General features: G+C 40.2%; 1 pseudogene; it reads left to right on the top strand.

Annotated features, from left to right (window-relative positions):
- The first annotated feature begins 23239 nt into the window (after window positions 1-23239).
- LOC124975656 (etoposide-induced protein 2.4 homolog) lies at window positions 23240-46240 on the top strand (annotated as a pseudogene).
- Window positions 46241-72089: the final 25849 nt, after the last annotated feature.

Raw genomic sequence — 72089 nt, 5'->3', positions numbered from 1 at the left:
TAGAAGCTATTTCGAAAATCTATACTCCAACAAAACAGAAAACCTTGAAGACATCAACAAATTTCTAGAGACATATGAACTACCTAAACTGAACTGAATATACCAATTTCAAGCAATGAAATAGAAGAGGTCATCAAAAGCCTACCAACAAAGAAAAGTCCAGGACCAGATGGGTTCTCAGCCGAGTTCTACAAAACCTTTAAAGAAGAGCTCATTCCAATACTCCTCAAACTATTCCATGAAATAGAAGAGGAGGGAACCCTACCAAACTCGTTCTATGAAGCCAATATCACCCTGATACCTAAACCAGACAGAGACACATCAAGGAAAGAAAATTTCAGACCAATATCCTTAATGAACATCGATGCAAAAATTCTCAACAAAATTTTAGCAAATCGCACACAAATATATATTAAAAAGATAGTGCACCACGATCAAGTGGGTTTTATCCCAGGGATGCAAGGTTGGTTCAACATTCGGAAATCAATAAATGTCATTCACCATATCAACAGACTTAAAGTTAAGAATCACATGATTATTTCAATAGATGCAGAAAAAGCATTTGATAAAATACAGCATCCCTTCATGCTCAAAACACTAGAAAAAATTGGGGTAATGGGAACATTCCTAAACATTATAAAGGCCATCTACGCTAAGCCAATGGCTAATATCATTCTAAATGGTGAAAAACTGAAAGCGTTCCCCCTAAAAACTGGAACAAGGCAGGGATGCCCTCTTTCACCGCTTCTATTCAACATCGTCCTTGAGACTCTAGCCAGAGCAATCAGACAAACCAAAGAAATTAAAGGGATACGAATAGGAAAAGAAGAACTCAAACTATCCCTGTTCGCTGATGACATGATTATATATTTAGAGGAACCTAGAAATTCCACCAGAAAACTTTTAGAACTCATAAGTGAATTCAGTAAAGTAGCAGGTTACAAGATCAATGCTCATAAATCCAATGCATTTTTATACATAAGTGATGAATCTTCAGAAAGAGAAATTAGGAAAACTACCCCATTCACAATAGCATCGAAAAAAATAAAATACTTGGGAATCAATCTCACAAAAGAGGTGAAAGACCTCTACAATGAGAACTACAGAACACTAAAGAAATTCAAGAAAACCTTAGAAGATGGAAAGATCTCCCATGTTCCTGGATAGGCAGAATTAATATCGTCAAAATGGCTATACTACCTAAAGTGCTATACAGATTCAATGCAATTCCAATTAAAATCCCAATGATGTACCTTGCAGAAATAGAGCAAGCAATTATGAAATTCATCTGGAAGAATAAAACACCTAGAATAGCTAAAGCAATCCTCAGTAGCAAGAGCGAAGCAGGGGGTATTGCAATACCAGATCTTCAACTCTACTACAAAGCAATAGTAACAAAAACGGCATGGTATTGGTACCAAAATAGACAGGTAGATCAATGGTACAGAATAGAGGACATGGACACAAACCCAAATAAATACAATTTTCTCATACTAGACAAAGGTTCCAACAATATGCAATGGAGAAAAGATAGCCTCTTCAACAAATGGTGCTGGGAAAACTGGAAAACTATATGCAATAGAATGAAATTAAACCCCTATCTCTCACCCTACACAAAACTCAACTCAAAATGGATCAAGGACCTCAGAATCAGACCAGAGACCCTGCATCTTATAGAAGAAAAAGTAGGTCCAAATCTTCAACTTGTTGGCTCAGGATCAGATTTCCTTAACAGGACTCCCATAGCACAAGAAATAAAAGCAAGAATCAACAACTGGGATAGATTCAAACTTAAAAGCTTTCTCTCAGCAAAGGAAACTATCAGAAATGTGAAGAGAGAGCCTACAGAGTGGGAGAATATCTTTGCCAACCATACCTCAGATAGAGCGCTAATTTCCAGAATCTATAAAGAACTCAAAAAACTCTACACCAAGAATACAAATAATCCAATCAACAAATGGGCTAAGGAAATGAACAGACACTTCACAGAAGAAGATGTACAAGTAATCAACAGATATATGAAAAAAATGTTCAACATCCCTAGTAATAAGGGAAATGCAAATCAAAACTACCCTAAGATTTCATCTCACCCCAATTAGAATGGCGATTATCAAGAATACAAGCAACAATAGGTGTTGGCGAGGATGTGGTGAAAAAGGAACACTCATACATTGCTGGTGGGGTTGCAAATTAGTGCAGCCACTCTGGAAAGCAGTGTGGAGATTCCTCAGAAAGCTTGGAATGGAAACACCATTTGACCCAGCTATCCCACTCATTGGCCTATACCCAAAGGACTTAAAATCAGCATACTACAGAGATACAGCCACATCAATGTTCATTGCTGCTCAATTCACCATAGCCAGATTGTGGAACCAACCTAGATGCCCTTCAGTTGATGAATGGATAAAGAAACTGTGGCATATTTATACAATGGAATATTACTCCGCAATGAAGAATGATAAAATTATGGCATTTGTAGGCAAATGGTCGAAATTGGAGAATATCATGCTAAGTGAGATAAGCCAATCTCAAAAAACTAAAGGACGAATGATCTCGCTGATAAGCGGATGAGGACATATAATGGGGGGTGGGACGGGCTAGCATTAGGTTTAGGGTTAGGTTTAGAGTTAGGCTAAGGAGAGCAGTAAGAATGAAGGAAAGAAGGACTGTGTAGAGGGAAAAGAGGGGTGGGAGGGGTGGGAGGGGTGGGAGGGGTGGGGGGAGGGGAAAAATATAATAAACATCATTACCCTATGTAAACGTAAAAAAAAAAAAAAAAAAAGAAACAAAGTCAGAAATTTTAAAATATGCAAACCAACTGTGTTGAAACCAGAACAAGAATCCAGATCTCCAGTGTTCTGCTTTAAGACATTTCTCCCACCTGGCTATGTTGCCTTTTACAAAACCATCAGATTACTATCTTGAGGGGTGTCTAAACTACAGCTGTTATAAAAAAAAAAGAAATATTAGAGAAACCCCTTTATAATGCTGGGAAGAGGAGCTAGCCAGGGATGGATTTTTCTACCCAACAGACTAATGTTTTATCTTAATTTTATCCTGCTGAATATTGCTTCAAAAAGGAACATTTGCTGTAAAATGAATATATATATATATATATATATATATATATATATATATATATATATATTTCAAGATTATAAGAAAAAGTATTATGGGGTCTTTCTGGCACTTATGAAAATTGCATTTTATTGATTTGGTGATATATAAGTAATTCTCTAGCTTTTAAAAAAGTGTACTTATTGTGATTTTACTCATTCTACATATTCAATTCTTTTTTTAAAAAAAATGATGATTCTGGCCTTCAAGACTCCTGATCCAACAGTGACCAGCCCTCAGGACCCTGTTCCAAATAGAAGAAAAAGTATACCTAAATCTCCATTATGTTGGCCTAGGACCAGACTTCCTACAAGACTCCCAGAGAGCAAGAAATAAAATCAAGAATCAATAAATAGGATGGATTCAAACTATAAAGCTCTTCCTCAGCAAAAATAAGGATGTGAAAAGAGACCCTATGGAATGGGAGAAAATCTTTTCCACAGGCACTTCAGATAGAGGGCTAATATCCAAAATTTATGAAGAACTTAAAAATTTTTACAAGAAAAACACAAAGAACTCAATCAATAATTGGGCTAAGGAACTTCACACTTCACAGAAGAATATAAACAGGTGATTAACAAATATATGAAAAAAGTGGTCATCATCTCTAGTAATTAGAGAAATGCAAAGATTTTATCTTACTCCAATTAAAATGGCTATTGTAAGGAACACAAGCAGTATGTGTTGGTGTGGATGTGGGGAAAAAGGCACACTCATACATTGCTGGTGGAGTTGCAAATTGGTGCATTTGCTCTGGAAAGCAGTATGAAGATTCCTCAGAGAATTTGGAATGGACCCACTTTTTGACCCAGCTATCCCACTCCTCAGTATATGTCCCAAAGACTTAAGATCAGCATACTAAAGTGGCATAGCCAGAGCAATGTTTACAGCTCCTCTATTCACAATAGCTAGATTGTGGAAACCACATAGATGCCATTCAGTAGATTAATGTGAAAACAAACTGTAGTATATACAGTGGAATATTACTTAGTTTAAAGGGAGAATAAAATAGCATTTGCAGTTAAAAGGATGGAATTGGAGAATATTATGCTAAGTAAAATAAACCAATCCCCCCCAAGAAAGGGTGAATATTTTCTCTGAAAATGGGACAGTAGTGGGTGGGGGAAAGAGAGATAACTGAGACAGACATCATTACCCTGTGTACATATATGATTCCATGAATGGTGTTAATCTACATTGTGTACTATCATAGAAATGAAAAGTTGTGCCCCACTTGTTTACAATGAAAAAAAATGCAGTCTGTAAAAATGAAAATTAAAACAAAAAAGTGAACATTCTAAACTTGTACATTTACCTTTAAAAATTCTGGGCCTTATGCCAGGCAGAGTGGTGCCTGCCTATAACCCCAGAGACTTGAAGGACTGAGACTGGAGGACAGCAAGTTCAAGACCAGCCTCAGCAACTAAATGAGTTCCTATAAAACCAACTTATATACTACCTCAAAATTATAATAAAAGGGGCTGGAGATGTAGCTCAGTGGTTGATTACCTATCACTTCCATTCTCAGTATCAAAAATTATGAGGAATATATTCTATAAGGCCAAGAGGTAGAGGACTGTTACTCCAGGAGCACTGATGCATTTTTCTTTTAAAAATGAGCTGTGGTTTTCTCCTACTTTCCAGAATAAGAAGTTGAGCATAATAAACATAAGTAGGGAGAATAGGGTTTGCAAACAAATGATAATGTGGAATTAGAATGATCACTAAACTCACTATTTTTCCATGTGTTACAATGTAGAGCCTAGGTATTCCTGTTGTAGTCCATGAACCATCCAATTGGAAGAACTGAATGCACATTCTCAGGCTTGATCTTGACCTACTGAGTCCAGTCTGTACTTTAACAAGATATCCAAGTAATTCCTATGTAAGTTAAAATTTGACAGCCACTAAATAATCCCTTCACAAGCATGGTAAACATCACTCTCCTCTGTCCTTTCTTCCTCTCTGTCTTAATTCCTCTTATGGCTCATGAGATAAAAAGAAAGTTTTTCTAAATAATAGATTTATACATTTATTTTTAAGAAAAAAACTGCAGCTCTCTAAAACATTAATAGAGTCACCTATTTGTAAATTGATACATTCTGTCCATCATTACAGATGTGGAACACCTATAAAATCTTAAATTGTTCAACAAACATACCACTTGTGTTAACTTTGAGAGAATATGTGATTAGTATGTTCACAGATTTGAATACTTAGGACTTAATGGACTAAAAATTAAAATCATCTTTATGAAAGACAAGGGAAATATTAATATTTATATAACTAGCTTTCCATCAATTATAAAAAAAGATTAATGACTTCTATAGAAGTAAGCAAAGAAGATGAACAGGCAACTCTCAAAAAATAAAAGGATAAATGTTTGAAAAAGGGACAAAGAAATTGAGCCCTTCAAAAATGAAAATGAAAGTCATAATGGACTTCCTTCACGGTATCACTGAATAGGATCCAAGAAGTTCACCCAGAAGGGAAATGACAATCCCAACTTGACCCTGGCAGGTTCTTGACTTACACAATAGAAAGGAATTTCAGGGTATATCAGAAGGTGCACAAATATTTATTTAGAAATAAAAGGAGATTATATAGAAAAGTAAATAAGAGCCAAATATACACTCCAGGGGAGAAGGGGTGCAGGTACTTGAGACTGAGACTCATTTTAGAGGTAATTGGCTCATCTTTTTAAAAGAAATTTTGTAGATAGTGAACATGAGAAGTGGCAAGGGGTGGTAGGGAAAGGGGATATCTATCTGTTGAACTTAACACTTAATCATGGACCATGGGATCCGTTACAGTTCCCTGCTCCTCTCAGGGCCTCTATGTTGATGTCATCCAATCAACACATAATGTGTAGAAAATACTGATGAGTCTCTAATGATATTTTCCCCTTCACTTTATTTAGTCTAAAGGAAACATGAAAACTAGCAATATATATGAACATGAATTTGATTCACATTACTTTAAGATTCAAGTTCTTTTAAACAATTTATTTCTGGAGGAGAATATCTTGGGGAGTAAACATGAGGGTTCTCATACCAGCTTCTCAGATTTAAATTTGCTGTTTCTTTGTTGGTTTCCTTTCTACCTATCCTTGTTTAATCTGCCTCTATCTCATGGGGCATGGAATCATGTTTTCCTGTTCTTATAAAAGTTCAAATGTGAATATATATTTTATAGTAAACTAGTAAAGTGTTTTTTAAAAAAGCAGGTGGTGATGAATCTAATGTCACTTGTTACCTAACTCACTAAGAAATGTCCCTAATGGATTCTCAGTAGGTTCTCTGAGAAAAATAATACCCAATATCTTTAGAAGGCAAGTTAAAACATGAATGTGTCCACAAGGGGATATTGTGCATCTTTCATGTGCAAACAAAAGCTCGCATTCCCCATCCTGGGATGGGGGGTGTTACTTACACCTGGACCTGTGAGCCTCTCCTGATGAGAACTCTCCCCTCTGGATGCATCCCTGCCAATATCTAATTCCAACCTTACCATCAGCACAACCCCAAACTGGTAAACAGAAACTGTAGGAGTATTGCCAGCAGGCTATGGTTTAGTTGATCCTCCAGGTGATTCCATAGCAACTCAAGTTTGATCACCAATGGTGGAAAGAGCTTTCATTCTAAATTGTCAGGAAGTGTTTATCAGACACTTTTTTCCAGCCCTGGTACCAGGCAAGAGAGAAACAAATACAGTAATTATATCACAAGCAATAATACTTCCTGGACATATGAGGATAAAACTTCAGCCTTGAGGAACTAGAAAAAATGTTCCAAGAAAGTAATGTCTAAAGTGAGACATAGAATAAATAAGAGGGCATCAATAGCCAGGACAAAGGGTGTTTCTGGTGAAGGGAATGCCACATGCAAAGCAAAGTTTGAATTTTACATAAAAAACAGAGTACCATGAAGGCTTTTAAACAGGGGATTACCCCATACAAAATATCTTTAGAAGTGTATCCAGACAATGCACTGAGTTGTGGCTAGGCGTGAGTGGAAACCAGAAGAGGTACTAGAAGATGATTGCTGCAGTTAAATTAAGAAATTAGAGTGGCAGTTTGGATAGCAGAGAAGCAGCACCTGAAGGAGCTGCTTAGGAGATAGGACATGCATGATTTGGATCTGCAATGTTTTGCAAAACCTCCCAAAGTTCCCTGGTACAACAATGTTCAGAAGGAGGCTTTTCAGGAAGTGGTTGGATTATGAGGGCTGTAATCTCACCAATGGAAATATTCATTGATAGATCCATAGCAGAATAAAATTTTGGGAGAACTGGCAACTGTAAGATATGGGGCCAGAAGGCAGTAGGCCTTGGAAGTCTGTCCTTGAGGAATGTAGCTTTAACCTAACTCCCCTGCCCATATCTATCTCTCCCCTCCCTCTTGCCTTCCTTTCAAGAATGAAGTGAACAGACTTGGATCACTATATACTCCCCACCATGATGTTCTGTCTCTTAGAAGCCAAGAGAAATGGGGCCAAATAATAAACCACATTAAATCTTCCCTCTTTTTAGTTGATACTTCAGGTAATTTGCCAGAGTAATGGATATCTGGCTAATATAGGACCCATAACTAGGAAAGGACATTGTCGAGGGTACCCTGCTTTCCAGCTTAGAAGAAGGCATTTCATTTCTGTACATAAAGGTCACAGGTGGAGAGAATAAAATAAAAGGATGGTGTGCAGAAGACCCTACTTCAATTTTGAATCTATTAAACTTTATGTGTCTGTTGGACATCCACACACATAAGGGATCATTAAACATGTGGATGCTGAATAAAGAGCAGAAAAAGGCAAAGAAGGAACTTCAAGCTGTCTTCAACAGCAAAATGCCAAATAGTTAAGGACTGAAAACATGACCTCTATATTTCATGATGAAGTTGTCCTCACAGACTTTAGGAGAGAAGTTTTCGTGGGAGTATGAGCCAGCCCCTGAATGATAGAGGAACAAGGGTGTGGTAGAGGTGTCAGAGATGGCTTTGGAAAGAGGCAACTTGCTATGGTGAGGCAGAAGATGACAAGAAGCATACAGGATGAGGGAAGTCTGTATCCTAAAGAAAGGTGCACCCAGAAGGAGTGGTTCATGCTGAATTATTTCACTAAATTTTGAGGTTTTTGAAATCCAACCAGGCTTTTGCATCTATCAATAATTCACAGGAATGGAGGGCAGGAATGGAGGAAGGAAGGACTGTATAGATGGAGGAGAAGGGTGGGAGGGGAGGGGGGAAGGGAAAAATGACAGAATGAATAAAAAAAATAATTCACTCCTTCATATTGCTGAAGACTAACCTACCATATAAACATACCATGACTTCTTACTCAATCTCCAATTAATAGATATTTGTATTATTTTGAGTGTTTGACTGCTGTGCACATTTACACTTTTGTCAAGTATTTTCTCTTTTGGTATATTTTAAATTATTTTTCCATGCTCTAAATCTAGGAGTAAAACTGCTTTTTCAAAGAGCCAGTTAATATTTTTTCATATCATGAATTAAACTTAGTGGTGCTTAACCAATGAACCAAATCCCCATCTCCTTATTTTTTATTTTAAAAAAGGATTTTACTAAATTGCTCAGGGCCTTGCTAAGTTGCTGAGGCTGACTTTGGATTTTGGATTCTGACTCTGCCTCCAACCAGTTAATTTTTATAAGAAAGTTAATAATAGTTTTTTTATCTATGTTGTTGCAAATTCTTTTTAATGGACAAATACTATTCCATGTGTACATATACAATGTTTTCTTTATCCATTCATCAAAATTTTAAGCTTTAAAAAATTAGTGGGATGTTTTGCACACCTTTAACCCTAGTGGCTTAGGTGACTTAGGCAGGAGGATCACAAGTTCAAAACAAGACTCAACAATTTAGCAAGGCCCTAAGCAACTCAGCAAGAACCTGCTTCAAAATAAAATATAAAACAAGATCTGGGGATGTGTCTTAGTGTTTAATCATCCCTGGGTTCATTTCTTGGTTCAAAAAAATAATTTGTGATGAATTTAATAAATTTATGTATAGAAAATTACAAGGAGAAGGTAAATATGAAATGTATTATACATTTTAACTCTATACACATGAAAAATAAAAAAAAATTGATATAATAAATATACACAAGAGAGTTGCATAAGGTCATTAATTTTCTAAAATATTTCAAATTATTATGCATTCTTTCCTTGGTTTATTTCTTCTCAGAAATCATAAATAGGAACTCAAAATCATTATAAAAAACAAATAAATAGCTTTCCTCTCTAGCAAGACTAAGCCTCTTCTGTTACGGCATTTACAATTAAGTTGGGGTTTCAGTGGGCAACAGTAGATGGATACACATGGAAAAGTTAGTTATTAATCCTCTTTGAAATATTTTTCCTACTGAGGAAATAAGACTTAATAGAATTAGCCAAGCTAATTGTTAGAAGGGAGTAAGTAGGTTGCTCTCAACTTAGGTATGTAGTTGTTTTTATTATTATTATTATTATTATTACTACTATTATTACAGCTACTCTGTAGGAAATGCTGTATGTGATCTCAAAACTCAGTATTGTAAAACATGATTACAAATAAATAAATCTTTCAAATATAATTCCTTCTGAAGCCAAGAAAGTATATAAAACATCATCCTTAGGAATGATAGATGTAATGGACTGGAAAGTTATTTTGTAAAAAACATAAAAATATCATTTACATTCTTGGCTAAACATATTATATTGTTCTTTATCTAATTAGCCTGGCCCAGCTATTTCCCACATTCACTAATAGCAATATATGGTTGCAAGGCAGATTTTTGCTCTAAATTTTACTTTTTCATGTTATCTTCAAATCCCCTATAAGAAACACTCACAACATAGTCATACTTCTTACTTGTAAAATTTACTGTTTTCAGAGACTATGTCAATTACTGTTAACAAACACTGTGTTTATATACCAAACAGAAACAGCTAGCCCTTGATTCCCAGAAAATCACCCTTATTGGGTAAATTTCTGTTTATAGACACTGTGCAGAATGTTAGTATGTACAAGACTAATAAGAGTGAAACTTTAATAACCTTCTGAAGTATGGATCAAGAGCTCTTTGATTAATTTTTTTTTTTTTTTTTTTTTTTTGCGGTGCTGGGGATTGAACCCAGGGCCTTGTGCTTGCGAGGCAGGCACTCTACCAACTGAGCTATATCCCCAGCCCTGATTAATTTTTTTAACTGGAGTAAAATGAGAAAAGTAACCAGTTTGCATAGATAACTGATGTAAAATTGATCAAAATTGATCCTCAAGATCTACACCTAAATAAAGTCTACTGAAAGACCTTTCCTTGGATATTTAAATATGATGTGTTCTTTGTTGTACACTAAAAAGGAAAAGGAATGGTGTTATGATTTTGCCACAAATATTTGGCAAACTTGGAGTCTTTTTTCAAATTTTTTAAATTCATTAACTTAAAACCCATTCGAAATATTTTCATTATATTTTACAGTTCACTAAAAAGATACAATGATTTTACAGTTTTGCACTCTTCAATGTAGCTGAATTTTTTGAAGTATGATACATTTGACCCATTCATACATGTTTGTGCTTTTTTTTACCCAATGGTTATTTGAATCTTGTGCATTTGCACATGTCCTCATCATTTTTATTCTCACTTTTTCTTTCTTTTTTCCTTCTTTTTTGATTAAGATTTAAATGGCTGTCAAGTGATTCAGTGCAAAAATTAGCTCATACTTTTACTTTATGTCACAAATGATCATTTTATAACTCAATTATACCTTAGTTCTTTGCTTGTAACTGTGTAGACTAATCAACTACTTTATTATATGCAGATATTCTCATTAATTTCTCCAATAAGAGATTTTAGTTGATAATTTAGAATAATTATTGTCTTGCATTAAACAAATATTTTCCAATATAATTTTCCTGTGCTTGTTTTCTCACTGCCTTCTTAGAAATCAATCCATCTCTCCACCACCAAAAAAAATAAGCAAATGAAATGAATACAGTTTGAATTTTTTCATATGTTTTGAATTAATCTTATGTAACTCAGTAATTGAGCAATTCAAGCATGTAATAGGAATATTACATTTTTGTCTAGCTCGTCAACATACAGTTTCTGGTTTTCTATCCAAAAATTAATTTTAAGACATCTCTGATGGTGTTTTGATGCTATTTTTAGAATTTTATATTAGAATGTGTTCACATGAATTGAGTATATTTCAATAGTGATACATGCATGATTTTTACATATTATTCTCTGGCACATTGCCAAACATTGCAATGATTTAACAATCATTATCTTGTAGATTTAGTACCTTGCAAATAAAATAGATTTCTTCAGAAAAGTAACCTATGTATAGGCATTCTTTAATTTCCAGTCAGGGCCTTTTCTACTGCATTTTCCGTGTTGGATTCAGTTGACACTTATTATCCACATCATATGGTAGTTGGTGCTCTTTTGATGCAGTTCTATGCTCTCATAATTGTCTGGTTACATTTCTGGATGGCATAGAATGCAAATGCTATGCACATGTACTTCAGAAAAAACATAGAACAGCAATTTGCTGCTGTGATTAAACCAGGGAATAGGTACAAAAAAAAAAAAACTATTCTAGTTTCTGTACCAGTGTCAACTGATGGATAATGTTCAGCAGATGGCACCAGAGACACTGCAGGAGAGAATAGTTCTACTTCTGTCTAGGGCACTGCTTGCAGGTGTCTCCAGCACCAGGCTCCTGCTCTGCACCACAACCCACAGCTTCCTATGCATCCTCCCTCCTGAGCCTATAAGTCTATAGAACACAGGTCCTGCTGAAATACCTTCTATAAACATGTGCCCCTGGTACTAGAGAAGGTGACATTCTAGCAAATTCCATCAACATGCTTTCTCTGCTGTCCAGTAGTCATAGATAAGCCCTCTCTGATGAGACATGCATCTCAAATCTTGTGTGGGCTGTTTGCTTTGTTACTCAATCACAGCTTTACAAGCACAGGGTACAATGGCATCAATTACTATTATTTTTTACAGCTTTCTTTACTTCATACTAGGAAAGAGCCTGTGATAGTAATTCTTTTCATTAAACATTCTCTGTTCTCATTACTGTGTGATTTTCCTTTCCTCACTGGACCCAGATTAGCAGAATCCTGAACACCACCAGACAGACAGTGGTTGGCAATAAAATGATCTGAAAATACAATATGATCCTTGCTAAGTCAAAGCATCCGTGCTCCCCTGAATTTGACTTTAACTGCTACATTACACAAATACTCCCTTCCTTTTAGAGAGAAAAGTGGAGTTTATCTTCATTTCTTGGAAAAATTTTAAACAGTTATCAACAGGTATCCTCTGTTAAAAAATCATCTATTCTGATCTCAAAGAAGTCACATGCCAACAGTGACTAACACTACTGAGGGCAACAGTTAACAAAACTGCCATGCTTATGTTCTTGATCTGGAAATTTACCCCACAGTCAAAGTTTTAGAAAGGAGGATGCTTCAAGGATTTCAATTACTACAGGTAACTTGAATAGTTTGTTAACTAAAGCCCATGATCTTTCTGGTACCCCTGTTTCTCTCCTATAGACCTCTACAATTGTTAACACACATAGAAAAGGATAAAAAAAAGTATGAAAAAATGTATTAAACTTAATCAAATAGGCAAGATAGGCAGGCTAAATACAGAAATCCATAAAGGCAGGGAAATTCCTAAAAAAAATTTAAGGGTTAAAATTAGTTTTATTTATTTATTTATTTATTTTCTTGTCAGTAACATTTCAAGTTGAAGAGAATAAAGCAATTAAAAAGAATTCTGAGGGAATAAAGTAATCCCAGAATTGTAGGAGCACAGGATGAAAATCAAATATATAAGCAGGCATTAAGGGATTTTTTAAATTTGTTATATCACCTATTCAGCAGAAAAAAACGGTTTTGGAATAAAGTAAAAGTAAATGACACTAAATAAACCACATGCTCTTGTTACTGTGATACAATATAACACAATGAACACCATGGAACAGTGGTAACTGCCAGAAAGACAGCCTGTATCATTCAAGAGAATGTGCTTTATTTTGGTGTTGAGCAGGAAGATAATGCTGTAGAGGAAAAAAAGTGCTTTTAAAAGCACAGTTTTAATAATGTCTGCTGCCCAATGACATTCTCATCATTTCTCACACCTAAGCCTAGAATGAAAATGCATTTTTATGTTCTTTGAATGAACTCAGATACAGTTCTACTGAGAAAAATGAATACACACAACTTCTTCAAGTACTAGACTCTTTCTTGACCAAACTGGAAAGAAATTGTTAAGAACCCCAGTTTTGGTTTGCCAAAGAGCTATTTACATGATGATAATTTTGTCCTTTCCTCCCTCAAATACTACCTCTGAGATTTAAAGGCAGGTGTGTGTATCTATGTATGTATCTTCTGCTTTACTGGTTGAAACATTATCATTTTAGCACAAATTTCCTGGTGTGTTCAGTGAAGTTTTATTAAGTTTCTAAATTAACTTCATAGGGAAGCAGTTCCCCAGCTGAAGCGAGCAGCACCGCAGCGCTTCTTTGTCTTGAAGGGCAGCTAGACTTCTCTGAGTTGCCAATCAGAGGACGACGAGACGTACGGGATTGAGGACACGATCACACGGAGATGGCAAACCAACGAATGGTTTATTTTATGATGCTCTCACACACAGGGGGGCACGCCAGCCAGCTTAATGACCTGACCGTGACCGTGCGCAGACGGTCGCGGAGCAGGTATAGCCCCAAGCAGGGTTACAATCCAGGGTTTTTATATGTTTCACACAGGGCATATCTTATCTACCACACACAGCTTAGTACTTTATCTAGTCTCACAGCTTAGGGTTACCTAATTTGCATAATTAGTATCAGTGCACTCCTCCTGGCCTGAGCTCAGAGAGCTCTTGTTTTACATTCACAAAGCACTCCTCCTGGCCTGAGCTCAGAGAGCTCTTGTTTTACATTTATAAAGCTCTGTTTTACATTTATAAAGCTGTGTTTTACATTTATAAATCTTTGCTCCATTCAGTCCGTCCCCTGGAGCGGGGGCGACCCCCAAGGAGGGGCGTCGCCGCTCCACACAAATGTACCAGGTCTCCAACATAACAATATTTGGTAAGAAGATGGAGGAGGTTTTCATGGCCTGGCAGGTTAAGTACATAGGAGGGGAGTGTTTTATTGCAAAATTTATAGAGGAAAACCTGGTGGTTATCGGGGAGAACAGAAGGAGGAAGGCGATTAAGATCAAAAACAGAGCCGTCGATGGCGATGAGTTTGGGGCTTGAAGACCGGGGGAGGCCCACCACATAGCGCCAGAAGAGGTATTCCATGAGTGTGTCCCGAGGAATAGACGAAGGTACGTAGATAGTACTAAAGAAGAGAGAAAGAGAGAGAGTTAAATGGAGGAATAGGGTCCGTGCGGGAGGATAGAAGAGGAGGTGAAGTATAATGTAAGTAGATATACTTAGTAAGCCTAATAAGATAGGGTCGCATGATGGCTTTAAGAGCCAAGAAAGAAAGGGGGTGTATAACAGACTTATTTCTGAAAGATAAAAGAGAAAGAAAGAAATTCATAGTATGAGGCTGAAAAGAATGTTCCAAGGCCAAGAACCAGTCACATGCTTTTATACTAGGGGCATCAGGATTATTCAAAGAAGCAAATAGAAGACCTAAAAGGGCTTGGTTATGGTAAGGGAACTTAATATAATAACAATCAGCAAGCAAAAGGGAAGGTGGATGTTTATGAAACCAAAGATGGTTGAGAATCATATATGGAGAAGGAAGGGGCGAGAAAACAAAAGGGTTATGAGGTTGTTGGCAAACATAAGAGCAAAGGTTGCATGGTAACAATGTTGGAGTTAAGCTTTTAACAATATGTGATAACATATCAAAGGAGTAGGTGGTATAAGTTTTCAGAGCTGCAAGTTTGAAAAAGTCATATACATGGAATTGGATGCATAGTGGACAGGAAGCATGATGGATGCGTTCCAGTTCAAATATGCGTGCTCTTTCCAGGCGTCTGATACGTCTATGGCGGTTGTGGCATCTCCGGCGGTAGGTAATGCCGGGGGTTGTACAGTTCGGCCTTGCGAAGTTCATCATACTTCGAAGAAGTGGTGTTATTGCAGATGCAAAGCAAAATTTTAATGATGAAGAAAGCACCTAAAAGGAAACAAACAACAGTAAATGATTCTTTGAGCCAATGGAATGGGTTCCATCTGGTAATGCAGGCGAAGTCAGCAGCTATCAGTCTGCGGAAGAAACCAATAAAGGAACAGTCAGTGGTACTGGAAGAAAAGATGTGCGTTGGGATAAGATAAGAGTTATCCACGAGGGCTTTAACTTCGTTCAAAGAATAATCCAGGTGACGGAGATCCTTAGCAATAGAGTCATTGAATGCTTTGTATACTTTCTCATTTTGTTCATATACTCTGTTCAAAGCAGAGATGGAAGACTGAAGTTTCTGCATCAAATCTTGTTGATAAGCCGGTGTCCTGAAGAAAATTCCAAGTCCAAAGGTGTGGTTGGAGATGATGGAAACATGAGTGGTTGTAGCTTTGTTAAGGTCATTATGAAGCACACGGATGACGTTGGAAGATAGGTGGCAACCAGGATCCAGGTAGACTGTATCATTATAGGTAACATTCTGCCATCGGGTGATAGAGTAATTGGAGTGATGACAGGTAAGAATCCTGTAATTTCCCAAATCAGCAATGGATGAAGCAGGAAGATGTACTACAACGTCCGTAGTAGGAGGTTTATCAGAAATAACCTGAAAGGTCAAAGCCGTTTGTTTTCCAAGGTGCCAAACGGAGGAAGAAGGAATAAACCAAGAATGTTTGTCAAGTTGAGCCCAATACATGTCTTCCAAAGGGAGAACCCATGAGTCATGAATTCTCCGAGGTGTAGGTTTAGTTTTGTAAGCCACAATAGCAGTAGAAGTAGAGATTTCCCAAAGATGTAAAGAGCAATGTCCAGAGTCGCAGTGGCTTTCTTTGGTAGGGTCCAGTATGGTTATCATTGATGCGGTTTCTTGTCCAATTCCCGTGATGAAGAGTGTGCGTAGATCAGTAAAAGATGCCTGAAGCAATGCTTCCACGTGATGGCATTCTTGTTGTTGTTGGAGGTGAGTTATAGCAGCTTGCATCATGTTAGTAGTAGTAGTATAAGATTGTTGGAGGGAACGGAGTTCAGAATGTAAGACATGTTGTTCAGCCTGGAGTTTCTGTAGCAAGACGCTCATAGTATGCATATTTCTGGAAATTCCATGTATGATTCTTGTGTGTTGATTGGTGAGCGCTCTAACGGAGTTGATTTCAGCTCTAAGTTCTTCAGTCATAGCTGCAGCAATTAAAGCTCCAATAGCGGCGCCAGCCAAGAAGGCGCCGACAGCAGCCGCCTGTAGAGGGCGTCTGAGGTTCATACCACCATTAGGGCTATAATATAAGTCAGGAAGAATGGTAGCCACAGAGGTTTTACAAGGTTCCATATTAGACGCGAATTCATGAAGGTCTAGGATTAGGTGTATGGGAGTGATAGAGGGTTGGACAAGCAAGCGAGTAGGAGCATACAGAAGAGGTAAGTACATAGGAGCAGTATGGGTAACGGGTAGGTCATGTGGTGGAAACAAAACAGATCTGGGGAAATGGGCTGTAATCCATGAGTGGGTCTCATTAAAACCACCCCGATGAATAAGACAAGGTTCAAAATCGGTAGTTCTATAACACATCTTATGATCCATCTTAACTTCATAAATCTCAGAAAATCTGTAATTATCAACCAAGTCTGTTTTGTTCTTAAGGATAGAATGGGAGACCATATCATACATATACCATTTGTTATTTTGCCCTGGGGCTACCATGTAAAAATAGTAAGGTAAATAGCCAATTTTGCGTGGTGAGGGCCATTTAGAAAAGTCCATACCAGCATGGAGCCACCAATTAATGGATCTATTGTCAGCTGCGGCGATATGGTACCGGGGAATAGAGTGAGAAATGGATAGGTTAGAACAACCATAAGGGGTACTGTGATAAGGTGTAAGAGGAAAAGGACGTTGGTCCAGATGGAGAGTTACTTCCTGGATACAAGGGTATTTGTAATTTAAAATGGTAACGGTAGGTTTCAATTGTCGCAGGGTGGAACGTTCTGGGTAGTAAGTGGAATTAACAACAGAGGCATTAAAAACATCCATGGGTACATCATAGAAAGAATGGTTATACATAATAGATCGCTGGGTCACATAGAGAAGCTTGGTAGCAAGGGGACACCAATGACATCGCTTGAGGCCTGATTGAGGAATGTACGGTAAACCCAGGGTATCATTGTGCACATTGATAGGTAAAGGGGGCATGCAAGGAATGTCCATATAATGTACCATAGAAGCAAGTGAGGGGTCAGAAATATTAATAATAGGGAAGAATTCAGGAAAGAATCTGGTAGTAGAGGAAGTGCCGGTAGCACCACGAAGGGAAGGGCGCATATAAGAATCTGGTCTATAAAGGGAAATATTAAAAGAGCGCGGCGAAGGTTTTGAAGAAACATTAAGAGGCAGAAAGAAAACAGGGGATTTGGTGGCATAATAGGGGAGTAGGTTCATTGTAGAACTATTAAAAGTACTGGAGTTAAAGAGGTAAATATGAGAAAGGTTCCATATAGGAATGCTGTTATGTAACTCCTGGGAATCATTCCTCCATACCCAACGTAGACGCCTCATAGAGGAGGCGTTATTGTTATGGGAGTTGCTATAAGAGTAATAATCTGGTTCAGTATGGAGTGACTTATTGTAGAATGTAATATCAGAATATTCTGAGTAAAGGACAACACCATCAGTGGAGTTGCCAGCATAAACAAAGCCTGTGACGTTGAGGTATTTAAGCAAGAATGAATTGGCAGGAGTCACATATGATTTGGGCATAGTGATAGGTTTATGAGAATTCTGAAGAAAGATAGAGATAGATAGTTCCTGGTAAGGGGGAATGGGGAAACAGAACCAGCCTAGTTCAGCTGATCCATTGTGAAGCGGTACCATGGTAGCAAAAACAGCACGGATACAGAACGTTTTGTAAGGGGAAAAGTGGTTTTGGAAAGATGTAGGAGGGAGAGTACTGGGTGCCAAAAGGTTAGCAAAAGGTTGAGGGACAGGGTCAGTAATGACCACTGGGTATCTCCAGGTTTGAGTACCTAAAGCCATAATTTCCCACCATTGATCAACCGGCGGGAAGGAAATATTGGAGACAATGTAACGACTATGAGCATTGAGGAGTTCAAAGCGGCCAAAGATAGGTAGATTGGGAAAATCTGCTACACAAGTAACTTTTGCTTTCAACGATCCATCCTTAAGTTCATTAACATCATTAGAGGCATTAAAGGGTAAGTTCAATCGTTTAAAAAGAAGGGAAATATTAACAGGGCACAGGTTTCCAAAAGGTTCTGGAAGAAAGGGAGGCCATCTAAAAGAAGGAGTGCAATATTGTATAGAGGTGCCTGTATTACATAAATTATAAGGTTTCCTGGTGGTGGTAGAAGGGGGTGCGGTAGTTGTGAGAGTTGTTGATGTTGTAGAATTTGTGGAAACCTCATCCTTAGAGTCATCCTCTTCCTCATCCTCATAATTATAATCCCCGTATTCCTCATAATACTCATCATACCAAGGGTTACCTTTAGGGCCCTCATTTTCCCATAAGGCTAACATGCGGGCGAAGAGAGATAATTTCGCCGCCGCATAGCAGGTGAAGGGGGGATCTGTATCTAAAGCATAGGTGATAGTAATATTGTGGTTTTCAAACTTAACAGCTATAGGAAAATGTTGCAGGCCAAGCTGTTGAAAATGATAAATATAATGAGGTGAATGAGCCCAGACAGTTTTAACCAATTCCATATGATGGCAACGTAAAGGGTTAGATTCCAAAATATTAGAATCATCCCAAGCGGATTGAACATCCGTAGAATGCCAAACAGGGCTAAAAAGGCCTGTAATGTTGGCTTTATGATATTCTTCACAAGGAAGAACAGAATCGTGAGAAAAGTGTTGAAGCCTATGGGTGCAAAAGGCATATTTAGTCCAAAACAATTGCTGGGCAGCAGTGTAATTATTAAGAAAAGGCTGGGAGAGCCAAAAGTGAGGAACTATGGAATCATTTTTATGTAGGGAAATGTATCCTTTGACAAAGGATCGAAATGATGCTGCATGGGCTTGGGTCCAGGTTGACAGATTAACTGAATACCATGGAGTAGTAGGAACAGTGCTGACAGGAGAAGTGTCAGTCCCAATAGTAGCTCCATTTGAGCTACTGAGGGAGCCAACAAATAGTAACGTTAAGGACAACACAAACCCAATACCGGAAGTGGTGGGAGGAGTTAGTATCATTGCAAGGGGGGCGATGTTCGGTGGTACAGATAGTGAAATGGGTGACAAGGACCGTAATAAGGTAAAGCAGGCAAAGAGTAAGAGTAGCAGAAATAATTCTAGTGGGGTGCATGATCCTAACTATCCTACAATAGTAGGGTGCGAGGGGCCATAACGTAAAAAGGGGGTACAACGATCCAGAACAGGGAGGCGAAGAGGAGAAGAATGCAAAGAAATGTATACATACAAATTATAAAGGAGTGATGTCCTTAGCTTTCACGAGGGAAAGTTCTCCCTTAGAGCTGGAAGTCCAATAAGTATTGCCAGGTCCAAAAGCAACAATGTCCTTTTCTTGCAAGGAAGAGTCTTTGCGGTGTTTATGAAGAACCTTAGAAGACGTCAGAGGCGGTGAGGAAGGTTCAGAAGGGTAAGAAGAAAGGTGTTTGGGGAAGGCTTCGTCCAAAGGAGAATCTCGATGGAAACGAGGACGAGAATTCAGTTCAAAAAGAGCGATCTGGAGAGCACGGGTGAAAGGTAAGTCCTTGAGGGCAGAAAGGCGCTGTTTCAGTAGTCCATTAAAGCGTTCGACGTGACCAGCAGCCGTGGGGTTATAAGCAAGGTGGAAGTTCCAAGCGATGTCCAAGTTACTGGCTAGTTTCTGCACAAGAGTTCCAGTAAAATGTGTGCCTTGATCAGATTCAATCAAAATGGGAGGTCCAAAATGAGAGATCCAATCCCAAAGTGCAAAGATGGTGGCAGCCTGATTAGGTTTGGCAGAGTCATGAGCCGAAGCAAGTCCTGTAGATACATCCAGAATAACGCAAACAAAACGTTTATTTGAAAGAGGACCAATAAAATCAATTTGTAAGGTGTGATTAAAGGATTGGGGTGATGCAGTAGAAGCAGGGGGGTTACGACGAAAACGGGTGAGGGATTGAGGGCAGTGTTGGCAATGTCTGACAGCTAGTTTACATTGATGCCAAGTAACGCCCAAATTTCGGTGTGAACACCACTGATAAAGCCCATGAGTACCAATATGTCCCAGAGCGATATGTAACTTAGTAATCTCGGAGACATGAATAGGCAATTCAGTGGGAGGAGGAGAGACTTTCCAGTCAGGTTTTCTGGTTAATTTTAATTTAGTGTCTCCAATTTGTTCTGAGGACCAAGGTGCTTTGTTAACCAATTTCCAGTCAGGTTTTCTGGTTAATTTTAATTTAGTGTCTCCAATTTGTTCTGAGGACCAAGGCGCTTTGTTAGCCAATTTAAGAGTATAAGATTTAGCGATTTTATCAACAATGTCGTTATTTTTGGAGTGGGCGTCAGTGCGTCCAGTATGTGCATCAACATGAGTAATTAGAATGGTAATGTTGGAAGAAGCAAGTTCTTTCCAACAGTCACGACCCCACACTGGCTTGCCATTTATAGTAAAATCAGTCAAGAGCCACTTAGAGGACCATATGGCTATACCATTGCAAACTGACCATGAATCAGAAAATATGTGAATTACCTTGTGACCTTCATTCACAGAATGTCTGACAGCCAAAAGAACTGCTATTAATTCAGCAATTTGAGCTGATTTATCCGTCCCCTGGTCTTCCAGGACACAACCATCCGATGGTCTGAAAGCAGCTGCTTTCCAATGAACTATAGAGTTAAGTACTGAAGCTGAGCCATCAGTGTACCATACATTGGTGGTGGAGGGGGTACTAGGGCCCCAATGACCAATAGGTTTTAACACGCGTTCGGGGGGAATGTTGGGGGGTTCTACAAGAGGAGCAGCCGCTATCAGTTCGGAAAGTTTGCCTGGGGAGGAGGAGGATTTAAATTGGCCTTGAGAGATCAAATTTTGGAGGAACCATTTCCAAGTAAGGACCTTAGGTTCCATAGGGAGTCCTTTGAGGGACTCATCAGGCATTTTAATCCAATCCAGTAGGGCAACTGGGGTCCTAATCAGGAATTCACGTCTGTGAAGGTCAAAAGTAAAATGTTGTAGTGCGGTCATAAGTGTCCACACATACTTTTCAAATAAAGAATATTTATTAGAAGAATAGGGGAAACGTTTGCAATAGAAGCCTACAGGTCTTGAAGTGCCTTCAGACTTAGCAAAAATGCCCCAGGTTCCATAACCATTTAAAAAGAAAAGGTCAATAACAAGAACATCTCCAGGTTGAGGGATGAAGAGTTTAGAGTATAATTGAATATACTCTTTAGCTTGGGAAAAAGCAGTTACTTGGGGAATATCCCACAAGAAATCAGAAGCTTTTCGGGTAACTTTATATATAGGTGCCAGAAGAAGTTGCAAGAAAGGAATGTGATTTCTCCAATAACCAAACATGCCAATAAGATGTTGCGCTTCTGTTTTGGATTTAGGAGGGGGTAAGTTAAGTAACTTATCCAAGACTGGCGAGGGCACAGTAGGGCCTTCGGTGGACCAAAGTACACCTAAGAACTTCACTTGGGTGGCTGGTCCGTGAACTTTATCTGGGTTCACAGACCATCCTGCATTCTGTAATGCCGAGATAACAATGTCTTTGGCCTGAGCTGCTGACTGCTCTGAATGAGCACAAAGCAAAAGGTCATCCACATAGGAGAAAAGTTTGATGTCTGGATGAAGGGATGACCAAGGTAAACAAGTTTGGAGGGCATTATGAGCAATGATGGGACTATTTTTGTAGCCCTGAGGTAGCCTAGTAAAACGATACTGTTGGGCATTCCATGTGAACGTGGTAATATCCCGGGATTCTTCCGCCAATGGAATGGCGAAGAACATGTCAGAGAGGTCAATAGTAACGAAAAATGTTGGGACATATTCCCTGATGGAATTAAAAATAGATTCAACATCGGGTAACTGACCAGGCATGGCAGGGGAAAGTTTATTAATTTGCCGATAGTCAACAGTGAATCTCCAAGAACCATTAGGTTTCCTTACAGGCCAGATGGGGCTGTTATAGTTAAAAGAGGTAGTGCGCTCAATAATCCCTTTATCCAACAAAGTATTAAGTGTGTTGGTAATTTCTTCATGTCCACCCTTTAGAGGGTATTGGGGTGTAAAAGAGGGTGGTATGGATGGTAAAGTAATGGGGTTAATAGCCACTGCTGGCATTATAGTGGAAGAAAAGCACTTGAGTTTTTTTAGGGGTAAATAGTCCCCAAAAAATAGAGGTAGGGTGTCCATACCTAAAATGTTAGCAGGAGCAGCGAATGTAAGTGCTTCACACTGAATTTGGATATCATAGCAATAAAGATTAACAAAAACCACATTCGCATGGATGGGATTACCAGAGATCCCTTGAATCAAGATTTGTGATGTGGGTTTGGCAGCTGGGATCAATGAATGATCAATAATGGTTACTTGGCTGCCTGTATCAATTAAAAAGGAGGCACTAAAAGTGGTGCCATTACAATCACCGGTCACAAAAATGTGAGGTCTGTTATCTAGTTCTAGGATCGATAATTTACTTGTGTGGAACGAGAAGGTTGTAATCTGTTTTGTAAGTTCCACCGCTGATTGTTTATCCTGTAATTGCTTCTGGGTTGGGGGTGTGATGTTCTTACGATTGGAGGTAAGTTGGGACGAGGTGGGCTTTGAATTTGGCCCCTGAAACGGCCTGAAACGAGCTTGGGGTGCCAGGTTTGGCCAGAACGCTGGACCCCTAGTCCGTTTTTTGCTCTACGGATCTCAGAAAAAGGTTGCTGGGTTGTGGGTGTTCTATATCTATTTTGCAGAAAGTTTCCCTGCCGCCCTGAGGTTCTATTAGGTTGAATACGGCGGAATGGATTCCAACGGGTTGATCGGGCCCGTGACTCCACTCGAGCAAGGGGGCGGGGGAGTCTCTGAGAGACCTGGAACGTTAGCTTCGGTTTCTGTTGCAATTCCCTGCAATCCTTTAGGAATTGATATACATCTGAGAGTGAGTTATAGGTGGACATGGCCGTTTGTAGAGAAAACTGCAAAGTGGAAGGGGCTCCTCTAAGAATTAGCCTTTTAAGGGTTTTATTTAAGGGATGGCGGAGAGGATGGTCTGCGTGATCATCATAAATACATAGTAATGTGCCTATTTTCTTAACCATTTTTAGACCTTCCTCTGGTGTTTGCCATCTCACCTTATCCTGAAACTGCTCTAAATCTATAATAGGGAAGGCATGCCTCCATGCCATGCACATCCACGTCCATAATGAAAAGGTGCCTATTACACTTTCCTGTACTACTTGTAAGGCATCATGCAAATTAGGATTTTCTGGTGTTAAAGCCAATTGACCTAATTCCTCATTATTCAAACGGAGGGATCGTGCTCCTCCTTGATATAAGTGAACCATATAATCTGCGTCGGACATATTTCCTTGCCTATAATCTATCCTTGCCTGAGCTAATTCTTGTCTGTTCAATTCTCTAGTTTCTACTACTTCTGACTTATCATTCCATCCTCTGGCTGGTGTGTTAGTCTTAGTTACGCTCACTGGGTCTGCAAATTTTGATAACTGGTTAACTATAGCGGGGGATCTGGCGTTTTGTATTGCTTCTTTTACTAGGCATTTGCCTCTCATTCTGTCTTGATGGATGTCATCTATTACTTTCATTAATATCCCTGGGATTTCCTTTTTGTCGGCTCGAGCCAAGATAGGCTCGACGTTCTCCGGATTGCTCAACGGGATTTGAACGTCTGTGCCTTTCTTATACTTAACAAACTTCTCTTGAACTATGCGTTCGCTATTTCTCCAAGGTGATTGGGGTTTGAGACCTGCAGGATCCTCCTTAATTTTTAATCTCTTAAACGCTGAAATAAGATTTGCCATGGCCATATTCATTTACTACTTAGTGGAGTAGCCTTATTAATTTTGCCAAGGTGCGCACCTTAAGAATTCTAATTCTCCACTGAAGGATTGAGTCGTTCTGGGTACCCTTGTACAAACTGTCTAGCTCGAAGCAATATTTACTTATAAGCCAGTCCCTTATCATATTATGATATTAATGCTATAATTACTGTAATTATTATCTGAGTTGACTTGTTTGAGGCTAGAGGTAAATGAATTGGAGCAGAATTTACTGTGCACTTGGCGGTTAGGGTCGTGTGTCTCCCCTCATCCGCTACCTTTGCCAGACTCCCCTTGACGTCCGCTACCGTGTGAAGCGCGGGTGTCACGCCCCCATGCCGGTCTTAAACCAGACGTATCCGGTCGTGCCTTTCGGAGTTTCAGTCAAGGTTCGCTGACCAATGCTGGTCTTAAACCAGGTTTCCCCGGTCGTGCCTTTTGGAGTTTCAGTCAAGGTTCGCTGACCAATGCCGGTCTTAAACCAGGTTTCCCCGGTCGTGCCTTTTGGAGTTTCAGAGGTATTAGAGACTGACCTCAGTTCGCCAAGTGCCTCAGTTTAAATATTTAAATAAACATATATCTTAATATGGGTGTAAATCAACTCAAGATAATAAATATAACTATATATGTATTATTATATTTATATATATATGCTGACTGGCCTGTGGGAGATATATTCTGTTAAGGCTAAGGGATTTTCTTACCAATCCACGGACCCGCGATGTTCGTTCAGGGATCCTGCCGACTACGCCAGCTGAAGCGAGCAGCACCGCAGCGCTTCTTTGTCTTGAAGGGCAGCTAGACTTCTCTGAGTTGCCAATCAGAGGACGACGAGACGTACGGGATTGAGGACACGATCACACGGAGATGGCAAACCAACGAATGGTTTATTTTATGATGCTCTCACACACAGGGGGGCACGCCAGCCAGCTTAATGACCTGACCGTGACCGTGCGCAGACGGTCGCGGAGCAGGTATAGCCCCAAGCAGGGTTACAATCCAGGGTTTTTATATGTTTCACACAGGGCATATCTTATCTACCACACACAGCTTAGTACTTTATCTAGTCTTACAGCTTAGGGTTACCTAATTTGCATAATTAGTATCAGTGCACTCCTCCTGGCCTGAGCTTAGAGAGCTCTTGTTTTACATTTATAAAGCACTCCTCCTGGCCTGAGCTCAGAGAGCTCTTGTTTTACATTTATAAAGCTCTGTTTTACATTTATAAAGCTGTGTTTTACATTTATAAATCTTTGCTCCATTCACCACCATTGCTTCAAATTGGATATCTGGTGCTGGGCTTGGTGGTATATGTCTGTTATCCCAGCAACTGAGGCTACAGCAGGAGGATCACATATTTAAGGCCAGTCTGGGCAATGTGATACCTCCGTTTAATGGTGACAAGTTCTGCTCCTTCTAATGTTGAAGATTGAACACTAGAGAAGCACGCCAAGGCAAGCATATTAAGCAGGTTTTATTTAAAGTTAATAATACAGAATTCTCCAGGCAGGAAGAAGGGGGCCATGGCTGATGTTCTAAAGTCCCCAGAAGTGAGGGCGCCCTACATCTTTTATAGGTTAAAGTCTCTTTTGTTCTCCACTTCTCTCCCCCCTTATCTCTCCTTCCTGCCTATGTGACTAGGCCTGGTTTTGCATAAAGTGAGAAGTCATGGGCAGGGGTAAGGCAGAGGTGATTCAGACAGGGAAGGGCCCAGGGGGCATTAATTAACATCTTTCTGCCTGTAGTCTCTGACAAGGGTAGGTAAATTTGGTTATCAATGGGCTCTGCAGATCCTTGATATTCCATCCTCCCAGAACAGTCTTCAACTTCCAGAGGCAGATGGCTTTTATGGCCTCCATTTCCTCAATTTGACCCGATCCCGTATTTCTTTTCTTTTTTTTTTTTTTTTTCACACCACCAGCTAATTTACTCAGTAGCAACATTGCTTCCCTGAAAGCTAAGGAAGAATCTGATGTACAGGGATGCACCATTGTTTGGGGCATAAATATTTACTATCATTATGTCTTCCTGATTTATGGTTCCCTTAAGCAGTATGAAATGTCCTTCTGTATCTCTTCCGACTACTTTGACTTGAAGTCCACTTTATCTGATATAAGGATGGAAACCCCTGCTTTTTTACTGAGTCAATGTGCATGGTAGGTTTTTTCCCATCCTTTCACCTTTAGTCTGTGGTTGTCTTTTTCTGATATGAGTCTCTTGCAGGCAACATATTGTTGGGTCTTTCTTTTTAATCCATTCTACCAGTCTATGTCTTTTGATTGATGAGTTTAGCCATTAACGTTAACGTTCAGGGTTATTAGTGAGATATGATTTGTATTCCCAGTCATTTGGCTTATTTTTCATTTTTAATTTGGCTTGGTTTATCCTTTGAGTAGTTTTTCTCTAAGGCAGTTCCACCCTTTGCTGACCTACATTGTTGTTTTTCATTTCCTCCTCATGGACTATTTTGTTGAGAACATTCTGTAGTGCAGGCTTTCTATTTGTAAATTCTTTTAACTTTTGTTTATCATGGAAGGATTTTATTTCATCTTCAAATCTGAAGGTTATTTTTGCTGAGTATAGGATTCTTGGTTGGCAACCATGTTCTTTCAGAGCTTGAAATATGTTGGTCCAGGCCCTTTTAGCTTTGATAGTCTGGGTTGAGAAGTCGACTGCTATCCTTATTGGTCTCCCCCTATATGTAATCTGATGCTTTTCTCTTGCAGCCTTCAAAATCCTATCTTTATTTTGAATGTTAGGCATTTTCATTATAATGTGCCTTGATGTGGATCTGTTGTGATTTTGTGCATTTGGTGTTCTGCAAGCCTCTGTATTTAATTTTCCATTTCATTCTTCAGGTTTGGGAAATTTTCTGATTTATTTCATTGAATAGGTTGTTCATTCCTTTGGTTTGTATCTCTGTGCCTTCCTCAATCCCAACAATTCTTAAATTTGTTCTTTTCATGATGTCCCACAGTTCTTGGAGATTCTGTTCATGATTTCTTACCATCTTCTCTGTTTGGGCCACTTTATTTTCAAGATTAAATATTTTGTCTTCATTGTCCTCCAAGTGGTCTAGTCTTTATGTGATGCTTTCCATTGAGTTTTTTATTTGGTTTATTGTTTCCTTCAATTCAAGGATTTCCAATTTTTTTTTTTGAGAATCGCTCTCTGTTGAAATGATCTTTTGTTTCCTGAAGTTGCTCTTTCAACTGCTTATTGGCATTATCATTCACTGCCTGTATTTGCTCTCTTATTTCATCCTTTGCTTCACAAATCATCTTAATCATGTATAATCTGAAGTCCTTTTCTGACATTTCTTCAAACATACTGTCATTGGATTCTATTAATATAGAATCTAGATTTGTTTGGATCATTTTCTTCCTTTGCTTTTTCATGTTGTTCATGTATCTTCCGCTCTAGCAGTGCAGATCTGGGGTATTGCAGATTTCCCCCTATAGGCTTATAGTGGCGCTATAGGTTTCCAAAACACTTTCTTTAAGAGGAGATCAATATTAGCAGTGCCCAATTCAGATAGTATGCAATCCTAGACCAAATAGCCCCTATGGGGACAATAACCAAATTGTCATAGTAAACAGAATGAGTTCAAATATTATCTTCAGTAAAACAAACAGGTATGCAATAAGGCCTGCAGTTTCTAATGGAGGACAAAGAGGATGCAGAGGGATGTAGAATGTGACTGTTAATGGGATAAGAAAAGAATATACAGAAGTTCTAGAAAATAGAAAGGGTGAGAATGTAATCAAAAGAAATTGGATATTAGCATGCAAAAAATGGAGAAAGAGATTGTGAGGGAACAGGTAAACAAAAGGAAAAGAGAGCAAGAAAAGTAAAGAAATAAAAACTTAAATTTTTTAAAAAGGAGAAAAAAGAAAATCTACAGTATAACAGTCATACAGTAATGAAACCTCCCAGTGTTCAGTAGCCTGATGCATGAGAGGTACCTGACAATGAGTTTCAAGCTTCCAGCAGGCGTCTCAGGATGGGTTTTGCCCCACCTAAAGATCGGAGCTACGGCTTCCAGGATTATCCAAGATGGTTGCTCTGGCTTTGAAATGTGTTGGTAAATGGGGAGCTGCAGCTCAGGGTGTGGACGTGGTGAGCTGGAGGTCCTGGAGGAAGGATGCGGTTGGTCAGGCAGAAATCCTGGAGGTCGGGTGTGTTTGGTGTGGTTGTGGGGTCCTGGAGGCTGGCTGCAATCAGTCAGTCTGGGGTCCCGGTGATAGGGCGCAGTCAGTTGGTCTGGGGGTCCTGGTGGCAGGGAGCAGTCAGTCCATGTAAGGGCCCCAGAGGCAGGGAGTGATTGGTCGGGCTGAGGTATTCTGGAGACGGGGCTCAGTCAGTACGGCCAGGGGTCCTACAGGGCCTGGCTATTTTCTCAAAATGGCGGCAGCCACGTGTAATCAAACCTGCAGGTACTGTAACAGTGAACTTCCAGGCAACAGCAGGCATCTGGTGCTCCACTGGTGGTCAGTGATCAGTTTGCTGACTGTTGTCGGACGATCGGGTGGTGAACCTCATGCGTTGGGTGATGGATAGGTTTAAGGCAGGCGATGGACAGGCGAGAGGCAGGCAAATGGCAGATTATAGATGCCTGACAGTGAGCAATCTACACTCAAAAAAGGCGTTGATATGCTGGCAGACTGCAGGTGATCACAGCAGACAAATGGGGTAAACACAAGGGGATCAATAAGCAGCAAAAACTGCCTCACTGAGAAACAGATATCCTCTGCTTGAAACCGGAGTTATGGAGGGACAAGGAATGCAGCCTCCCTCTAGTCTGCCATTTTGGATCTCCCCAATCCCCTATTTCTACACTAACTACCTGTCCTTAATTCTGGCTTCAAATGGAGCCAGACCCTTTCTCAAAAAAAAAAAAAAAAAAAAAAAAAAAAAGATACCTGGGGATGTAGTTCGGTGGTACAATCCCACTGGGTTCAATTCCCTAATATCAAAACACAAACAAATTTAGTATATCTGAAACCAAAACACTCAACATAGCCTCCCTCAACTTTCAAACCACCTTTTGTTACTTTCACTGGGCTTTGTGAAAATTCCTTTCTGTCACTATCCTTAACATTTTTTCCTAGATTACTGTAATGAACATCAAGATGATCCTACTTCTCACACATTAATAGGATACTGGATACCTAAACAACCAAATGGTCTCTACATCCTTACCAGTGCTCCTTTTTTTGCTGACTTAACAAATTGATTACTGGCTTAAAAGCACAGTACATTATCTTACAGCTATGGAGGTCAGATATCTGACGCAGGTCTCAATGTGTTGCTAAAAGTAAGGATGTCACAGCAGGACGCTTCCTTTCTGGAGGCTCCAAGGAAGACTGTTCCCTTGAACTGCAATGTCTGATACTGCTTCCTCTGGCTCACAGTATTCCTCCAACTCCAACAACAGAAAGGTAGAAATGGGTGCTTCTCATTCTGCTCTCTCTCTGGTTCTGTCAACTTTGCTTCCACTTCCACTTTTAAGAACCTGTGTGAGGATACACTGTACTCATCAGCATAATCCATAATACTCTTCCTACCTTACAGTAAGTTGGTTAGCAACCATACTTCATCTGCATCCTTAATTTATCTTTGCCAAAAGATTACACATTCACTTTTGGGGATTAGGACATGGACCTATTGGGGGAAGGAAGGTGCAGACTACCCAAACTGTATTTGTCCTCTACTCTTGAGTGGAACACTGCTCTGCAGGGGGAAACAAACACAATTCATCTTAAATAAGTACACTAACTGACAAAATTTATTCCTATGTCTCCCATTTCTCATTTAGGATACAGGTGAAGAATTGAAGATTCTGCAAGCATGGGTAGTGATAAATATACTTTTATTATTGCTTAATGAAACCTGGAATTCATTTTTGCTTATACATAATGCATGGTCATACTCTTAAAATGGACTAAAGTCCTCTAACTGAAATAACAAGTACACCAGAGATAAACTGTACAAAAACATGAAAGCCCCGACTCTCCATTTTACTTAAGCACCAACTTGAAGCACAACAAACCATCACCTTTTGGTTTGATAATTGTGAAGCCAGGCAAACATACTGTTCCCATTTAAAAAACTCTGCATTTCTGATATCTTAGACCACTGTGAGAAATTGTGCCTAAACATAAACTTCAAGCTTGAAACTGCTTAGGGCTCATTCTAATTGCTGAACTTACTTTTTGGATAGTGAAAACATACCAAAAGGGTTTATTTAGTGTGTTTACCAAAATTTAGTACTGCATGAGTAACGATCCTGTACAAGACAGTTGTCCACATATTTTCTTAGCTGTATGCAGTCACTAGGATATATGTAGCAGATTCAAAATTCTGAAAATGTTAATGTATTGAGATTTCAATTTGCCTTAACAAGAAATAACTTTTTTAAAATAAGAAATCTCCCTGGAGGTAAATGCTTTTTTTGTATCACTTAAAATAAATGAGAAGATAGACTAGACCAAACACACACACACACACACACACACACACACACACACACACACACATGCACAAAATATTTAGGAGCAGGACTTGATTTTAATAATGTTCCCTATTAACAGAAGGCAAATAAGGATTAGAAAACAAGCAGACACTGACCTTTAAAAACTGTAAAATAACAATGAGAAAAAGCCCCCAAATCAAACATGTTTACTGAGTTCTGAATTCATAACATTTACCACACCACTGACCAAAAACCTTTCTATTGACTTACCTTAATTCTATGAATTAAATTAAAAAATAAACATATTCAAAATTAGTATTTTTACAATCAAGTACGATTAAGAGTAAAAGGACAGATGGGCATGGTGGTGCATGCCTGTATTCCCAGTGGCTCTGGAGGCTGACGCAGGAGGATTATAGTTCAAAGGTACCCTCAGCAAAAGCGAGGTGTTAGTAAGCAACTCAGTGATATCCTGCCTTTAAAAAAGTACAAAATAGGGCTGGGGATATGGCTCAGTAGTTAATTGCCCCTGAGATCTATCCCCAGCATTTTTATTTATCAAATAAAAAAAAGTGAAAGGAATGAATGGACAGGTAACTGGTGATCAAATAACAAAGATTAAAACCAATTGATTGGGCTGGGGAGTTGGCTCAGTTGGTAGAGTGCTTCCCTTGTAAGCACAAGGCCCTGGGTTCAATCCCCAGCACTGCAAAAACAAAACAAAACAAAAAATAACTAATCAGAGTCTTTCTATAGTACATTGGTCCTAATTCAAACACTTCTTGGTGGCTCAAAGTTACTATGAAGAACCGTAGAAATGATGGTATGTCAGGAACACCCCATGGGCTGGGGCTGAGTGGTAGAGTGGTAGGGGCTGGTGTGAGTGGCACCATGGGTTCAATCCCCAGCACCACCAAAAAAGAAAAGAACACCTCAGAGTTCATAGACACAGTATTAATACTACAACATTTCAAAATTCAAACTTTAGTCATTTCTCATTTCTTCTTTGTGTGGTCAGATGATTCAAATCTCCTACTTTATTTTATCTATACTGTATGAAACCTTATCTGGATCAGCCTGTTCTGGACTATGGAACAACTATTTTCCTTGCTATTTGAGGTTCATCATCTTATTTTTTAATTCCTTCCACTCACTGTTTACAATGCTGATAAAAGAGGAATGGCTGGTCTACACTGACCTCTGCTTAAATACATATGGCTGCTGTGTGAGGTCCCTCAGTTTCTGCTGCCAAGTAAGTGATCTCATAATCTCTGAAAGAACAGCACACAAAATGGAATTGCCTTTATTACTGATTATTAAAGCAACTATAAAAAAGTCTATAAAGCTTTGGGATGTTTCCAGTACATTAATGCATTTAAATCTTCAAAAAATTTAATGTACACAGTATTATTTTCAATGGTGGAAATTTACAAAAAAAGGTATTACATTAACGTGCTCAAACCTTTATAGCTACAAGGAACCAAAACAAGTTGAGGTCTAGGTGTATCTCACACCAAACTCTATGTCCTTAAGCACTGTAGATCACTGAGTACAATATAAACTATTTTACAGAAAACACAACAGATTCATAAAAATGCAGTCATTTTTTGTCTGAGATCATGTATCCCATCATGTATAAAATGAGAATAATACTTACCTGCCTCTTTAAAAACAAAAAATGTTGTAACACCAAAGATATAAGGGTCTAAACATACTGCCTGGAAAATCCAGGAAGCATCACTGTTGTGGTTTAGATATTAATTGTTCCCCCTAAAAGCTCATGTATGAATCATGCAAGGAAGGTTAGGGGTAAAATGACTGGGTTATGAGAACCTTAACTTGATCAGTGTGTCAATCCCCTGATAGGGGCTAACTGGGTGGTACTGTAGGAAGGTAGGATATGTATGGCTAGAAGTGAGTCCCTGGCCATGACTTTGGGGTCCATATCTTATCTGCAGTGAGGGAAATGGTCTCTCTCTGCTTCCTGGTATAGGGCCCTGGCTGCTTTCCTCCTCGTGTCCTTCTGCCATGAGGTCCTGCCTCACGTTGGACCCACAGCAAAAGAGTCAGCCATCAATGGACTGAGAACTCTGAAGTTGGGAGCTGAAATAAACATTTCATCCTCTAAATTTGCTCCTGTCCACAAGTAAGAACACAACAGCAGAAAAAGCTGACTAAAACAACTCATTAAGAAATATCAGGAGTTTTCCTGAAGCAATAGAGGCTATGTTGTTTACATAGTATTCTATTTTTTATTGTAAACAAATGGGATACATGTTGTTTCTCTGTTTGTACATGGAGTCAAGGTATACCATTTGTGTAATCATAAATTTACATAGGGTAATGTTGTTTGATTCATTCTGTTATTTTTTCCCTTCCCCTCCACCTTTTCCCTCTATACAGTCCTTCCTAACTCCATTCTTACCACCCTCCTTAACCCTAACCCTAAACCTAACCCTAACCCTAAAGCTAAACTCTTCCACCCCCCATTCTATGTCCTAATCTGCTTATCAGTGAGATCATTTGTCCTTTAGTTTTTTGAGATTGGCTTATCTCACTTAGCATGATATTCTCCAATTTCATCCATTTGCCTGCAAATGCCATAATTTTATCATTCTTCATGGCAGAGTAATATTTCATCATATATATATATATATATATATATATATATATATATATATATACACACACACACCACATTTCTTTTTTTTTCTTTCTTTTTTGTTACTTTTTTAATTGTAAAAAAATGTGATACATGTTGTTTCTCTATTTGTACATGGAGTCAAGGCATACGATTTGTGTAATCATAAATTGACATAGGGTACTGTTGTTTGATTCATTCTTATTTTTTTCCTTCCCCCCACCCCTCCCACTCCTCTTACTCCTCTTTTCCCTCTATACAGTCCTTCCTTCCTCCATTCTTACCACCCTCCTTAACCCTAATCCTAAACCTAACCCTAACCCTAACACTAACCCCTCCCACCCCCCATTATATGTCCTTATCCGCTTATCAGCGAGATCATTCATCCTTTAGTTTTTTGAGATTGGCTTATCTCACTTAGCATGATATTCTCCAATTTCATCCATTTGCCTGCAAATGCTATAATTTATCATTCTTCAAGGCAGAGTAATATTCCATTGTATATATATATGCCACAGTTTCTTTATCCATTCATCAACTGAAGGGCATCTAGGTTGGTTCCACAATCTGGCTATGGTGAATTGAGCAGCAATGAACATTGATGCGGCTGTATCTCTGTAGTATGCTGATTTTAAGTCCTTTGGGTATAGGCCAAGGAGTGGGAGAGGTGGGTCAAATGGTGTTTCCATTCCAAGCTTTCTGAGGAATCTCCATACTGCTTTCCAGAGTGGCTGCACTAATTTGCAACCACACCAGCAATGTATGAGTGTTCCTTTTTCACCACATCCTCCCCAACACCTATTGTTGCTTGTGTTCTTGATAATCACCATTCTAATGGGGGTGAGATGGAATCTTAGGGTGGTTTTGATTTGTATTTCTCTTATTGCTAGAGATGTTGAACATTTTTTCATATATCTGTGATTGCTTGTACATCTTCTTCTGTGAAATGTCTGTTCATTTCCTTACCCCATTTGTTGATTGGATTATTTGTATTCTTGGTGTAGAGTTTTTTGAGTTCTTTATATATTCTGGAAATTAGCGCTCTATCTGAAGTATGAGTGGCAAAGATATTCTCCCACTCTGTAGGCTCTCTCTTCACTTTACTGATAGTTTCCTTTGCTGAGAGAAAGCTTTTTAGTTTGACTCTATCCCAGTTGTTGATTCTTGCTTTTATTTCTTGTGCTATGGGAGTCCTGTTAAGGAAGTCTGATCCTAAGTCAACAAGTTGAAGATTTGTACCTACTTTTTCTTCTATAAGATGCAGGGTCTCTGGTCTGTTTTCAAGGTCCTTGATCCATTGTGAGTTGATTTTTGTGCAGAGTGAGAGACAGGGGTTTAATTTCATTATGTTGCATATGGATTTGCAGTTTTCCTGGCACCATTTGTTGAAGAGGCTATCTTTTCTCCATTGCATATTTTTGGCCCCTTTATCTAGTATGAGAAAATTGTATTTATTTGGGTTTGTGTCCATGTCCTCTATTCTGTACCATTGATCTACCTGTTTATTTTGGTACCAATACCATGCCGTTTTTGTTACTTTTGCTTTGTAGTAGAGTTGAAGATCTGGCATTGCAATACCCCCTGCTTCGCTCTTTCTACTGAGGATTGCTTTAGCTATTCTGGGTTTTTTATTCTTCCAGATGAATTTCATAATTGCTTGCTCTACTTCTGCAAGGTACATCATTGGGATTTTAGTTGGAATTGCATTGAATCTGTATAGCACTTTAGGTAGTATGACCATTTTGACAATATTAATTCTGCCTATCCAAGAACATGGGAGATCTTTCCATCTTCTAAGGTTTTCTTGAATTTCTTTCTTTAGTGTTCTGTAGTTCTCATTGTAGAGGTCTTTCACCTCTTTTGTGAGATTGATTCCCAAGTATTTTATTTTTTCAATGCTATTGTGAATGGGGTAGTTTTTCTAATTTCTCTTTCTGAAGATTCATCACTAATGTATAAAAATGCATTGGATTTATGAGCATTGATCTTGTAACCTGCTACTTTACTGAATTCACTTATGAGTCCTAAAAGTTTTCTGGTGGAATTTCCAGGTACTTCTTAATATATAATCATGTCATCAGTGAACAGGGATAGTTTGAGTTCTTCTTTTCTAATTCATATCCCTTTAATTTCTTTGGTTTGTCTAATTGCTCTGGCTAGAAATTCAAGGACGATGTTGAATAGAAATGGTAAAAGAGGGCATTCTTGCCTTGTTCCAGTTTTTAGGGGATTGCTTTCAGTTTTTCACCATTAAGAATGATTTTGGCCATGGGCTTAGTGTAGATGGCCTTTACAATGTTAAGAAATGTTCCCACTACCCCAATTTTTTCTAGTGTTTTGAGTATGAAGGCATGCTGTATTTTATTGAATGCTTTTTCTGTGTGTATTGAAATAATCATGTGATTCTTAAATTTAATTCTCTTGATATGGTGAATGATATTTATTGATTTCCGTATGTTGAACCAACCTTGCATCCCTGGGATAAAAGCCACTTGATCGTGGTGCACTATTTTTTAAATATATTTTTGTATGCGATTTGCTAAAATTTTGTTGAGAAATTTGTGTAGATGTTCATTAAGGATTTTGCTCTGAAATTTTCTTTCCTCAATGTGTCTCTGTCTGGTTTAGGTATCAGGGTGATATTGGTTTCACAGAATGATTTTGGGAGGGTTCCTTCCTCTTCTATTTGATGGAATACTTTGAGGAGTATTGGAATGAGCTCTTCTTTAATTGGAATGAACTCATTCTTTATGGAATGAGTTCTTTGTAGAATTTGGCTGAGAACCCATCTCGTCCCGGACTTTTCTTTGTTGGTAGACTTTTGATGACCTCTTCTATTTCATTGCTTTAAATTAATTTATTTAAGTTGTGTATATCTTCCTCGTTCAGTTAAGGTAATTAGTATGTCTCTAGAAATTTGTTGATGTCTTCAAGGTTTTCTGTTTTGTTGGAGAATAGATTTTCAAAATAGCTTCTAATTATGCTTTCTATTTCAGTTGTGTCTGTTGAGATATTTTCTTGTTCATTCCTAATTTCAGTAATTTTAGTTTTCTCCCTCTTTCTCTTTGTTAGTGTGGCTAAGGGTTTATCAATTTTGCTTATTTTTTCAAAGAACCAATTATTTATTTTGTTAATTTTTCCACTTGTTTCTTTTGTTTCAATTTCATTGATTTCAGTTCTGATTTTAACTATTTCCTCTCTTCTACTACATTTGGTGTTGGTCTGCTCTTCTTTTTTTAAGGCTTTGAACTGTAGTGTTAAGTCATTTATTTGTTGATTTTTACTTCTTTTGTTGAATGCACCCCATGAAATAAATCTTCCTCTAAGTACTGCTTTCATAGTGTCCCAGAGATTTTGATATGATGTGTTTTGTTCTCATTTACTTCTAAGAATTTTTTTTATTTCCCTCCTGATGTCTTCTGTTATCCATTCATCATATAATAGTGTATTACTTAATCTCCAGGTATTGGAGAAGTCTGTGTTTTTTATTCTGTCATTTATTTCTAATTTCAATCCATTATGATCTGATAGAATACAAGGTAGTATCTCTATCTTCTTGTATTTGCTAACAGTAGCTTTGCGGCATAAAATATGGTCTATTTTAGAGAAGGATCCATGTGCTGCTGAGAAGAACGTGTATTCATTCTTTGTCAGATGGTATATTCTATAAATGTCTGTTAAGTCTAAATTGTTGATTTTGTTATTGAGATCTATGGTTTCTTTATTCAATTTTTGTTTGGCAGATCTATCCAGTATTGAGAGAGGTGTGTTAAAATTGCCTAGTATTAATGTGTTGTGGTCTATTTGATTTCTGGAATTGAGAAGCATTTGTTTGACGTACATGGATGAGCCAATGTTCGGGGCATAGATTTTTATGATTGTTATATCTTGCTGATTTATGCTTCCCTTAAGCTGTATGTAATGTCCTTCTTTATCCCTTTTGACTAGTTTTGGCTTGAAGTCCACATTATCTGAAATGAGCATGAATACTCCAGTTTTTTTGCTGTGTCCATGTGCATGGTATGTTTTTCCCATCCTTTCACCTTTAGTCTATGGGTATCCCTTTCTAGGAGATGAGTATCTTGCATGCAGCATATTGTTGGATTTTTCTTTTTAATCCAATCTGCCAGTCTATGTCTTTTGATTGATGAGTTCAGGCCATTAACACTCAGGGTTATTATTGTGATATGATTTGTATTCCCAGTCATTTGACTCATTTTTGTTTTTTGAAATGATTTGTTTTCTCCTTTATTTGGCTATTCCTTTAGGATAGTTCCTCTTGTTGCTGATTTGCATCTTTGTTTTTCATCTCTTCCTCATGGAATATTTTGCTGAGAATGTTTTGTAATGCTGGCTTTCTTTTTGTAAATTCCTTTAGCTTTTGTTTATCATGGAAGGATCTTATTTCGTCGTCAAATCTGAAAGTAAGTTTTGCTGGGTATAAGATTCTTGGTTGGCATCCATTTTCTTTCAGGGCTTGGTAAATATTGTTCCCGGCCCTTCTAGCTTTTAGGGTCTGGATTGAAAAATCTGCTGATATTCTTATTGGTTTCCTTCTGAATGTAATTTGATTCTTTTCTCTCGCAGCCCTTAAAATTCTGTCTTTATTTTGTATGTTAGATATTTTCATAATAATGTGCCTTGGTGTGGATCTATTGTAATTTTGTATATTTGGAGTCCTATAAGCCTCTTGTACATGGTGTTCCATTTCATTCTTCAGATTTGGGAAATTTTCTGATATTATTTCATTGAATAGATTGTTCATTCCTTTGGTTTGTTTCTCTAAGCCTTCCTCGATCCCAATAATTCTTAAATTTGGCCTTTTCATGATATCTCATAATTCTTGCAGATTCTGTTCATGATTTCTTACCATCTTCTCTGTTTGGTGATCTTTGTTTTCAAGATTAAATATTTTGTCTTCAATATCTGAGTTTCTGTCTTCCAGGTGTCCTATCCTATTTGTTATGCTTTCTATGGAGTTTTTCACTTGGTTTATTGCTTCCTTCATTTCAAGGATTTCTGTTTGTTTGTTTTTTTTTCATTATCTCTAACTCTTTTTTCGAAATGCTCTTTTGCTTCCCATATATTTGCTCTTTTAACTGTTGATTGGTGCGATCATTTAATGCCTGCATTTGCTCTTTCATCTCCTCATTTGCTTCTCTGATTGTTTTAATTATGTACATTCTGAACTCACTTTCTGACATTTCTTCTGCTGTGCTGTCATTGGGTTTTATTGATATAGTACCTAGGTTTGTTTGGGACATTTTCTTCCCTTGTTTTCTCATATTAGTCATATGTCAGTGGAACTCTGAGATATTGCAGATTTCTTCTATTGGCTTGTAGTGTCCCTGTAGATTTCCAGTATATCACCCCCAGTCTTCAGTAGCCTGAAGTCTCGGAGGAACTTGATAATGCAGTGCTTCTGAAGAAAGCTGCCCCTAGCCTGATACTGGTTCCAGGGCTTGGAGCTGGCTCTGTGCGGAAAGGCTCTCATGGGCGGTCTGATCCAAGAAACTGGCTCTGAAAGAAGCCTGCTGCTGGAGGGCACAGGGCTGCTTGTGGAAGTCCCTTGCTGCCCTGTCCTGGTCCCTGAAGCTGCCTGTGGGTCGGAGCTCACCCCTGGCTCTGGGACTTGGATCTGGTTCTGTGCAGAAAGACTCTCACTGGGGGGCTGCTCTGAGAAGCTGGCCATGTGGGAGGAGCCCACCACCGGAGGGATCAGGTCTACCAGGGGAAGACTCTAGCTGCCTGGCTCTGCTCTGATAAGCTGCCCCTATTTGGGCCTGCTGTCCAGGACGAGCTTCGCCTGGTGGGGGAGACTCACCCCATGGCTCTCTTTTAGTCCGAGTCTCTCAATGCCTCCCCTTGTTGAATCCTGGGTTCTGGAGCGACAGGAGATACAGTCACCCTCTAGTCCACCATCTTGGATTGCCTACATAGTATTCTAAATGAATGCTGCCTTCTGAGCTGTGTACCAGATGTCCAGATGTATGAGTATATAAATATATGACTTATGATGGCAGTATGACTGACAATGGTTTTATTAGGTGGTATACAGATACAATAAAATCAGTGATGATGGGAACCAGGAGATCCAAGATGGCAGACTAGAGGGAGGCTGCATTCCTTGTCACTCCATAATTCCAGTTTCAAGTAGAGGATATGTGTTTCTTGGTAAGGCAGTTTTTGATGCTTATCAATCTACTGCTGTTTGACCCATTTGTCTGCTGTGATCACCTGCAGTCTGCCAGCATATCGACGCCTTTTTTGAGTGCAGATTGCTCACTGTCAGGCACCTATCATCCACTATTTGCCTGCCTCTCACCTGTCCATCACTTGCCTTACACCTATCCATCACCAAACGCACAAGATTCACCTCCCAATGGTCCAACAAAAGTCAGCCAACTGATCATCCATGGCCAGTGGAGCACCAGCTGCCTGCTGTTGCCTGGAAGTTCACTGTTACAGTACCTGCAGGTTTGATTACACGTGACTGTCACCATTTTGAGACAACAGCCAGGACCCAAGGGACTTCTGGCCAAAATGACAGAGCCCCGTCTCCAGGATCCCTCAGCCCGACTGATCACTCCCTGTCTCTGTGGCCTTCACAATGATTGACTGCTCCCTGCCACAAGGACCCCCAGAACAATTGACTGCACCCTATCACTGGGACCCCAGACTGAATGATAGCAACCAGCCTCCAGGATCCCACAACCACATCAAACACACCCGACCTCCAGGACCCCTGCCTGACCAACCTCATCCCACCTCCAGGACCTCCAGCTCACCACGTCCACACCCTGAGCTGCAGCTCCCCATTTGCCAACACATTTCGAAGCCAGAGTGGCCATCTTGGATAATCCTGGAAGCCGTAGCTCTGATCTTTAGGTGGGGCAAAACCCATTCTGAGACGCCTGCTGGAAGCTTGAAGTTCATTGTCACGTACCTCTCATGCATTAGGCTACTGAACTCTGGGAGATTTCATTACTATATGACTGTTATACTGTAGATTTTCTTTTTTCTCCTTATTGAAAAAATTTAAGTTTTTATATCTTTACTTTTCTGCTCTCTTTTCCTTTTGTTTACCTGTTCCCTCAGAGTCTCTTTCTCCCTTTTTGCATGCTAACATACAATTTCTTTTGATTACACTCTCACCCTTTCTATTTTCTAGAACTTCTGTATATTCTTTTCTTATCCCATTAACAGTCACATTCTACATCCCTCTGCATCATCCTTGTCCTCCATTAGAAACATCACACTTTATTGCAAATCTGTTTGTTTTACTGAAAATAATATTTGAACTCATTCTGGTTATTATGACAATGTTGTTATTGTCCTCATAGGAGATATTTGGTCTAGGATTGCATAGTGTCTGAATTGGGCACTGCTAGTATTGATCTCCCCTTAAAGAAAAGTTTTGGAAACCTATAGGGCCACTATAAGCCTATAGGGGGAAATCTGCAATACCCCAGATCTACACTTCTAGAGGGGAAGATACATGAACAACATGAAAAAAACAGGGAAGAAAATGATCCAAACAAATCTAGATTCTATATTAGTAGAATTCAAGGACAGTATGTTTGAAGAAATGTCAGAAAAGAACTTCAGATTATACATCATTAAGATGATTCATGAAGCAAAGGATGAAATAAGAGAGCAAATGCAGGCAATGAATTATAATTCCAATAAGCTGAAAGAGCAACTGCAGGAAGCAAAAGATCATTTCAACAAAGAGATAGAGATTCTCAAAAAAGAAAAAAAAAGAAAAAAAAAACCGGAAATCCTTGAAATGAAGGAAACAATAAACCAAATAAAAAACTCAATGGAAAGCATCACCAAAACACTAGACCACTTGGAAGACAGAACCTGAGACAATGAAGACAAAATATTTAATCTTGAAAATAAAGTTGCCCAATCAGAGGAGATAGTAAGAAATCATGAACAGAATCTCCAACAACTATGGGACATCATGAAAAGAACAAATTTAAGAATTATGGGGATTGAGGAAAGCACAGAGATGCAAACCAAAGGAATGAACAACCTATTCAGTGAAATAATATCAGAAAATTTCCCAAACATGAAGAACGAAATGGAAAATCAAATACAAGAGGCTTGCAGAACACCAAATGCACAAAATCACAACAGATCCACACTAAGACACATTATAATGAAAGTGCCTAACATTCAAAATAAAGATAGGATTTTGAAGGCCACAGAGAAAAGCATCAGATTACATATAGGGGAAACCAATACGGATAGGAGCAGACTTCTCAACCCAGACTCTAAAAGTTAGAAGTTCCTGGAAAAACATATTTTAAGCTCTGAAAGAACATGGTTGCCAACCAAGAATCCTATAACCAGCGAAACTAGCCTTCAGATTTGAAGATGAAATAAAATCCTTTCATGATAAACAAAAGTTAAAAGAATTTACAAATAGAAAGCCTGCACTACAGAATGTTCTCAACAAAATATTCCATGAGGAGGAAAAGAAAAACAACAATGGAGGTCAGAAAAGGGAGGAACTGCCTTAGAGAAAAACTACTCAAAGGAGAAACCAAGCCATATTAAAAATGAAAAATAAGCCAAATGACTGGGAATACAAATCATATCTCAATAATAACCCTGAAAGTTAATGGCCTAAACTCATCAATCAAAAGACATAGACTGGCAGAATGGATTAAAAAGAAAGACCCAACAATATGCTGCCTGCAGGAGACTTATCTCATAGAAAAAGACATCCACAGATTAAAGGTGAAAGGATGGGAAAAATCCTACCATGCACCTGGACTCAGTGAAAAAAAGGGGGTTTCCAACCTTATATCAGATAAAGTGGACTTCAAGCCAATGTTAGTCAGAAGGGATAAAGAAGGACATTTCATACTACTTATGGAAACCATAAATCAGGAAGACATCACGATAATAAATATTTATGCCCCAAACAATGGTACATCCCTGTACATCAAATAAATACTTCTCAAATTCACGAATCACATACACCACAACACAATAATTTGGGGTGACTCTAATGCACTGCTGTCACTACTATATAGATCTTCCAAACAAAAACCAACCAAAGAAACCATAGAACTCAATAACACAATCAATAACCTAGTCTTAATAGACATATATAGAATATTCCGTTCATCAGTGAGCAGATTCACTTTCTTCTCAGCAGCACATGGAACTTTCTTGAAAATAGACCATATGGTATGCCACAAAGAAGCCCTTAGGAAATGCAAAAAAAATAGAGATACTATCTTATGTTCTTTCAGATCATAATGGATTGAGAGTAGAAATCAATGACAAAATAAAAAAAAAAAACAGAAATTACTCCAATACCTGGAGACTAAATAATATGATATTGAATGAAACATGGATAACAGAAAACATCAGGGAGGAGATAAAAATATTCTTAGAGGTCAATGAGAACAATGATAGAACATATCAAAATCTCTGGGACACTATTAAAGCAGTACTGAGAAAAAAATCATTGCATGGAGTGCATTCAAGGAAAGAATGAAAAGTCAACAACTAAATGACCTGACATTACAGCTCAAAGCCCTAGAAAAGGAAGAACAGAATAACAGCAAAAGTAGTAGAAGACAGGAAATAATTCAAATCAGAGCTGAAATCAATGAAATTGAAACAAAAGAAAACTGACAAAACAAAAAGTTGGTTCTTTGAAAAAGTAAACAAAATAGACAAACCCTTAGCCATAAAAACAAAGAGAATGAAAGAGAAAACTCAAATTACTAAAATTTATGATGAAAAAGGAAACATCACAATAGACACCACTGAGATACATAACACAATGAGAAGCTACTTCAAAAATCTGTATTCCAACAAAATATAATCTACCAAAGACATTGACAAATTACTAGAGCTATATGCCCCTCTCAAACTGAACCAGGAGGACATACACAATTTAAACAAATCAATATCAAGCAATGAAATAGAGGAAGCTATTAAAAACTTACCATCCAAAAAAAGTCCAGGACCAGATGGATTCTCAACTAATCTCTACAAGATCTTCAAAGAAGAACTCATTCCAACACTTCTCAAAGTATTCCAGGAAATAAAAATTGAGGGTACCCTACCGAACTCATTCTATGAACTCATACCCGAACCAGGCAAAGACACATCAAGAAAAGAAAATTTTAGGCCAATATCCTTGATGAATATAGATGCTAAGATCCTTAACAAAATATTGGCAAACTGTATCCAAAAACATATTAAGAAAATCGTGCACCACGATGAAGTGGGGTTCATCCCTGGAATGCAAGGATGGTTTAACATCAGTAAATCAATAAACATAATCCAACATGTCAATAGATTTAAAGATAAGAATCATATAGTTATTTCAATTGATGCAGAAAAACATTCGACAAAATACAACACTCCTTCATGCTCAAAACACTAGAAAAAATAGGTATAGTAGGAACATACCTGAACATTGTAAAGGCTATTTATGCTAAGCCCATGGCCAACATCATTCTTAATGGAGAAAAAGTGGTGAAACCATTCCCTTTAAAAATGGAAACCAGACAGTGATGTCCTCTTTCACCATTTCTATTCAACATTGTCCTAAAAAATCCAGCTAGAGCTATTAGACAGACTACAGAAATTAAAGGGATATGAATAGGAAAATAGGAACTTAAGGTGTCACTATGTGCTGATGGCATGATTCTATATTTAGAGGATCCAAAAAGCTCCTCCAGAAAACTTCTAGACCTCATCAATGAATTCAGCAAAATATCAGACTATAAAATCAACATGCATAAATGTAAAGCATGTTTATATGCAACTGATGAAATATCTGCAAGGAAAATGAGAAAAACAACTCCATTTGCAATAGCCTCAAAAACAATAAAATACTTGGGAATCAATCTAAACAAAGAGGGCCCTGGGAGCGCCCCGGTGGAGCGGGCAGCTGGGCGTGGAGGGGTCCAGATGGCCCGCGGTGGGCTAGGGAGCTGCTGGTCCTTCATGATGAGAGATTTTGGGGTGCTTTTCTCTCTTCTGTGTAGTTGACAGTCTGGGTGGTGAGGAGATGGCTGACAGTGTCAAAACCTTTCTCCAGGACCTTGGCAGGTGAGCCACGTATTGTTAGTAGAATTTTCCAGTGTTGTGCTTGGAATGGTGGAGTGTTCTTGTTCAGTCTCCTCCTGTTTTATCGTGTGTTTATTCCTGTGCTTCAGTCAGTAACAGCCCAAATTATTGGTGATCCATCACTACATGGAGATGTTTGGTCATGGCTGGAATTCTTCCTCACATCAATTTTTAGTGCTCTTTGTGCTTCCCCTGTTTGTGCTTAGTAAAGTTGTAAATGCCATTTGGTTTCAAGATATTGCTGACCTAGCATTTGCGGTATCAGGAGGAAGCCTCATCCATTCCCTAGTGTCAGCAAGATAATTGCCGACATGCTCTTCAACCTTTTGCTGCAAGCTCTTTTTCTTATCCAGGGGATGTTTGTGAGTCTCTTTCCCATCCATCTTGTTGGTCAGCTGGTCAGTTTGCTGCATATGTCTCTTCTCTATTCATTATACTGCTTTGAATATCATTGGTTCAATAAAGGAATTGAAATGCACCAGTGATTGTCAAACATAGAAAGGAATTGGCCTTACTACTTTGGATTTGGTTTGCCCTTGGCTTTCATCACAGCAATGCAGTCCTCATACATTATCAGTGGCTGCCTCTTCTCTATCCTCTTTCCTTTATTCATCATCAGTGCTAATGAAGCAAAGACCCCTGGAAAAGCATACCTTTTCCAGTTGCACCTGTTCTCCTTGGTGGTATTCTTAAGCAACAGACTCTTCCACAAGACGATCTACCTGCAGTCTGCCATGAGCAGCTCAACCTCTGCAGAGAAGTTCCCTTCACTGAGTAGAAATGGTATCTTTGCTAGCAGAGTTAGAATATTTAGTGATAACTTGAGGACAGTGTGCAGTATATTTACTAGATTTTGGTCAAAATAATTGGATAATTGTAGAAAAAGAGAAGTAACTTCTCCCTCTGCAGAGCTCTTTTCAGTTTTAACTGTCCACCAATCAGCAGAGTATTACAGGTCAACCTTTTGCATTATTATCTCTCATTTTCTGAACCATACTTCTGAGCCCAGGAAATAACTGACTCCATCCATGTGGCAGGTGGTCCCAGTGGTAGACAAAGAATGAAATTTGATCTTCCTATTCCCAAGTGAGAAGACTGAGTGCAAGTCTTACAGCAGGTTAATTAGTTCTACATAACCATACACAGATAAATCTGGAATAACAGGCCACAGGATGAATATTTTAGACAACCGCCCAGCTGGGGTTTCTCTGTAGAATTCTGCCCCCACCCACACAGACTGTCACACTCTCACAACATCACAAATAAACCAAGGATGCTCCTCCAGGTGTCTATTTTATGGCACCAAGATCTCTTTATAACTAGTGTCCTTTAAGTAATAATGATGAGATTTTGCAGATGCACAGACATAATTAAAAAAGACCATTTTGACAAAATAATTACTTGATCTTTCTCATTGGGCACATTTTATAACTTGTGAGAAATTCTTGACATTTCTGGTATAAAACAATTCTAAAATATCAAAGTTTTATGGTAAAGCTAAAACTGTCCCAAGTAATTTTTACCTTGAATGTTTGTTTTTGAGATAAATGTGCTTTCAAAAGCTTCATTTCCTCATTTCTCCAAAGGTTTGTTTTGCTTTCTAGCCAATTAGTTTTAAACAGGTCATGTTAACACCACTCCTAATGGGGAATGATAACATGTCAAGCTTCACTTTTCCAATTCTCTCTACAGATATCAGTTCCCTTGAAGAAGACTCCAGCAATGACAGGCAACTAATGCATTTTTTATTGCTTCGTGGCAAATCTAAGATAAGGTTGGAGCTATGGAAAGAACTTTATATATTTATTTATTTCAGTGTCATCAGCATTCCTGTTACAGTGTGGTTTCTAAGGGTCACAACACTGTAGCCAGTATATCAGATAACAAGCATCTCCAGTTTTCCTGCCAAGGGTGATTCTTTATCCCATGTGATAAGATTGGCAGATTGTCAGTGATGAGCTCTCAAGTGATGAGCTTCCTGCTTTCTCTTGTTGCAAATGTGTTTAAATGGCATGGATGGGTAACCATCCACCTGGAAAAAAAATTGGTTTTTGAGCACTGCATAAGAGCAGAGATGTGTATGCCTGGAATCTGAAACCAAAGCAAAGCAAGTAAGTAAATATAAAATATCTCATTAAGTGGATTGCTGAAAATACTCTTTCAAGGCATCATTTATATAGTTGCAGAAATGTTCCTTGTACTATCTTGGGTACCAGTTCTATGAAGAGTGTCTGTGAGCACAATTTCTCTGATATTTTCAACAACTCTAAGGCCAAAGAGTGGCCCCTAAAGGAACACTCATCTTGACCAACAGTGTGTGATGAGTGTAAGTACTTCTCACTCTGATTTGGCATCAGGCCTTGAGAGTTCCTCAGTTGAAGTGAACTTACATGAGTAAATTATCATGTAATTATCAGTACATGCTCTATCTGACAAAACCCTAGGCCTCAGTGACCTAATACATAATTACCTCTCATTTTCCAGAAGTCCAGTATGGTTCTGACTGTCTTTCTCTAAAAGAAATGTGGGTTCCCTAGATTGATTCTCAGCCAGTTCTTGAAGATCTTCTAAGTCTTGAATGTTTGAGAAGTATTGGTTTTATCCACCAATACTCCTATTTACTCAATGAAATAAGAGTTAATCCTTTCAAACACATTCTATGAAGCTAGTATCATGCTGATCCCAACACCACACAAAGACAAATCAAGGAAAGAAAACTTCAGACTAATATCTCTGATGAACATACATGCAAAAATTCTTAATAACACTGGCAAATTGCATACAATCATATTAAAAGCATAGTGCACCATGATCAAAGTGGATTAATACAATGAATGGAAGGTTGATTCAACATCCAGAAATCAATAAATGAAATTCATCACATCAATGGACTTAAAGGTAAGAATCATATGATCATTTCAATAGCTGTAGAAAAAGCATTTCATAAAATCCAACACCCCTTCATGCTCAAAATACTAGAAAAAATTGGGATAGTAGAACATACCTCAACATTGTAAAGGCTGTCTATGCTAATCCCATGGTCAACATCATTCCAAATGGAGAAAAACTGAAAGTATTCCCTCTAAAAACTGGAACAAGTCAGGAATGCCCTCTTTCATTGCTTCAATTCAATATTGTCCTTGAAACTCTAGCCAGAGCAATTCTTAGCAGGAAGAGTAAAGAAGGAGGTATCAAAATGCCAGACTTTGAACTATACTACAGAGCAATAGTGACAGAAAAGACATGGTTTCATCACCAAAATAGGCAGGTATACCAATAGTACAGAATAGAAGACACAAAGATAACCCACATAAATACAGTTATATCATACTACACAAAGGAGCCAAAAACATACAATGGAGAAAATATAGCCTCTTTAACAAAAGGTGCTGTGAAAACTGGAAATCCATGTGCAGCAAAATAAAACTAAATCCCTATATCTCACCCTGCACAAAAATCAACTCAGAATGGATCAAGAACCTAGGAATTAGACCAGAGACCCTGCACCTAATAGAAGAAATAGTAGGTCCAAATCTTAATCATATCAGTTTAGAACAAACCAAAGAACTCCTTACCAAAATGGAGGAAGCTGGAGGGATCACAATGCAGACCTACAGTGCAATAGTAAAAAAAACGGCATGGTATTGGCACCAAAATAGACAAGTAGACCAATGGTACAGGATAGAAGACACAGAGACATACTCCTCTATGTGCAGTTATCTCATACTAGACGAAGTTGCCAAAAACTTACAATGGAGAAAGAATAGTGTCTGCAACAAATTGTCCCGGCAAAACTGAAAATCCACATGCAGAGAAATAAAATTAAATTCCTATCTCTCATCCTATACAAAACTCAACTCAGAATGAATCAAGGTCCCAGGAACTGAAAGATTGTAATTCTGCCCATCGTGAGGATCAGGGCATTTTTAAGTGGTGATTCAGAGAAAATGAGATTATGGAGAGACATCAGGAAGAAAATCAGGACAAAAAAGATCAGGCAGGAGAAGTCTAGGAAAAGGAAGATCAAGGAGAAGTTTAGGGAAAAGAAGATCAGGGAGGAGAAGTTTAGAGTAAAGAAGATCAGGGAGGAGAGAAGTTCAGGGAAAAGAAGACTGGGGAAAAGATCAGGGAGGAGAAGGTTAGGGAAAAGATTAGGGGAAAAATTCAGGGAGAACTGGGCATGATGGCCCACACCTGTAATCTTAGTGACTTGGTAGGGTGAGGCAGGAGTATAGAGAGTTCAAAGCCAGCCTCAATAACTTATCTAGGCCCTAAGAAGCTCAGTGAGACCCAGTGTCTAAATAAAATACAAAAAGGGATGGGGGATGTGGATCCATTGTTAATTGCCCCTAAGTTTATTCCCTGATACAAAAAAAGTAAATAAATAAAGTATCATGGAGGTCAGGGAAAAGTTTGGGGAAAAAAATGTAAGTTTCAAAGTGACACAGGAGGACTGGGGATATAGCTCAGTTGGTAGAGTGTTTGCCTCGCACACTCAAGGCCCTGGGTTCAATCCCCAGTAACGCAAAAAAAAAAAAAAAAAAAACAAAAAACAAAAAAACTAAAAACAAAGTGACACAGGATATAGTCAAAGCATCAAGTGAACCAGTTACATTTCCCCACTGTCAATTTCTAGATTCCATTTCTATGGAAAGTTGGCAATGACATCTCCAAGCTACTTCCTACTGAAAGGGAGTGAAGTTTCTGGGTGGCCTCCAGGTGGAGTACACTTCATCCCTCCCATGGACAGACAGCACTGTGAGTCTGCAGCACAGGCGTGCCAGCAACAGGGCACTAGTTGGTGTACAGTGTGCTAGGCACTGAATGTGACCCCCTCTGTGTGGCTCACAGAGCCAGAGCATAGTCCTGCTGTCTCTAGATTATGGCCAATGGGTCAGCTTCACCGTGGTCTGGGTGAGAGGCCATCTGCTTTTCTCAGGGAGGTTACCTGCTCCTGGCAGCCTGTGGTTGTCTGACACACCACTGGGCCTGTAGTGAAGGCAAGTGCTTCCTGTCATCAGACAGTCTCCTCCTTCACTCTCGTTCACTGCATCTTTTGAACTTGTTATTAATGTGTGTCACAATTTGTTCTGGGTCTGTCACCCTTGCAGCAAGTCTGAGTGCAGAGATGGGGCACCCTGGTCTGTTGGACTTCTTGGACAAGGAACACAAGAACAAGGTACTCAGTGCTGGAAAGCCAGGTGCAGCAGGGCATGGAGAAAATACAGCAGAGGTCAGTTTTTTGGGGAAGAAACTCTGAGAAATGCTTCACAGATGATGATGATGATGATGATGATGATGATGATGATGATGATGATGATATTTACTGAATGGCAGACTCCACCCAGTTTCTTATGGGGTCTTGCTCAGTTACCAAAGCTGGCCTCCAACTTTCAATCCTCCAGCCTCAGTGATTGTCATAGATCAGCGTGTACCTTCTCACCTCTACAGGATACTTTGATGTGATGTAGGAGCTAGCGCATGTCCTGCAGTTGTGGATTCTTGGCAAGTAAACTGTGGGGCAGAAGTGTTCTCCTTGGTCAACTCAGCTAACTGGGGTCCTATTCTTACTGCTGAGTGAAATAACTCAGCTGGTTCACTTGTGTTACAGCTTCCAGGTCCCCAGGATGAGGATCATGGTCACTATTTCCTTTTGCTCAGTCTGGCCAAGTCAGGGTCCAGCCAGTGCAGAGGCACTTACTACCTGTGACTATGTGTCAGGCTGGGTGCCATGACTCTTGACTGCCTTGGACCCAGGTAGATTTCCATTCTGACCAACCTCCCACTGGATATGATCATGATCCAGGCACTTTCCCTTTAAACATTACAGGACCAATTTTTTATTCTGGCTGTCTTCAAGATACTGCTATGATTTGTGGCTAGTTCCTCTCTGCTGCTGGATATCCAGACAGTTTTCCTCCAGAACAGCTTCCACCCAAAATGTGGCTGCAATTAAAGGGACAGTACCTCTAGGACTGGGGCAACTTCTGACCTCCCTCCCTCCACCATCAGTGGCCAGTGGCAGCAGCAGTCCTGAGAGTTTCCCTTTTCTCTGTTCAGGGTCAGAACTGCCTTCCACTTGTATCTGAGATCTACTTTTGCCTCCACTTACTGGCAATCACTTGGTCTCTGCCTGTTCCTTAGGAAGCTGTGTGGAGCACTGGGCTCACACTTCCAGGGCTGGATATTATACACCCTATTGCCCTTATTTGTGGTGAAGGAAAAGGGCTTCAGGGATCCATCTTAAGTTCTTTCTAGACTGATTCTCAAGAAATCCACAAAAGGAATGCCTCCTCTGGTTTAATATGCTCTTGTCTAAAGGGGGGCATATGCTGGGATGATTTAAAGGGTGACTGCTCAGCTCTATGTTCAACAAGATTGCTGCAGAGTCTGCCACAGCTTTCTGCTCACAGTTTGGTTTTATTTATTTATTTATTTTTTTGTGGTGCTAGGGACAGTTTGGTTTTAAATGGCTTGATCTGCTTCAAGGACACTGCTGCAACTGTCATGTTTTAGTATGCTTTGTTTTTTCCTTTCAGATGTTTTTAAGGAGGTAAGATCATGTGACTTTCTGCTCCCTCTTTCTCTGTCTGTTGCTCCTGTCCCCTTCCCCACCCTAGCCTGGGTTTGAGCTAGGAAACTCTGTCTTTATTTTATGCTGTATCTTCTAGCATCTGCATGTCTCAGATTTCAAAATATTAGAACATAGATCATTTGTTTTGTCAACTACCTGCCAGATAAGCTGATTCTTCCCTATATTCATTGTGCTGTGGAGAGGTTGGTAAACATTGTCAAGTTCCATTTTGCCATATTCTGCAGTCTCTTAGTCCAGGTTTTGGCACAAGGATTGAAATCAGAAACAATCAACCACTGAGACATGTCTTGAGACTTCATTGTTACTTTGTCAGGGTCTCATTGAGTTTCATGGGATATCACTAACTTTCTGAGGATGGCCTTGAACTTGCAGTCTTTCTATCCTGTCTCAGCCTCCTGAGTCACTGGGATGACAGACAGGTGTAAACCATTGTGCTGTTCTGGTCATTTATTTTATGTGCAGTGCTAGAAGCAATGGGGGTATATATCACTTTCATCCTTGGTATCTGATCAGATTTCTTAGCCTGAATCATGCCTCCATCTAAGTTGTTTAGGACCACGCTAAATTGCTGAGGATACCTTTTAACTCACATCTTCCTGCCTCAACCTCCTGAGTCAGTTGGTTGACAGGTGGAAGGAAGTTCAGGGTCAGGACCCCAGAGCACCATCCCAGAAAGGCAGTGAACACCATGAAACATTGGCTGACTTTCAGTATATTGCAATGATGGTCAAGTCAGTTTTGCCAGCACTTCCTCCCTGTCAGCAGTCAGGTGCCCACTGTTCAGCATGGTGTCATTCTTTGTCTTCTCAGACCAGCTTTGCATCTGTTGCCAACCATCCAGGCAAAATGTCCTTTGCTGTTCTCTTCTGTGGTTAAACTGGTGTGGTCATCTGGAGGATGTTTTGCTGTACCCTCTGAGTCTCAATTCTGTGGGTGTAAGTTAGAAATGTCAGGGATCACATTCAGATTCCATTCACTTTTTAAAATTTATTCTAATTAGTTATACATGAAAGTAGAATGCATTTTGATGCATCATACAAAAATGGAGTATAACTTCCTGTTCTTCTGGTTGTACACGATGTAATCACATGGGTCACATAATCACACTGGTCATATAATCATATATATGCATAGATCATCACTTTCAACATGTTGAATTGTTGTTTCATGTTTAAACAATCTCTTGTGACTGGCTTTGGTATTCTTCTTTCTTGAATCCTTTGAGCTATCCCTTGAGGTGTCAATCATAATCTTATTTTTGCCATTAATATGACAAAAGGGATGCTATAGAAGATGTATTAGACTTTCTGGAACCTTGAGTAGTGGATGTCCCGACCCGCGGGACATCAACGCGGACGGCAAACCTAAGAGAGAAGGAATGAAGGGACAAGAGACGCAGGGAGAGACAGCAAGACAGGAATTCTGATCAAGCTGCAAATTTTTATTGTTCACACAGGGGTATTTATATGCTCAGGGAATGAGGGGTATGACGAGGTGCAGCCTGGTTGGCTGTGTTCTTCTATTGGGCTCCTGATAGGCTGCAAGTTCGCGCCAGCGGGAAGGTGAGGTTCGCAACGGCGGGAAGGTGAAGTCCCGGAAGAGAAGCAGGGACGGCACCATAGGCGCCATACTGTCAGAATTATCAGCCAGGAGGGGGGAGGGGCGCTGCTGCTTATTGTAAAGGTCAGAATGTTCTCAGAATGAGAACTTCTTGGTCCCTGACATTTCCCCCTTTCTTATATAAAATTATTGACCATTTTTCGATAGCCATATTTTAAGGGGGTGATAGAGGTTATGTGGCGAGACGGGGGCACGGCTTGCCTGAACAGGTATAGGGCTGGAGTGACAATCCCTCGGGAACTGCGCCTGTCTTAGGTTGTTCGTGGCAGAGCAACATCCTTACCCGTCATTGGATGATGAGGCTCTGGCCCTCATTTCCTGTCTTAGGTTGGTATGAGCTCTCACGAATCTTACCCATCATTGGCTGTCCAGTTCAGCTCACAGGGGTGATGGTCTTTTAAGATCACCATCACGATCCATCATCTCCAGTTGATGGTAATGAACCTGAATAGGTTTCGCCTGTATAGCCTCAATTTGAGCTTTAAGAAAAGCCATGATCTTGTTGAATATCAAAGGACCTATAGATACAATAAGCAGCAAGCAAAGGAGGGGACCTTAGCAGGGTCCTCAAGTCCTGCATGGCTGTGGGAGAGCAGTGAACAGGCAGCCATTATCCAGAGAAGCAATGGTGTGCAGTCACAGGGTCTGGCATTCAGGGGATTTTTCGCATAGATTGTCGGCTGCATCTATAAGAGAGGAAGATTCATCCTCAGGGGGAAGGTTTCCGTCCCTGGGTTGTGGTAAATCATTGACCTGTTTGACCAGGCGTTCTGGTAACCATCTTGGGGCTGCTTGTTCTTGATCTAAAATACAAGCTGAGCCTCGTCCCCAAATGAGGACGGGATCTGGGCCTTTCCATTTATTTGTTAAAGGATCGCACCACATAACAGATGGGCGAGCAGAATTAGAAGAGGGATGCCAATGTCTGTCTGCGGTCGAATGTCCTTCATTGTCTAGGGTAAGAAAGTTAAGAGCAAATAATGCATGATTAAAGCGATCCCTGGGAGTGGTAAATGAAAGGGAAGAGGCCTTAAGGCAGGTAAGCCAGGTTTTTAAGGTGAGGTGTGCACGTTCCACAATGCCTTGACTTTGAGGGTTATATGGAATTCCAGTAGTATGAGAGATTTGAAGAGTGGCACAAAACTGTTTGAACTTGGTACTGGTATATGCAGGGCCATTATCTGTCTTAATATGTGCTGGCTTTCCCATTATGGAAAAGGCTGAGACAAGATGAGAAATGACATCCTTGGTAGCTTCTCCGCAATGCGGTGATGCAAAAATAAAGCCACTAAAGGTATCTATGGAAACATGTATGTACTTTGTTTTCCCAAATTCAGGAAAGTGAGTAACATCCATCTGCCAAATCTGATTGGGCAGTAATCCTCGAGGGTTAACACCCAGATGTTGAATAGGAAGGGAGACAACGCAAGCAGGACACGCTTTTACAATTTCCCTTGCTTGTTGCCTGGTAATTTTACAGAGTAACCGAAGGCTCTGAGAATTTAAGTGGTGAAGTTTGTGTAAATCTGTGGCCTCTTGGATGGATCCAATAAGAACTGGGAAAAGGGACCGAGTGGCTGCATCAGCCTGAGCATTACCCCGTGATAGGGGACCAGGAAGATCAGAATGTGCTCTAATGTGTCCTAAGAAAAATGGATGTTTTCTAGCCTGAATTAGTTGTTGAAGCTGGTTAAACAAAAAGGCTGCTTTGGAGGAAGCCTTAATGGCGGGTGAAATCTCCAATAGGGGCACAGAATGGGCAATGTAAGCACTGTCTGTATAAATATTAATAGGTTTATCAAAAAATGTCATAAAGACTTGTGTTATAGCAAACAATTCTACAAGCTGTGCTGATGGATAAGCAGTGTCAAAGGTGGTAGGCTGATTATCAACAACAAAGGCTGCACGGCCATTGCTGGAGCCATCTGTAAAAACAGTAAGGGCTTGTGGAATAGGAGCCTTCCGAGTAACCCGAGGAAAAATAAATGGATGTAACTGAGCAAAATGCAAAAGGGGGTCATTGGGAAGGTGGTTATCGATTATTCCCAAAAAGCCTGATAGAGCAATACCCCATTCATCCCTCGTCTGTAGCAAAAATTGGGTTTGATCCTTAGTGTATGGAATCAGAATGTTATCAGGGTCTTTGCCAAAATGTTGTCGAGAAAGCAAGCGACCTTTAATAATGATAGAAGCTACCTGAGCAGGATAGACAGCAATAACTTTAGAGGATGTGGCGGGCAAATGAACCCAGAGCAAGGGGCAACCCTTATTTTTAAAATGTGGATCCCGCTGCCAGAATAGTCCCGTGGGTGTATGAGGGGTGTGTAATATAACCAAAACCAAAGGAAGGTTATAAGATATTTGTGTAACAAATTGTTGAGCGATGGCTTCTGTGACTTGAATTAATGCTTGCCGTGCCTCGGGAGTAAGCTCTCGAGGAGAAGAAGGGTCAGAATCTCCCCTTAAAATATCATTAAGAGGCAAAAGCACATAGGTGGGTAGTTTTAAATATGGTCTTAGCCATTGGATATCCCCTAGTAGTTTTTGGAAATCGTTAAGAGTGTGGAGATGGTCCACACGCAATTGTATATTAGGGATTTGAATTTGATTAGTTTGAAGTTTGAGGCCCAAGTAGGTGTAGGGGTCCTGTGTTTGAACCTTATCAGGGGCTATCTGAAGTCCCAAGGCAGTAAGGGCTTTATAGAGATCCAGATAACAATTGTTAAGATCATAGGTATTAGGTGCAGCAATTAACAAATCATCCATATAATGTAATATATAAACTTGTGGCCACCGCTCTCTCACAGGGTCTACTGCTTGAGCAACATATTTTTGGCAAAGACTAGGGCTGTTAGCCATACCCTGGGGAAGGACCTTCCATTGAAATCTTTGCATAGGGCCCTGAAAATTGATGCGGGGGAGGCTGAAAGCAAAATAGGGTCTGTCATCAGGATGTAAAGGAATAGTAAAAAAGCAAACTTTTAAGTCGATGACCATTTTATAATAGTCCCTAGGAATAGCTACCGGTGTAGGGATGCCTGGCTCTAATGCCCCCATCGGGCGCATAACCTTATTGATAGCGCGCAAATCCTGTAAAAGGCGCCATTTGCCTGATTTCTTCTTAATAACAAAAATAGGAGTATTCCAGGGTGAGGTTGAGGGTTCCACATGGCCGGCTGTCAACTGTTCCTGTACTAACATGGAGGCAGCCTCTAATTTTTCTTGGGTAAGGGGCCACTGATCCACCCACACAGGAGTTTGAGTTTCCCAAATAATTTTGTCTGCATGGGGTACAGGAGGGTCAGGGACCGACACTAAAAATCCACATACCCAAATCCAAATTTGTCTGTTTTTTGTATGGGCTGTACAGGCTCAACCTGTCCTTGTCCTAGCCTTCCAAGGCCTGTACCAGGGATAAAGCCCATACGAAGCATTTGATGAGTGACTAAAGAGTCGGGACTAGCAAGAATAACTTTCATTTGGCTTAGAATGTCTCGTCCCCAAAGGTTGACAGGGAGATCAGGAACAACGAAGGGGGTAACGGTTCCTTTATTCCCTGTGTTATCTTTTGTGTCAGTCCAATTAAGCACCCTGGAGCTAACTAAGGGGTTTCTTGACTGCCCTATTCCTTTAAGGTCAGTTAGTGATGAGGTGAGGGGCCATTCTGATGGCCAATATTTTTGAGAAATAACTGTGGCGTCCGCACCAGTATCTAGGATCTCTTGGAATTTCTTTCCTTCAATAAATAAGGTAAGAGTGGGTCTTTTGTGGGAGATAGGTTGGACCCAATACACATCAGAGGAACCTAAAGAGGCTGTGTTTCCTGGTGAATTTCCTGAATTGAGGGGAAGGAGTATTAATTGTGCAATTTTTGTTCCTGCAGGGATGGCAGCTACTCCGTTAACAGCTGTGGCCAGTATTTTAATTTCTCCAGTGTAATCATCATCAATGATGCCAGGGAAGACCTGAACACCTTGTAAGGTGGTAGAAGCTCTCCCAAGAATAAGAGCACACATATGAGGTGGAGGGGGGCCTACAACCCCAGTGGGTATTATTTGGGGTCCTTGCATAGAGTCTAATATTGTATCGGTGGAGGCACAGAGGTCCAATCCTGCGCTGCCTGGGGTAGCACGTTGGAGGGAGGTGATTGTGGAGAAGGACAGGGAGCCTGGATTGGGTTGGGAGTCTGAGAGGGAACAAACCTTATTGCCCCTGGGTTTGCTCTGGGGGTAGAGGGAATAGGCTGTCCAAGGGCATTGGTCTTGGATCTACACTCCTTGGCCCAGTGGCGACCTTTACCACATTTAGGGCAAAGGGTGAGCGGAGGTGGTTTAGTCCTTGTTTGAGGAGATATGGGTCCTTGACCCAGTTTCCCTGTTGGGCAGTCTCGCACAAAATGGCCAGGTTGTTTGCAAGTAAAGCAAGTACGTGGGCCAGGGTTGTGAAGGGCCTTGGTGAAGGCGGCACCAATAGCGAGACCCATGGCATGGGCTGTTCCTACCCCGGCACACAGCCTAATGAAGTCAGAAAGGTCCCCTTTATCTTTGTGGGGCCGAAGAACATCTTGACATATTGGGTTGGCATTTTCAAAGGCAAGATATTTTACAAAGGAGCTCTCGTTTTCACTTGGTCCAAGTAAGCGCTCCGCAGTTAGATTAAGCCGGGCAACAAAGTCACTGTAAGGCTCGTCAGGACCCTGACGAATTTTTGCTAGGGAGGTGGTGGCCGAGCCCTTTTGAGGGAGCCGTCTCCAAGCATGCAAACCAGCAGTTTGAACCTGTGCTAGGAGCCCAGTAGGAAAGCGTGCCTGTTTAGGGTTAGTATCAAATGGCGCATTACCCACTAGTTTAACATAGGTCCAGGATTTAGAGGAAGCCTTGGTTGAATTTTTTTGGGCAGTTTCCCGACAGTATTCCCTAAAGTCTGCGTTCCACAACAGGAAGTCACCCGCACTGAGGGTGGCTCGGGCCAAAAATTTCCAATCATTAGGGGTGAGCCACTGTGTACTATGGTTCTCTAGCAAGGCCAGTGTATAAGGTGCAGTGGGGCCATACTGTGTACAAGCCTTTTTAAGTCTTTCAAGAAAGCGGAGGCTCAGCCTTTTATAAGAACCAAGGGCTCCACTCTGTCCAGAGGTGGGCTCCTCTTCATCCCCTGATTCCTGGTCCTCCTCTTGTTCCCTCTCTGGTTCTACCTCTTGTTCCTCCCCTGATTCCTCTTCCTGACTTCCTTTTAAATTCTCTGCTTCAGTTTGTGCGGGCTGATCTGCTTGACTGAGAGTGACTGGAAAGGCAAGAACAGGCTGACCACGTGGCTTCACCTTATGAGTATTGAGGGGTCTTGGGCCAGTTTGTGTTAACTCCGTGCCCAAGGCCAGTGAGCGAAGCTCGGCATCAAGGGCTTTTAGTTCTTTTAAAAGTTGGATTTGTTCCCGCCTATGTTGGAGAGACTTGCGTAAAGGGGTTAGATTAGGCAAGGGAAGCAGGGAAAAAATGTCTGGGGGGGCAGTAGGTCCCTGAGGGGCCGGAGCATGAAAGGCAGGGGGTGTATAAGTGGGAAGTGGATTTTTAAGAGGTGGCAGGTCTGGAGAATGGTGTTGAGCTGCTGCCCCCTCCAGGGTAGCCTCCTCCTCTGGGGTCACGTCATCATAGGGATTTAAAACCAGATAAATCTTAGGGGGACTTTTAGGGGACTTTTTTGGTAAGGTGGGGTCTGGGAGGTTCCCGGGGTCTGGGAGGGTCCCAGGGTCCTGAGAAGGCTGAGTAGGGGGCATATGAATACTAACCGAAGGGTATGCCGATGGGGGGCGAGAGGTGGATTGCATTGCCTGCTCCCCAATTTTTACAAGTTTTAAAGTACCACTGTCAAAGGGTGAGCTTTTAAGAATCTCATTAATTAAATTCCAATAAGAAAAGGCAGTGACAGGCACCTTTTGAGGACCAAAAGTCTCATAATAATCTTTGAGGCAGTCTCCTACTCTGAGCCACCTTTTACCATCAATTGACCCCTCGAGGGGAAACCAAGGACACAAATCCTCTATGTATGAAAAGAATGATCTTAAATCCTTTTTCTTAACACGCGCTCCCCGAGTCTTGAGGGCCTCCTCGAGACCCGTCAGAAACAAATCATGTGATGAAACTGCTTGTTCCATGGTGCGTCACTCACCTTGCGTTGGCCTCAATTTCCTCCTGGATCTGACTCCCAGTCGCGTCCACCGAGGCGATCTCGAATCCCGCTTGGCCAAGTCTTCCCCAGAGGGCAGTGTTCGCTTCTCAAACAAAGGCTCGAGCCAACCACGTTGGGCGCCAACTGTCCCGACCCGCGGGACATCAACGCGGACGGCAAACCTAAGAGAGAAGGAATGAAGGGACAAGAGACGCAGGGAGAGACAGCAAGACAGGAATTCTGATCAAGCTGCAAATTTTTATTGTTCACACAGGGGTATTTATATGCTCAGGGAATGAGGGGTATGACGAGGTGCAGCCTGGTTGGCTGTGTTCTTCTATTGGGCTCCTGATAGGCTGCAAGTTCGCGCCAGCGGGAAGGTGAGGTTCGCAACGGCGGGAAGGTGAAGTCCCGGAAGAGAAGCAGGGACGGCACCATAGGCGCCATACTGTCAGAATTATCAGCCAGGAGGGGGGAGGGGCGCTGCTGCTTATTGTAAAGGTCAGAATGTTCTCAGAATGAGAACTTCTTGGTCCCTGACAAGTGGAAACCAGTTTTGTGGGAACCACAGGTGAGGATGGGTATGGAAACCAGAAACAAAACAGAGAAATGGAATAGGACTGGGTTTTATGGCCAGGACAGCTTCATGAATCCTGAACTCCCAAAGGCACAAGGGAAAATTATGCCAACCAGATGCAGGAGCAGATCCTAGGGTAGCTGTTATGTATAAGCCTGTGTTCTACCTATGGAGATGTTCTTGAATACATGAGCATGTTGTAGGCAATAGGGGAGAGGAAAAAGTGAGATTTCTCCTGCCTATGCTGTTTGACAGTAAGAAGTGCCCTGATTCATTTCTTCCTATATCCAGGGAAGGTGCTGTCCCAGGTGGGAATTGATGTTTGGGAAAATCTATTGTGGTGGTTGTATACAAAATGAATAACAGGTGTCCAATCTAGTAGGTAATAAAAGTATGCAAGACTGTTATGGTGAGCATTGAGCAAGGTGTTAAGATCTCCTCCTTTGTATTTCCACACATGGCTTCATCTGTTCTTCATCAGCCTTTCTGTTCAGTGTTCTGGTCAGTGTATTGCTTTGGGCCATCCAGGTGGAATCTACCATCTTCTCCTTTCTCCAACTTCTGATATTTGCTGTTGTGCCTGAGAATTTATCTTCTGAGACTTGATCCTCTATCTTATTATGTATCTACTGTGTGTGGGGGTGTGTGTTGGTTTTTGGGAATGGAACCTGAGACCTTGCACATGGTAAGCAAGTGCTCCACCCCAGTCCTTCCTATTTATCTTATATTCTTTTCTTTGTTTTTATGTTAAAATAATTATCTGCCCATCCTGTGCCCTCTACTCTCTATTCCCTTAAAACAACCATTTTCCACTCTTTTAATTCTTTCTACTGGCCTTTCTACATAACAGCTTATTCTTCTGCACCATGAGTTTTCTACTTTTGAGTACTCATTACAGAAGGGTAACTAGGTTTTTTTTTTAAACTCCTTGCTGCAAACTTTTCAATCACATAACACTGCTCCCTTCCCCTGTCCCCATAATTTAATAATAATAATAATTATTATTATTATAATTTTAAAGTAGAAATGCAGATCTGTGAATGCATCACATGAGGGGAAGCCTCATCAGGAAGGGTCACTTTATCAGATATTGAAAGTTTTATTCTAAAATGCCTATTATTTCATTTAGTCTGGAAAAAATAGTTTTTTTTTTAGAAATAAATTTAAGGAAAATTACTTTGTAGGTGTTCGAATTTTATGAGATTGGAGAAAATACATCTTTAATTGGTAAGAGAAGAGGAATCCTAGAATATGGTAGAGGGTTTGCCTCTGATGGTCATGGATAACATGGCAACCGATGAGCTCAAAATATCAAGGTGGTCTGTCAAGCCAGGGACTTTGAGAGGTGGTGCTACTGTGTGTGTGTATAGCTGTAGAATCAGGGTGTTGACAATCAGTTGCTTTCAGAATCACTTTTCCTCACAACCTTAGCATATACTTTATATGAATTAACATCAGTCTGGAAAATGTGGATCCCTGACAGATTAGGCCTATCTCAGAAGAACATGAGAATTGAGCACTGTAAATGTCTTGAATGCACCTTCTATTTTGTGCTGTTTATCTGAGAAGGCAATCAAACTGCTGCTTGAAGAGGAGGAAGGTGTTGCTTTCTTAATGCCCAGTATTTGTGGTGTTCTGCTCATTGCACAGAGTTCAACCTCAGATAGCCAGGGTGAATAAAAATGATGTGTAGAGGGAAAAAACTACATCAAGAATTGCAGATGTTTGCTTAAGTATGTGCTTTAAGTCTGGTAAACCATGTAAATATGTGTTTTGTCATTCATGTACCACATAAGGCAGAACAAGCTCCTAGGGAAAGGTGCACATTCAGGCAACTGCAACTCAGGCTTAGACTTCAGTTTTCCATGTCATCTAGTGTAAATTCACTTGCAGCCTCAGTGTATAGAAGGCAGAATTTTTGCATAGTTCAAAGAAAAAATATTCTCAGATAAAAAATTTGTCATAATTAGAACTTGCCAGAAGTGAAGACTTTTGTCTATAACCAGTAAAAAATCCTGAATCTGATACAAGTGAACAAATAATTCAATCATTATCTTGTAGACCTACCTAAACCAACTACTGCTCCCTGGACCCAGAAAAGACAAAGATTATAGAGGCTTCAGGAATAGTTAATAAGTGCAACGAATGTGCTGCTTGTTTGTTACATTTGTGTTCTGTTCTACAATTCTCTGCTGTGTGGAAACAATGGTCCCCTAAGTAACAGAGGCAGGAGAATTCCATGAGCCTCAGAGTTTGGGGCCAGATAAATAACACAATCCCCTCCCTAGAAATAAAAAATGATCACAGAATTTTGGTCCCATATTCAAGGGAGGTCAAGGGTGCAGGGCCTCTGGGAAGTGTTTTCACATCGGCTCAGAGACAGGATGGACTGGTCAAACAAAGCAATGTTTATAATCAGTAACCTCTTACCGAGGGATAATTTGGCTGTTCAGAGAACAGTAAACAAAAAATTAACTGATTTTATATCAATGAATTAGAATAATAAAATGCATTAAGCTCATTTGAATTTAATAATGTAGGTGGTTGGGTGGTTTCGCTTGTAAATTTATTCATGCTTAAAGGCAACTGGTAAGTGAATGCTTCCTTGGAACGTCTTCCTCATGAGCAAGAGAGAAACCCACAGACTCTGATTTGACACATGTTCTTCACTAAGTCAGGGTCACTCCAGCCTCAGAGGCTGGGTCAGTCAGGACTGCCTTTCCCAAAACTGTAGTCCTGTTTTCTCTTTCCATGTCTTGAAAATAAACCTAAAAATAGAACAGAAAAATGTCATCTCATAAAAATAAGAAAATGCACAGGAAAAAAAAGAAGAAAATGAAAATGACTAATGGAAATACTAAAACAAAATAATTATATTTCCTATGGGCAGTCAAAGTGTAATGGTATGACCTAAGTGATTTACCTCTGCATATCTAAATTATTTTATGTGGATGCACTGCCTATTGCTGTCCTGCAACATATCATTTGGCTGTACCATGGCAAAAATAACCCTAACCTAATTGTAACAAGCTTCCAGCAGCCAGTCCTCGAAACCATGATGTATTTAGTGATCATTCATCAGGTGCAGGGATTGCATCCTGATTGTCTCTGGAGTGCACATTACTGGTCTATCTCTGCCCAAGGTTTTGGCACCTTTCCTGCACATGCTCCAGGTGCCCAGGCCTCAGGACTTCAGAGTCACTCCATCAAACAGCTCCAAAGTATGCAGCCCCTGAGTGCACCCCATGCAAGGCAGTCCTCAGGTCTGGGTGGAGACAAACCCACCTCACAACCTGCGGGAGGGCATAAGGGCCAGTCCAGCTTTGCCTCTGTTCAAGGATTCTGGAGCAGGGATGACTCATATCATGGTTTCCTGTTTCTCCTCCAACATCCTGGACCCAGATCTCCAGGCCTGTGTGGATTGGCTGCAGCTTGGTAGCATCTGAGCCCTGTGCTGCCCATCTGGTGCCTCTTTCCCTGCAGGGTGTGTCTGACTGGGCCTGCAAATGGAGGCGGGTGGGGTTTGGGTTTCCAGGGACTCCATGGGTGGAGGGGTGGTCTGGTGTGTGGGGCGGGGCCAAGGGGATGCTGAGTCAGAAGCCTCAGAAGAACAGCTGGGTGGGAGTCTCCAGGGTCCTGGGAGTTGGGCCTAAGGTGTGAAGAGCAGAACCTTCCCCATGTGTGGACATAGTGTTGGCGCCTGGCCTTGCTTCCCAGTGCAACATATCCCAAAAGGTAGGAGCACGTGGCAGGGTCTGTTGCAGGCAGGAAGCCAAACAACCCAACCATCTCCACCCATCCCCTCTTCCATGCACTTTCCTTTAGAAAAAGTAGCCATTTTCTTTTCTCTGTTAAGGGTCCCATCCAATCTGCACCCAGCCCTGTCCTCTCCAATAGCCATAGGTGGGGTACTAGAGAAAACCTGGGTCCTGAGAAGACTCTGTCCCCCACCCTTGAACCTTTGGAGCTCCCTTTAGTCAAGGGGCTGTGGCACAAGGATTAAATGAGAGTGTGTCATGTCCCTGTTAGGGACAACCTCACCAAATCAGACCCACAAACAGGGAGCACAAACAGGCAGAATTCCCCGCCTCCAGAAGGGCATATTCAGTCCTCAATTTCAGGTTTGATTTCCCCAGAAGCAAATTAGGCAGTGAATAACTTCTTATGTCTCAAAATCCATCACCAGCAAGCTCCCCCAGCCCCCAGGTGGAGATCTCCTTTCTTGGTGGGGTGCTCCGCAGTAAGAGAGTTTGATCCAGGAAAGATGTTTATTATACTAGTGGGACTGGTACTGAAAGCAGCTGTCTCTGCTGTGAATAGGGTGTATGCATGTGAAGTCAGGAGGAACCTTACTGCCCATCTGGCAGCCCAGGGCCTCTAGTGAACCAGAAGCCACACCAGGAGTGAGAGAAAGGGTCAGCCCTTGGAGGAAGAGGGGTGAGGAGAAAGGAGATGGACAGGCCAGTTGACCTGTGGATAAGTGTAGGGGACAGAGGAGAATCTCAGACACCAGGTGGATGGTTACAGACAGCACTCAGGTAAGTGCTTTGCACCATCACCATTAGGGTGCTTAGAAGGAAATTCTAAGGGTATTTGATGTTGGCCTCCTCTCTCATGTTTGCTCTTACTGTCCTGTGCAGGTTTTGCTGCCCTCAGGGTCACATACCACACAGACTTGGTCTGAAGGTTGATAGAAAGAACAAGCTCTGTGATGGAGAGGTTGCAGAGATTCCTAGCAGGAAGGAATATGAGGATTGATTACAGCACCCAGCAGAGCTGGTGACTCTGGCAGGCATGCTGTGCCAAGACAAGCAGGATGACCTTGCCAAGGCACAGCCACTGGTTGCTGCCATTCTGGAGAGCCAGCTCCACCTACACCTCCTGGACAATGTGAATGTGTTCCTGCTGTGTGCCTGTGTCCTGGTATAGCAGGAGAAACTTCAGGCAGCCTGCTGGCTTCTAGAGGTCAGCCTGGGTGGTGGGGAAGGGTGCAGAGGGACGCAAAGGCTGCTTCCACTATACCCAAAGGATATGAGCTCCATCAGGGTGACCTATCCTCACTGGATCAATTTTAATTGACTTGGAAACAGGAAGTAAACTACATAATCATCAAGTCCATGTTCAGTGGTCATCCTGTGCCACACTGTGCTAAATAATAATTTTAAAAAATCAATGCATAAGACATGGTCCACCTTTAGAGAACTATGTCCTTGTCTTGTAAACACAGGATCTCAATCTGCAGTATTTTTAGAAATAAGGAGGTTCCAAACAAAATTATACCATGCCCAAAAGTGAGTGGGTGAGGCAAACCTTTAGTTCTTCTAAAAGCAAGCCTTTAGAAGGCTATGCTAACCAGAACCTGCCTAGGAAGTGCCTGGGTGGGCTGTCCACCTGCTTTTATATCTAACCTAATGCAATGCTGCCCTTCACTCTGACTTGAGGAGTTTGAGGTTACAGTCTACTCAATTGACTAATTTTAGAATAGGGTAGAAAAAAGGGAAGGGTTACAATTGGATCCAATTAAGACCGAATACTAGATTCTGAAAATGAACTACCAGACCTTCTATTTCTCACACTCTGAAGAGCAGAAGTGTCTCTCCAGTCATATCTGGTGGTACCTTGGATCTCAGCATGTTTGGCATCACAACCTGGCCTTAGTGATAGACAGCCACTTGTAATCTTTATTTTCACATCTACTATGAGAATTGTGCTTCATGCTCCTCTCTAAACAGTGATGTATTTGATTAAAGTGTGTCTGGGTGATGATGGGAAGGTTCCAAATAGTGATATGTCTGGTTCAAAGGGTAAATTTTTGGTACCAGGGATTGAACCCAGGGACACTCAACCACTGAGCCAAATCCCAAACCATTTTTATTTATTTATTTTTTAATTTTAATTTTGAGATGGGGACTCACTAAGTTGCTTAGGGCCTGGATAAGTCCACCCAGTAGCCAGAGGGATCTGTAAAGAGAAGGTGTACAGGGCTCAGGTCATGGCTCAGTGGTAGAGCACTTGTCTAGTATATGTGAGGCTCTGGGTTCAATTATCAGCACCGCATATAAATAAAGAAAATAAGGGTCCATCAACAACCTATGTGTAAAAAAAAAAAAAAGAGAGAGAGAGAGAAGGTGTACATCTGGCAGGACCCCCAGGGACTGTCTCTTGGCCTGCCCAATTTTCAGTCCTGTGTCTGGGCCCCCAGTTCCCTGAAAGGTTAAGTGACCTCTTCCTTATCCTAGAACTCCCAAGACATTTCTGTCTAGGACCTGTTGATATTTTTCTCCCTCTGCCAGATGCTGCAACCTGCCTTACCTCATCTTGCTGAGGAGAAGACCCAGAGAGGGTTATAACCTCAGTCATGATCGCTCACAGGTATGTCTGATGATGTAACATGTACCTGAGACCTGAGGGAATATGGCCACTGCACCTAGCACAGGGCAGAACCTGTCCTGTGCAGGGACTTCTCACCAGAACCAAGTTCTGAATCTGGATCAGTGTCGGGGTTTCGGCCGGACCCCTGGCCCTAGGTGGAGCCTGGCCAAGATGGCGCCTGGCAAGCTGCCAGTGCGGTTGAAAAACTGCTATTCTGCATGTATACAACTAACTTCACCTTGAGGAAGTCTCAGTAATTGGTCAGGGCCTCTGCATGATTCTTGCGTGATTCTTAGGTGCTTCAAGTTATACCCATATACGTCTATCTTCTCCCCACATATCATGAATATTCTAATTAGTTGATATAACCTATATAAGTGACAATAACTTCCCTAAAAGAAGAAGAAGAATCTGCTGTTAATAAAGAAGTTTGCCACCCATCACGTCTCCGGGTCGTTCTTGCTGGCGGGAGCGACAAGTGGTGCCGAATCCCGGGAATCTTACGTGCCGCGGAGAGGTGAGTGAGGTGAGCAATGGATCGGTGAAAGTGTGCACCCAGATCTGTCAGTGGACAGGGAGGTTTCCTACAGACGAGAATATTGTGATTGCGATAAAGTTCCTAGGAACGAGAGGTGAAAGTTTCCTCAAAAAATGGGGAACGAGGTTGCTAGATATCGAATGGAAGGTCCCTTGAAAGAAATTCTTAAAGCTAACGGCACTTCCTTAAAGACAAAAACCGCTCGGGCATTTTTAAAGCAGGTAGAGGAGATTTCACCTTGGTTTCTGGAGGAAGGATTGTTAACTATCCCACAGTGGGAACACCCGGGGGAAGATTTAAAGCGTTGTCCGGTAACGCTCCCAGGGACGTTAGCAGTTTGGTCATTAGTCAGAACTTGTTTGCGTTCCCCTCGGGAGGCGTTACAAAAGGCAGTTGTGCAGGGAGAGGAAGTGTTAGAAAAGGTAAAAGAAGAGTCACAAAAGGGCTCTGTTAGCGCTCAGTCAGATTCTGATGAGAGCGAAGAGGGACTCTCAGAAATGGAGTTAAATAAAATTAGTGAAGAAACAAAGTGTTCTCAAGCTGGTTCAATTAGTCAACAGACATTAAGGGAATTGGAGGGCATAGGACAGCAGCTAGAAGACAAAAAAAAGGCGTTACAAAAGGCTTTACAAGAGTTGAGCTTACAAAAATATACAGTGGCGCAGTGGAAAAAAAATGGAGAAAGTACAAACAAAACCACAAACAGAGCACAAAGAAAAAAAAAATCAGTTTAGGGGAGGGTCCCCCTAGGCAGAGAGCTCAGCAGCTCCATTCCTTAAAAGTAGTAAAAAAATAATGTTTTGTGATTTTCTGCATTCAAACCTAACCTGATTTCTCAACCAGGTAAAAAAAAGGGTTAAAAAGTCCTGGGTGATCCTCCCTCCCCTCTGCCTGGCCTTGTCAAGACCTGCAATGGAATGTAAACTGCAGCAGTCTCAGCGGGAAGGAGGAGGGGTAACCTGAAGAAAAAAAAAAAAAAAGAAGTGTCCGTTTTAAACTCCTGGGCCGCTACACAAAACTAACTTATTCTTCAGGATTCTTGTTTTGTTTTGTTTTTTCTTTAATGCTGTATTTTTGAGCTCATAATTTTGAACCTACATACCTAGGTTAATGATTTTTTTTTCTTTTTGATCAGTTTTATTTTTTATTCAACTGAAGTTTTTAAACAGCTGTTTCATTGCAATGAACATTTACCTATAAAGTTACAAGGCCTTTGATTTTGTGTTATGTGTTATGTTGTGCTGTCTAATGTCATGTTTTGTCTGCGTCAAAACTGAGCGCTCTTAAAATTAAAATTTAAAAATGGATCCAAATACTTTTATTCACGTGATTTAAAAAGGTTCAATTTAAATTGGGTAAACTAATGAAAGTAAAATATCTTTAAAAATAACTTACAAGTCTCCAGGTGGTCAAACTAATGAAATGTTAATGTTAAACAATGTCTAATATCAATTGCTTCTAGGACTTTTCTTCAGCAGGAAAGAGGCAACGGATCCTGTTCAGGACACTTGTCTGATATCTTGGTTTTTATAAAATAAATAAATTGGAGTTAACATGTATGGGATTACTCAAATGTGTTTGTAGAGACGTCTGGTTAATTTACAAAGTTAAAATGCTAATTGTTAAATAACATCAAGTACTTTTAACTTCTTAAATTACATGGGGTATCATACTTAAACATTATTGGTGTTTTCATAGGTTGGTAAATAAAAAGGGTTTAAACTTGCTTTGTGTCATCACTAAACTAAAAACAAGGTTATTAGAAGTTATGTCCTAACAAGTGGAATTCTATATATAAAGGGTCCCAAAAGTTTCAACTGTGTTTCAATTAAGAGTACTATAAACAACAAAATATTTAATCTTATTAAAATAGGGTGATTTATCTAAATTCAGAAATTTCATAAGAGTTGTTTCAAAATGTGAACAAAAAGGTGTCAACAGATAAAAAAAATAAATAAAAGGTTTTGGGTATAGAAATATATTTAGTAAAAGGTAAAAGGAAATGTTTCTGGGTAAAAAAGTCTGTGTGTAATAAAGGACAAGTTTCAACAAGTCTGTGTGTAACTAAGTTGGTTGTATGTATGTAAAACAGCTAAAGCTATTTAAGGTTTTTCCTAAGGTGAAATACTAATGTTCTGATATAAGCCAAAGTTTAATCTATATGGTAAAATGACATGGTAAAATGACAAGGATTTCTTAGAAACACTAATTTACTCTTAACTTTGTGTCTCTTAAGTTTTATTCTTTAGAACAATTGTCTTAAAAATAGGGGTTTATACAATTATGGTTAAGCAACTGTTAAAGATTGTACTACATTATAAAGTCTAAATTTTTCTTTAAAAACTAAAATTGGTAAGAACCAATTCCTCACTAAAATTAAAATAACTCTAACCACAGATGTACCTTATAACCCACAAAAACAAAGTATTGTCAAACATACACATCTCACCCTCAAAAATACTCTTTATAAACAAAAAGGGGGAATAGAGGAGACCTTCAGGTCCCCTAAAGATAAACTTTCTCTTTGTCTCTTTGTTTGGGGTTTTTTAACTCTGGGTAATAAGGGTAACTCGGTGCTTTACTGGAGCTGTGGCTCAGTTTGTGTGTTTCCACGGAATAAACTAACTTACAACCTCTTTTTAGTCTCTTAGGAGGAACAGTTCAACTATGTAACAAAACAACTGCTTCTCTCAATTGTACTTCAGATTTGTGCTATCTCTCAATGTTAAAATGCTTCTAGGTTCCTGCTGGCATACTTAATGTGTGTTCCTACCTTCCTACCAGTCCCAGTCTATGTTACAGATGATGAATTGCCAGTATTGCTTTCTAGAAACAAGAGAGACTTTGGAATCACCGCAGCAGTCATTACCACCATAGTTGCATCAGCAGCAGCAGCAGCCGCAGCAGCTGTAGCCTTGACGACATCAGTACAGTCAGCAACTAAGCTTAATGAAGTGGTCCAGCAGACAGCTACTGCTCTGTCTACTCAACAAACAGTAGATCAACACATGAAAGCGGGAATTCTCTTGGTGAACCAGAGGGTGGACTTACTCCAGGAACAAATGGACATTTTGCAGGAACTGTTAAGCGTAGGATGCATTTATCACCTAAGAGGACTTTGTGTTACACCCATAGCTTATCATAACTTCAGCTATGCAGCAAATTTGTCTAGAATCTTGTCTGTTCAGCTACGTTCCAACTGGTCTTATGAATTTGATAATCTTACAGCTATTCTTAGATCTCAAATTGTTAGCCTTAATGCTACTAGAGTTGATGTAGCTCCAATGTCTGAAGTGCTAAATTGGTTATCCTCCTCTTTCAGTTTTATTAAGCAGTGGGCTGGTACGGGAGCATTATGCATGCTTATGATCATTGCTGTTATCTTCCTCTCACGCACTATCATGCGTGTGCGCCAGAGTCAAGCGAGAGATCGTATCATCTTCCATCAGGCCATGGCTGCCCTAGAGGCCGGCAGCTCCCCACAAGTGTGGCTCGCGAGGCTGGACCATTGACCAGACGGGTAAGGAAGGCGGTGACTCCGTACCGACCTAAGACAGGAGCTGTAGCATGCTCTACAGTTATCCGATGACGGGTAAGGACGGTAGTTGACCACTCCGCCTAAGACAGGCTTGGTCCCGAGCTTTTCTTTTAAAAGAAAAAAGGGGGAACTGTCGGGGTTTCGGCTGGACCCCTGGCCCTAGGTGGAGCCTGGCCAAGATGGCGCCTGGCAAGCTGCCAGTGCGGTTGAAAAACTGCTATTCTGCACGTATACAACTAACTTCACCTTGAGGAAGTCTCAGTAATTGGTCAGGGCCTCTGCATGATTCTTAGGTGCTTCAAGTTATACCCATATACGTCTATCTTCTCCCCACATATCATGAATATTCTAATTAGTTGATATAACCTATATAAGTGACAATAACTTCCCTAAAAGAAGAAGAAGAATCTGCTGTTAATAAAGAAGTTTGCCACCCATCACGTCTCCGGGTCATTCTTGCTGGTGGGAGCGACAGATCAGGGCAGGCAGGAGTGTTCTGAGATGGCAGGGGGCCATGGGATCACAACCTCAGATAGCAGGGCATATAATTCCCAGTACCTTTTGCCAGTTCTGTGGACATGGTACCAGAGGCAACAGGGTGGGCTGTCAGGGTTTAGTAAGTGGAGGGACAGCATAGGGTACTGGAAGTTATAGCCTGGGTGTCTTTGGTTGTTGGTCAAATATGGCTCAGGATGAGTGAAATGTTACTGGGCAAGGATAGGGTCCCCTTTATCTCACTCAACTTTGAACATTCCTAGCATCTGAGTGCCTGGCCTTACTAGGTGGTCATCCACTTAAGATGTGGGTCAACACTGACCCCTTGGGTCCAAAACCTGTGGTGTCATCCTTGCTGTGCACCCAAAGATGGGTTGCCAGGCCTCTCTCTCTGTGCCTTGGAATGTACCTTTCTCACAGCAGCACATGTATTTTTCTCTAAAATACACTATATGCTATGCTGCAAAGCAACTCTTAACAAATGCACAAAATAGAGATAAAACTTTTCATTCTATGAGACCCTAGTAGAATGAAATTAGAAATCAAAACTAAAATACAAAACAGAATCTTCTCTAACACCTGCAAACTAAACAATACTCTGTTGAATGACCAAAGTATCAGAAGAAATCAAGGATGAACTTTTAAAAAACTAACACAGGTAAATGAGAATAAAAATACAACATATCAAAATCTCTGGGACATTATGAGCAGTCCTAAGAGGAGAGTTCATTGCATTCAGCTCATTCCTTTAAAGAATAGAAAGTCCCTCATAAGTAACCTAAAATTTCATCACAAGGCACCAGAAAAAGAAAGACAAGGAATAATTATAATCAGAGCTGAAATAAACAAAATTGAAACAAAAAAATACTCAAACGAGCAATACAACAAAAAGTTGGTTCTTTCAAAAAGTAAATGAAATTTATAAACACTTAGACAAACTAATCAAGAAAAAGAGAAAATGCAAATTCCTAAAATTCACAATGAAGAAGGAAATATCACCATAGACACTACTGAAATACAGATGATATTCAGAAACTATTTTGAAAATTTATTCTCTAATAAAATATAAGATGTTGAAGACATCAAAAATTTCTACAGAAATACAAACTACCCAAATTCAATCAGAAAGACCTAAGAAATTTAAACAGATAAAATTCAAGCAATGAATTTGATGATTCCATCAAATGCCTACCAAGAAAGAAAAATCCAGGACTAGATGAATTTTTAACTCAGTTCTACCTGCCCTTCAAAGAAAACAGCAGTTCTCCTCAATTTATTCCATGCAGTAAGGAAGGGGGTAATCTTTCCAAAGTAATTGCATGAAGTTAGTATTATCCTGCTAACAAAAATAAAAACAAAAAGGCACATCAGGGAAAGAAATTTTAGATCAGTATTTCTGGTGAGTATAGATGAAAAAATTCTCAATACAATACTGGCAAGTTGCATATGAAGACAAGTTTAAAAGGTAGTGCACAGTGCTCAAATGAGGTTCTTCCCAGGGAGCAAGGTTGTTTCAACATATGGAAATCAGCACATATAATTTATCACATCAGCAGATTTAAAGGCACAAATTACATGATTATGTCAATAGATGCCAAAAGGTATTTGACAAAATAGAGTGTTCATTCATGTTCAAAAAACTAGGGATAGGAGGAATATACCTCAAACTTGTAAACCCAAGGCCAA

This window comes from Sciurus carolinensis, unplaced genomic scaffold (assembly GCF_902686445.1).
Source record: "Sciurus carolinensis unplaced genomic scaffold, mSciCar1.2, whole genome shotgun sequence".
NCBI lineage: Eukaryota > Metazoa > Chordata > Mammalia > Rodentia > Sciuridae > Sciurus > Sciurus carolinensis.
Note: the sequence above shows the minus strand (reverse complement) of the source record. Positions and strands in the feature narration are given on the sequence as shown.